The sequence below is a fragment of the Schistocerca americana genome, chromosome X (genome assembly GCF_021461395.2).
Source record: "Schistocerca americana isolate TAMUIC-IGC-003095 chromosome X, iqSchAmer2.1, whole genome shotgun sequence".
In the NCBI taxonomy this organism is placed as follows: Eukaryota; Metazoa; Arthropoda; class Insecta; order Orthoptera; family Acrididae; genus Schistocerca; species Schistocerca americana.
Window position 1 is genome coordinate 678,292,349 of NC_060130.1, and position 72,089 is coordinate 678,364,437.

Below are 72,089 nucleotides of genomic sequence, written 5' to 3' on the forward strand. Positions count from 1 at the left end.
AGGCTCGAAATACGGGGTCAATTGCATGAAATAATGTTAGGATCCCAGTTGAGCATTTAGTGTCTTTTTAGATTACCATAAAGCCCAAAAGATTTCAAGTCAGCTCACAAGCGTAAGGGGATCCTGGTACCTGATACATAGTACACAGCACGCTCGTCACGAATTTATACCTTAATACGTGGAAACTATTTAGGGTAGGAGAGAAAAAGAATCTGTCAAAGCACACCAACGGATACATTCGTACTAACTGTCCACACACAGAGATAAATAAAATTTATAGCGCTATTTACTTACACCAGACTTACACGCATTGCGACAGAGAGTAACCAATTTTATCGGTCCACCGCAAAATTAATATAGTGACTTCCTTAGCAACTCCCAAGGAAATATAATAAATATAGTAACACTTGAAATAAAGATAATTTGGCTCACGTTACAGAATCTACATTAAATCACGAAACTTGAGTACACCAACAACGATACGGTTCAACAGTGAACAAGATTTTATTTCAGTAAACACGCGTAAGGAAACACTGCCCTCTGGATAAATACCACGGGAAGGGAGCACATGTACCGAGCAGTTTAGATCAAAACAAGGGATGATTACGTTCCGCTGTAGGCTCATCATGGCCCGGCAAAGCACATAGTCTAACTCCGACAAGAAAACAATACAAAACACTGAACTCACGAAAAATTGTATTATTAAATGAAATCACACTCACATGGCAGACTACTAAAACGCTACAGCAGAAGAAAATGAATTACCAGAGCTGAAGGCTGTATACACGTTAGTGCCATCAAGCAGTCCCACACGCTGTAAGAAATTACGAAACTCGAGAAAATAAAACGAAAAATAACAACAAATAAAGAATTCTAGCAATAATATTAAGAAAACACACAACTCATTCACACGTAATGAAAAATTAACTGAATTTAGACATAGATAGACTAACACTCTTCCATCGCTTAGCGACCGCCCCCGGTAGCTGAGTGGTCAGCGCGAAGGAATGTCAATCCTGAGGGCCCGGGTTCGATTCCCTGGTGGGTCGGAGATTTTCTCCGTTCGAGGACTGGGTGTTGTGTTGTCCTAATCACTATCATTTCATCCCCATCGACGAGCAAGTTGCCGAAGTGGCGTCAAATCGAAAGACTTGCACCCTGCTAACAGTCTATCCGACAGGAGGCCCTAGTCACACGACATCATCATCATCGCTTAGCAGAGGTAGACAAAAGGTCAAGCTAAAGAAACGGAATGTTAACAAAATGATACTACCTCCCAACTGAAATGAATAATCCGGCATGAGTTGCAGTACTTACAGCTGAAACAAACGCATTAGAACATCAAACTAAGACTTACACACCCAAGTTTCTACTACTGACGACCTGTATGAATATCTTTCCTTACCAGACCCCTAGGGTACAATGAGGTTTCACTTTACCAGACAGGGGTCCTCAGATAGTGCCGGAAACAGTTAGATAAAATACGCGCCAACTACCTGTGCCAGCCTACTACACAATAGATGTTGACCTATTGCCACTAAAGGTCTCTTCGATACAGCGCAGCTCTACCCAAACCCTACGCAGACACTCTCACTCACTCTCTCTCTCTCTCTCTCTCTCTCTCTCTCTCACACACACACACACACACACACACACACACACACACACACACAGGTAGCCGAGACAAGAAGTAGGAAAGGGAATACAGAAACACTGCAAAAGACACGTAATAAACATAGACACAGGAGTACATAATCGCTTAATAGACATATAAGAGCATTAAATATAAATTGAAAAATCACAGGCTAAGAGTACTGAAATGCCAGTGTCGGGGGTCAAGTAAAGCATTCTGCTGTTCATCTTTCTCACAGTTTCGAAGCATATATGTGCAGAAAATCAGAGATGGAAAGAAATATCGAAAACCGTAGTCAGCTCGGAAAATGAATGTAATGGCTCAAGTGGAGACGTTTCACCACACGTTTTCAAGTAATGTATCCTATATATCGTCTTTTGTAATTGTAATAAAATACTTGTTTCTACTATATGCATTTCAATTTATTTTAGAGCATCTTCGGTGGTCACTGAAACAATTTGGTTTGATTGAAAATCTGTTTGTGGCAATTATAAAAGGTTTTCATGTTGTAAATTACAACTATTAAACAGTGCTGGATTAAAATTATTAATTATTATATTTTTCTTCTTGCACCATTCCTTGTGTTCTTCCACACTTACGTGCTTGATTTGCTGGACATTGCACTGACATTGGGTGTATTCCTGTTTCCACGCTGTGTAGACGTTCTAACACTTCAAGTACTTTGTTTTGTTTTCTGTGGTTGTTGGCTTCTGCTAATCCTCTATGTGTGTTGTATATAGTGGGGTGCAAAACTTAAGGACAGTAGCACAGGCATGTACCTCCTGACCCACACTGTTTACATTTGTGACAAGTTCTTACAGTTTGAGGGTTAATTGGATGCCTTTTTGCGGCGAGTTGATACACATTTGGGCAAGCTAATACACTTCTGGGGCAAGGTGATTCAGTTAGAGGGGCGATTTGATAAATTTTTGGGGCAAGCTGACACCCTCTTGGGGCTACTTGTTTTAGTTTGATGAGTAATTTGGAACTCCTGGAGGTAGATTGACACAGTTTACTAGTGCGCACAACATCAAAAAGTTATGTACAGAATTTGCACATCTGTCTCATAATCATCTCTCATATTTATTAACCATAGTAAATTTCATCCCTGTCTTTGTAATGCTTATTTTTATGGCATAAAAAACAGCAATGTCTTGATGTCAAAAGTCTAAGCTTGCCTGCACTTGGCACAACTTGCAGGAACAAGTCTGAAATCGTTTAGGCAGTATGATACTGACATCTGCAGATGCACATGGCTGCAGTTACCAAATAAGTATAAAAAGTGAAGATATTTGCAATTTGTAATTTGTTGTGAATATAACATGACAAACTATAGAAAGAAGACAAATAGAGGCAAAAAACCGAAGGAAACATATGGGACGCAGCAAAAGTAGTGATAGCTGGTTCTTCACTTAGAAAAACAGTTATTAAATATGAAATGCATTTCCTGAAAATTCAGTAGTTCTGTCGAAAACTGAAAACTGTTTCTGCTGGTGATAACATTTTATGTAAAGTAAATAAATGAATAGTTTAACCGTCAATCATTCAAAAGAAACTCAGTGAATCAATAAGCTAAGTACAATATGCATAGAGTCTCTTACCATCACTCAATGGGAGCATATTGCACTCAATTGCAGAACTTAATCTGGCTGTACCTACCGTATTTTACGGACTTTAAGACGTACGTTTTTCTTAGAACAGTTGGCTCTAAAATTCAGGTGCGTCTTATACTCAAAATTAATACAGAATGCCCAGTGTGTGACTTAAAATTCCCGCCGATCTTAAAAATGGCCATTATTCGATGCCGTGGGAAATCTCCAGCTCCTGGCAACATCGGATTCATCTGGCAGCAGCAGAGCACGGATGCAACGAACATGAGTTTCGGAGTTTCACAAGTTTGTTAATACTGTGTTCCTCTCGCCCCAATATCACAAACCCAGAACACTGTGTAGCCTTTGATACGTCACTGCAGTCTACGGTGTCAGTGAATTAGAATTGAAAGTGATTTGCGTTATTGGTAACAGTGCAACATTTTTGTTAGTAGCTACTTTCGTAATGGATAAAAAAATAAAAAGTATTTATATGACGCGAGCTATAAATTGAGGCGCATTTGCCACGGTTCGCGCGGCGTCCCCCGTCGGAGGTTCGAGTCCTCCCTCGGGCATGGGTGTGTTGTCCTCAGCGTAAGTTAGTTTAAGTTAGATTAAGCAGTGTGTAAGCCTAGGGACCAATGTCCTCAGCTGTCCACAGGAACTTACCACAGATTTCCTAATTGTCCAATAAATTGAAAGTAACTGCTTATGCAGAAGCACTTGGAAACAGCGCAGTTGAGCGACATTGACCAAAACAGTTCGGTTTTATAAACAAATATTTTTTCAGTCTGGCTTTACAGACTAGTAATAAAAATGGTAAAAATATTATGTAAAAAATTTCTTAAAAATTAAGGTGCACCTCATAGATCGCAGCCTCTTATAGTCCTTAAAATACGGTAATGTTGGATACAGAAAACCTTACAGGGTTTTTCCAAGAGGATGAGAAGTAGCGATCATTTCAACTTCCCGTCAGTGAATAAAAATGTAAAATAAAAATTTTGGATAATCTATATCTACATGGCTACTCTGCAAATCACACTTAAGTGCCGGGGATAGGGTTCATCGAACCACCTTAACACTAATTCTCTATTATTCCACTCTCAAACAGCACGTGGAAGAAACGACCACCTATATGTTCCTATGCGACCTCTGATTTTCCTTGCTTTATTATGAGAATCACTTCTCCCTATGTAGATCGGAGCCAGAAAGATATTTCCGCATTCCGATGAGAAAGGTGGTGATGGAAATTTCGTGATTCGATCCCACCGCTACGAAAAACGCCTTTAGTTATTTCCACCCCAAATCCTGTATCATGTCCGTGACACTCTTCCTCTGTTCTCGATAATACAAAACGAGTTGACCTTCTTTGAACTTTTTGATGAACTCCGTTAATCCTATCCGGTAAGGATCACTCTGCGCGGTAATACTCCAAAAGAAGACGCACATGCGTAGTGCAGCCAATTACTTTAGTAGATCTGTTGCATCTTCTAAGTGTTCTGCCAATAAAACGTAGGCTTTGGTTCGCCTTCCCCACAACATTTTCTGTGCGTTATTTCCAGTGTAAGTTGTTCTTAACAGTAATTCCTAGGTATTTAGTTGAATATACAGCCTTTATAATCGGTGGCTGTGTCGTGTAATCGAAGTCTAAAGGATTTATTTTAGCACTCATGTGGATGACCTCACACTTTTCATTAGTTAGGGTCAATTACCAATTCTTGCAGCATACAGATATCTTACTGAAATAGTTTTGCAACTAGTTTTGATCTTCTGATGACTTTAATAGACGATAAATAACAGCATCATCGGCATACAACCTAATATGGTTGCTCAAAGTGTCTCTTAAATTGTTTGTATAAACAAGGAACAGTAGAGAACCTATAACACTATCTTGGGTAACGACAGAAATCATTTCAGTTTTAATCGATGACTTTACGTCAGTTACTACGGACTGTGGCCTCTCTGAAAGAAAATCTCGAATCCAGTCGCATAACTAGGCGATATTCCATAAGCACTCAATTTGATTACAGGCCACTTCTGAGGTACGGTGTCAAAGGCCTTCTGGAAATCTAGACATACGGAATCAATTTGAACTCACTTGTCGATTGCACTCATCACTTCGTGTGTGTAAAGAGCCAATTATGTTTCGCAAGAAAGACATTTTCTAAATCCCTGTTGACCGTGTGTCATTAGACTAATTTAGCAGATTACTTTTATTGTCTTTCTTGAATATTGGTGCGACCTGTGAAGTTTTCCAGTCTTTCGTGGAGCGAGCGGTTGTATATGATTGTTATGTATGGAGATATTGCATCAGCACACTCTAAAAGGAAGCTGGTTGGTTTGCAGTCTGGTTCAAATGGCTCTGAGCACTATGGGACTCAACTGCTGTGGTCATAAGTCCCCTAGAACTTAGAACTACTTAAACCTAACTAACCTAAGGACAGCACACAACACCCAGCCATCACGAGGCAGAGAAAATCCCTGACCCCGCCGGGAATCGAACCCGGGAACCCGGGCGTGCAGTCTGGACCGGAAGACTTGCTTTTCTTAAGTGCTTTAAGTTACTTCACTACTACGGGGATATCGACTTCTAAGTAACTCATATTTGCAACTTTTCTTGATTCTAATTGTGGAATATTTACTTCGTCTTCTTCGGTGATGGAATTTCGGGAGGCTGCGGTTAGTAACTCCGCTTTCGCAGCACTGTCATCGCTAGTATTTTCGTTGCTATCGCGCAGATAAGGCACTGATGTCTTGCCGCTAGCATACCTTACATACGACTAGAATCTCTTTGGATTTTCTGCCCGGTTTCGAGACAAAGTTTTTTTTATGGAAACTATTATACGCATGTCGCATTGAAGTCCACACTAAATTTCGAGCTTGTGTAAAAGATCGCCAATCTTGGAGTTTCGCATCCGTTTAAACTTTGTATGCTTTTTCCGTTGTTCCTGCAACAATGTTCTGACCTGTACTGTGTACCATGGGATCAGCTCCGTCTTTTGTTGATTTATTTGACGCAGATCTCTCAATTGGGTTAGGGGTGGGTTGTTTGGGGGAGGAGACCAGACAGCGAGGTCTTTGGTCTCATCGGATTAGGGAAGGACGGAGACGAAGTCAGCCGTGCACTTTCAAAGAAACCATCCCGGCATTTGCCTGGAGCGACTTAGGGAAATCACGGAAAACCTAAATCAGGAAGGCCGGACGTGGGATTGAACCACCGTTCTCCCGAACGCGAGTACTGTGTGCTTAGCCACTGCGTCACCTCGCTCGGTATCTCTCAATTGCTGTAGATACTGTTTCTCTGTATTCAAGTCACTGCTGGTCTACAGTTATATTGTCAATATGGAAGGAATCGAGATTATCTCTCAGGAAGTCGTCAAACGAATTTTTATTTGTATTTTCAATAAATATGTTTTTCATTAACTTTTGGTGGACTTAGGAGCTACGGTACATAGTCTCGCTTAAACAACTCTGTGTTCACTAATTCCTGCATCTGTTTTGACGTTCGTTGTAAGTTCAGAATTATTTGCTGCTAAAACGTCAAGTGTGTTTTCACAACCTTTTACTATTCGAGTGGTCTCATGAACTAACTCCTCGAAATAATTTTCAGAGAATTTGTTTTTTACGGTATCGGATGATGTTTCACGTGTACCTCTTAATTTAAACACGTATTATCGCCAACATATCGAGGGTAAATTGAAGTCACCACCAACTCCAATTGTATGAGTTTGAAATTAGACTCAGGTTTCCATAGAATCTTCCACCAGTTATATCATCTGAGGTGGGAGGGTAATAAAAGGATCCATGTATTATTTTATTCCGGTTTCCAAGAATGATCTCTACCAATACGAACTCGTAGGAACTATCTACTTCAACTTCGCTACGGGATGAAGTACCTCCAACACCAACAAACACGCCGACGCCGACTGTATTTAGCCTCTCCACCGTTAGGTCCTTCGCATAAATTTGGGCTGAACTTATCTCCGGCCTTAGCCAGCTTTCAGTGCCTATAACGCTTTCTATTGGTGCTTGGCACTCTTTTACTTTCCCAACACTGCTACGACAATTTACAACTGTTATACCGATGGTTCCTAGATCTACGTACTTTCAGTGTTCGACCTGCACCGTTTGAGACTAAAGCCATTTTTGTGTTTCCCCGAGATCCTCTAACGTAAAAAACCGCTTTGTCAGTGATACACAGCCCAAGCTACCCGTGGAGCGGCCTCCTTCGTATAATGGACTCCCGAACAATTTAGCGGAACCCAAAACCCCACCACCCTGTGGCGCAAGCCTAGGAATCTGCAGCTTTCACGCTCGCAGAACTGTCTGATCCTCTGCTTCAGCCCTTCCACTTGGTTCTCTACCAGAGTTCTGCAATCGGTCTTGTCGATTATGCTGCAGATGGTGAAGCCTCCTTTCATCTCACAAGTACGACTGGCAGCCTTTACCACTTCAGATATTCGGACGAAACCAGACAGAATATTTTCCGATCCAAACCGCCACACATCATTGGTACCGACGTTAGCCACCACCTGCATGTAGTTGGCTGCACCCTGTACTCTTCATGGCTTCCGGAAGGACCCATTCCACTTCTGGAATGACTCCACCCGGTGTGCACACGGACTGCACACACGCTTTCTTCTCTTCCTAGGCAGCCATGTCCCTAAGGATCTCGATAACACTCCAAACACTGGAGCTCTCAACTACCAATGATCCCACCCTCTGTGACTGCCCAGACGTTGCAGGCTATTACTATTACTAAACATAGATATTAATGACATACATTATTCTCCTTTTCAGACCATAAGCAATCTGTGGCTAAAAAGTTTTGTCAGGTTTTCACAGAGGAGAGGAAGCTGTGGTTAAAGAAGAACCATGCATCTCAATCTGTGTCTCAGAGATTGAGACAACTTCTTCGAAAGAAGACAGGCAAAGATTTTGCAAACGTCACATTTATGAAAGCAGAAGAAGAAGAAGAAGAATACGATTGTGATGAAGGTGAAGAAGAGGCAGAGGGTCAACTGTCAGTCCCCTTTTTTTGTTGAACCAACAGGAAAAACAAGTGATACTCAATATGGCATTAGATTTGAACCAACAGCAATGGTGTTGGTGATTGGTGATTCACTGGAAGATGTCAATTCAGGTGATTTAATAACTGACAATGAAAGATGCGTGGGAGTGATAGCTTTATAGAGTCTATTGCTTGAAATTAAACCTACTGAAAAGAGTTACTCAACACAAGATCTTCAACATTATGGTAAAATTCTCAAGGCTAGCAATTTTCATTAGCAAAGCTATGTCACTTACAGACAAGTGAATTCCAACTGAGGCTATGAACATACACATGTCATTAAGGCTGCATTAGATAAAAATGGTGGATCATTATTGGGTGCTGATGATGACATAAATATCAGCGTGGAAGACAGCAGTTCTGGCTGTGCAGGGTGTGCAGAATACTGTGGCCGATAGATGCGCAGTCGGCGGGGCACGCTTGGGGAGAGTGGTAGTGGTGGAGGCTACAGGCAGGTGGTGCAGGGGAAATGCCGAGTGATGGAGGGGAAGTGCCATTCTTAACTGAAGCCTACATTCACATTTTTTGTAAACATTAAGTGGGGCTCCTCTATACTCACACTTGCATGTTGACCATTCAAAAATAACTATCACCTCTGCTTTGATTAGTATCTGATAAGAACTACACTGAAAATGCAGCGATTTATTTTCGCTTGGCTTGTTACCCATTTGTTACTTTCAGAGAAGCATCATGAGTGGCGAATTTTTAGTAAAACCTACACATTTCTCTTGTTGCCATGATAAAATTTGCTGCTCTTTCCACAACACTGCGAAATTTACACAGTGTCACCTCTCTAACACATTGTGCAGACATAATTGTAAGAGAATTCTGAAAGAGTGGTTTCTTATGAAGGGAAAGTAAGGTCAGTAGCTTATTTAAAATGCACATCCTCGGTACAAAATAAAAGTGTAATGTCTTCATTGATGTTGCTCTAAAACCTAAAGCATTTCTCATCTCACCAGCTATCGATGGCCCCCAGAAGATTACATTCTTTCATTAAAAAAGTCTGTAGTTAGGGAAACGATGATTTGCATACTAACAATGTGATAAAATACTCTCCTCTTTGTGTGCTGTCGTTTGCCAAAATCTCATTTCGATATATGAAACCGCTTATGAAACGTTAGGAATGTTATGGATATTTCATACTGGATTTATCGCTAGCGCGGCGCGATAGCAAATGAGTGTGCTACATCACATCAATTTTCTCGAGACTGTTGTCAGATAGAGACCTCCGCCCAAGTCTAATGAGAAATTTCATATGCAGCAACATAGTACATATTTTGCATCAAACGCAAAATCAAAGCCGCCCTCATTTTTCACTGCGAACTTCCTCGAATTTCGCACAGTGTGTTACTTCCATGTAAATATCAAAAATCTATGAACGTTAACGAAATTATGGGCACATCATCATGAACCTGACATATTAAGTTATAAGTAATGCAAAAATGTTTTTTTTACGGAATAGTTTCTGCAAAATTGTTTCAGGTAGATTGCAGGGCGTGCACCTCGATTCTGTTACCTCCGACAAACCAAAATGTGGCAAACACTTGTCTACCTCCTCTGATGAACAAAAGAATGAACTCGCACAGTGCTTTGGACTAAAACCGGTCACCGAGCATCGGCCACCTAATCCTGCACGGACTATACCTAAAAAATCCAGCCAGGTTTTGCTAGAGTATAAAAGGAAGATGCAATTCAATTACTATACACTTCAACCGGCTTCTCAGACAGCCATGCCGAAAGGAGGAAGATAAAGACGTTAAAACAGATGTACTTATGAAAGCAGTAGGTGGGGAAGAAGAAGAGGGTGCTTCCGACAAGGAATATTACGATGGAGAAGAAAAGGAAGATCACATTCACGATTTTAATAAGGTCTCCAACAAATAGTCTACCGATATGAACCCAAAGAAACTGGCAGAGATGTTAGTATTCTTGATGGCTTCGAAAGTCGGGACAATAATTTGCATGATAATGAAATACTATCTATTGAAGACGAACTTATGAAGCATCTATTACCGTCTGAAATTGGAGGAGAAAGTAAAGTGAAGTTGTATGTGAGAATATTAAGTCATACCTAAACTAGGCAGGACGATAAAGATACCACTTAACTCATCCACCTTCTTTTCCCTCATGCACTGTGTGTCAGAATCCTGTTTTAGAGCATATTTGTCGAAATAAATTCAATGTCAATGCTCAGTTTTCACATATAACATGGATTATTTATACATATTCTTGTAATTTGTTAACTGAGAAAAATAAAGTTCTATTGCTGAAGGAATGTAATTAGTTGTTTTAATAATAACAGATTTAGGTATAAAGCACTTCCGTTAAGTGTGAAGACTGGTCCCTAACCTAAAGCTCTTATTATTGGTGCCAATAAGTGAGCATTGAGTATTTTAATTACTAATACAGACAATTTTGATGGCGAAATATTTAATTTAAAGATTCTGTGTGCTTTTAACGTGTAAGAAATCTTACATATAGCTCAGCCATCTTTTGTTCGGGTTTTCACAGAGATCTTGTATATATTACGATAAATGTGCAAGCTGTGTGCATTTTAATAAGTAATACAGAGAATTGAGAATCTGAATTATTTATTTTGAAGCTTCACGGTGCTTGCAAAGTGAGAGATATCCCTCATATGATTCCATGGACGATAAACGGTTTTATTTATTTCCGAGGTATCTACTCTGACATTGTCCTTGGAGATGTCGTATCTGTTACTGTTAATGTTTTAGTTTGGCTGCCATGTGTTTGTGTATAAACAATCAATTTCGTTCTGCAGTTTAAGTGATAAATCGTAATAAAACACCTTATTCCTTCCCATATTCGTAAACCTCATTTCTTCCTTTGCTAAAGAGAAGAAAAGCCCTTTGTTGTGCATGTGCGTGGGGGCTGGCACTTTTGTTGGACTTTCATCTATTTCACTGTAATTTTTTGAGGAGTCATTGTCTTGCATGCAGCAGTATTTTGTCTCAGTACTTGTTTTAATACTTGTCATTGATTGCAACTATTTTATGGCATTTACTTCCCTCATCTCTTTACCAGGTTATTAAAGAAATGTTAGATGATGACAGTACACATATTATCAGACTGAATAAAGTTTACGTGCTTAGAGACTGTTTGAAATTGAACAATACGTTGTCTGACTTATTTTCCAATATTGTGGCATTTTTGACACGCATCATAAATCAGGTAAAATAATTAATTACAACTTTACAACCATTCTTTGTACTTAACCTCATCTTTATTCCAATCATTTGCAATAATTGCTACCTATTTTCTCTCTCTCTCTCTCTCTCTCTCTCTCTCTCTCTCTCTCTCTCTCCTCCACTGACAAACACTTGAGAGTTCACAATCGTGATGGATATGAGCAGAAAGTAATATGATGTAACATTATGATAATCATCATAAACATCGCACTTTTCACCATATTGAATACACTTCCTGCAGTTATATATTGTTTCAAATTACACATTACATTTTCTGACAATTTCAGAATGTTGTATGATGTGGAAAATAATTAATTTGAGCCTCTATTGTGTTTTGAAAAAAGTACGTTCCATAGATCGAAGTTCGAAATATTTTATCCATACAGATACCTGTTGGTGATAGTGAGAACTACTCATGGTACAGAGGCCAAACTTGTGTTGCTTTTAAACAGTAGTGTGGTCTGTTAGTGACAGAGAGAAACTGGGATGTCACAAAGCAGTGTATTCTGTTTCACTTTTTCAGAGTTTACAGAATATAATTTATGTTACAAATTGTGCTTGACAACTACATTTACTAATTTGTTAGTTATATTTTTAAACAAATGTTGGTTTTTAATTACTTTTGGAGAATATGCTATATAATTGCTGCAATATTTCATAGCAAATTGTGTATCGCTTCAAATGAAATTTTACTGGTGTGAATGGTGAGTCAGTCTGCAAACGATGTTTTGGGAGGCAGTAATGGATACATGGTTGACAACACTTTCGGTAATTTAGGTAATTATATACTTTGGCGTATTTTTAGAAAAAAATTGGATTGCTTTTTAGTGCTACACTTATGGCGTTACACCGTAATAGTTGTGTTAGGCTCTGACTGTAGGAGAGGTGAGCGAGGGGGAGAGAGAGAGAGAGAGAGAGAGAGAGAGAGAGAGAGAGAGAGAGGGAGAGAGAGAGAGAGAGAGAGGGGTGACACCTCTGTTTCTAATAAATAGTTCATGTTGTCAGATACTTTTGAGCACAGCCCGCATCTCGTGGTCGTGCGGTAGCGTTCTCGCTTCCCACGCCCGGGTTCCCGGGTTCAATTCCCGGCGGGGTCAGGGATTTTCTCTGCCTCGTGATGGCTGGGTGTTGTGTGCTGTCCTTAGGTTAGTTAGGTTTAAGTAGTTCTAAGTTCTAGGGGACTGATGACCATAGCTGTTAAGTCCCATAATGCTCAGAGCCATTTGAACCATTTTTTTTTTTTTTTTTTTTTGAGCACAGCCCAGATGGAGCAACCCTGTGATTAGCTTTTGTATTTTAATACTAGGCTCTGATCTGAGAAAGGGAGAGGGAGGTATAACACTATGCAAAGTGTGTATGCAATTTTTTACATGTACAGTGCATGTCTCTGACCTTGCAGTCATTTTAATATTACGTCAGATATACAAACAAGTTTTCGTAAAATAACGTAATGGCACACCAGTTATACGGCAGAGGTAAATGTCTTTCAGAAACACTTAATATCTTTGGCTTTAATGTGAGAATTATGTAATTTTTACTGCATATTTGGCGCTACTTTAAATACTCTGCTTTGATTGCTTGGAGACAGGGTGGTGTACTTGACACAATATTTACATGTAATTTAAATACTATACTGAGCCTGGTTGGGAAAATTAAACTGTTAGCGCTATTTTGGAGGTTTAGTTGCTTCTTTTATACACTCCTGGAAATGGAAAAAAGAACACATTGACACCGGTGTGTCAGACCCACCATACTTGCTCCGGACACTGCGAGAGGGCTGTACAAGCAACGATCACACGCACGGCACAGCGGACACACCAGGAACCGCGGTGTTGGCCGTCGAATGGCGCTAGCTGCGCAGCATTTGTGCACCGCCGCCGTCAGTGTCAGCCAGTTTGCCGTGGCGTACGGAGCTCCATCGCAGTCTTTAACACTGGTAGCATGCCGCGACAGCGTGGACGTGAACCGTATGTGCAGTTGACGGACTTTGAGCGAGGGCGTATAGTGGGCATGCGGGAGGCCGGGTGGACGTACCGCCGAATTGCTCAACACGTGGGGCATGAGGTCTCCACAGTACATCGATGTTGTCGCCAGTGGTCGGAGGAAGGTGCACGTGCCCGTCGACCTGGGACCGGACCGCAGCGACGCACGGATGCACGCCAAGACCGTAGGATCCTACGCAGTGCCGTAGGGGACCGCACCGCCACTTCCCAGCAAATTAGGGACACTGTTGCTCCTGGGGTATCGGCGAGGACCATTCGCAACCGTCTCCATGAAGCTGGGCTACGGTCCCGCACACCGTTAGACCGTCTTCCGCTCATGCCCCAACATCGTGCAGCCCGCCTCCAGTGGTGTCGCGACAGGCGTGAATGGAGGGACGAATGGAGACGTGTCGTCTTCAGCGATGAGAGTCGCTTCTGCCTTGGTGCCAATGATGGTCGTATGCGTGTTTGGCGCCGTGCAGGTGAGCGCCACAATCAGGACTGCATACGACCGAGGCACACAGGGCCAACACCCGGCATCATGGTGTGAGGAGCGATCTCCTACACTGGCCGTACAGCACTGGTGATCGTCGAGGGGACACTGAATAGTGCACGGTACATCCAAACCGTCATCGAACCCATCGTTCTACCATTCCTAGACCGGCAAGGAAACTTGCTGTTCCAACAGGACAATGCACGTCCGCATGTATCCCGTGCCACCCAACGTGCTCTAGAAGGTGTAAGTCAACTACCCTGGCCAGCAAGATCTCCGGATCTGTCCCCCATTGAGCATGTTTGGGACTGGATGAAGCGTCGTCTCACGCGGTCTGCACGTCCAGCACGAACGCTGGTCCAACTGAGGCGCCAGGTGGAAATGGCATGGCAAGCCGTTCCACAGGACTACAACCAGCAACTCTACGATCGTCTCCATGGGAGAATAGCAGCCTGCATTGCTGCGAAAGGTGGATATACACTGTACTAGTGCCGACATTGTGCATGCTCTGTTGCCTGTGTCTATGTGCCTGTGGTTCGATCAGTCTGATCATGTGATGTATCTGACCCCAGGAATGTGTCAATAAAGTTTCCCCTTCCTGGGACAATGAATTCACGGTGTTCTTATTTCAATTTCCAGGAGTGTATTTAATACTGCGCTATGATTGTCTGGAGAGAAGGAGGTGAACATGGCTGGCCATTCATAAGAATGATGATGTTACTGATAACAGTGATAAGGATGATGGCATCACTAACTCATATCACTGATGAAGTCACTGACAAAGATGATGACGTCACTAGGTCAGTGACCTACGGTACATTACATCACAAATGTAAACAAAAGCAAAAAAGTAAACACTATGTCAATGACCTAGGTTACATGTCTTCACAAATGTAAACAAAGTGATCATATAGCACATATCTATACTACTAAGGACAAAAGTAATTTTCGCATGATATCTCTCTGCATAGTAACATAACGCAATGAAAGCTATACCATACACAGAAAGAACTGTTACAGTGTATTACAGATGGAAGCTGAAAGACATACGTCATCGGACAAACAGAAACGACACTTTATTCAAAGGCAATAAGTACACTGAAGTCAAAGCAATTCATGGCGGTCTCCTGTACATCACTAAATGCAGGACATGTTTCTTAACAGGATGTGTGACCACAACGAACAGCAGTGCATTCTCCACCACATGCTGACATGCTGGCCACGAGACTGGAAGGGAATTCTTGCATAAGGAATTCCATTCTTTCACCAACGTGGTTAACAGCTGCTGGATGGTCGTTAACGCACCTGGACTTGCTGCAATAGGTCTCCCCAACGTATCCCACACATGCTTAATGGCATTTAAGTCGGGGGAATTGGCAGACCTGTCCATTCGCTAAATGTCATCTCGTTGCAAGAGGTCCCTACCCACGCTCTTCGATGCGGTCGCTCATTCCCATCCAAAAAACTGAAGTCAGGGCCGAATCCATCCTTGAAAAAACTCACATCGGGAAGGTGTTCAGCTCCAAAATAGCTTTCACTATTACCTTTTACTTCTGTAAAATTGTACTGGTCAATGTGTCAATTCAACGTTATGCCTCCAAATACCATACTTCCTGGACCACCAAAACGATCAATTTCAACAATGCTGGATGTATCCTCATATGGCGAGAGGTGGGAACACGTAATGCACGCAGTAACATCGTTGAACATGATCGTTTTGTCGTAGCGGCCCCTAATCAGTTAGAGGGCCCGGGGAACAAACAAGCAAGGTGGGCTGCCGAACTCCCTTCAACAGCTCGCCAGTGGATGGAAACATCAACAGACTTTCCGCATAAACACGGCACTACTTCGTGAAAAACCATGTGACAGAGATCCACTAATTGGAACTAATCTGACTACGTGTAACACTGCTGAATCAGTGTTATAAACACACCAGCAGAGTCAGACAAGCAGTGTGTACCTACAGCTAGGACGGCTCTGGCCAATACCTATGCCGGCTCTGGCCTATTAGACAATCGTCATAGCCTTCAATAGAAAGTTGTATCTTGTTGGGTGCAACGCCACTTTGTAATTGTGTGGCGCAGTATTTCGGTTATTATTTCTTTTCGTTGTCTTGTACTCTTATCTGCCTTTTGCCACCACAGAAATTGTTGGGTTTCTTGTTGTTCTTGCATTTAGAAATTAGTGCACGCCAAAAGGGCGTTTTAGTTAAATAATGTGTGCTCAAACTTGGTCGTTACTTCTTTCCTGCCGACCGCAAGACACAACGGTTTTTTTTACTGTCAAAAACAGTCTTGATGACGATTTATTTATCAAGGTGACCAGTTTCGACCACTACTGTGGTCATCTTCAGACCTACAAGTTGTATACAAAGCTTTAATTAGAGGGCTACATACATTAAAGAAAATACATAAAGTTATAAAGCTATAAAACGATTAATTACCATTGAGTAGGAACCTCTTTCTGTTGGAGAAGCACTACTGGAGAAACCAGTGCACGTCTTACTATATATAATGGAGGCTCCACCCACTTGTGACTGCATGATGTCATTATTAACCAATGAGTTATGAGTCGAATTACAATTTAAAATTTCTTAGTTAAAAGAACATTGTCAAGAATTAAAAATAAATACACACTAAACAGCTATTGTCAATTAAGAAGCGTTAAAAATATTTAAATATGTAGGAAAAATGAACTTCGGTTTGGCAGCACATGGGTTGCCCTCTCAAGTCCTGTTCGCGAACCACTTGGAACCACTGGTTGCCATGGTGAAGTTGGACGCCGTTGCAAAGATGAGGCAGCAGGCTTCTTTCCACTGAAGATGTTGTAAAGTCGATAGTCGAACTAGTGGTTGCCATGGTGAGGACAAACGCCAGTGCAAAGATGTGGCAGCAGGCTCCTTTCCAACGAAGTTGTTGCGGAAGTGGAATGGCGAGAACTGTCGCGTCAGACGATGTATTACTGAGCAGCAACATGTCTTTATTGAAACGATTTTCAATGAGTAAGCTGCAATAATCTGTAGCTGACATGTATACTACATGCTGCGCCGTTCTGTATTGTACTGGACTGTACAGTAGTATTTCTTTCTGTGTATGGTTCATGTTTCATCGAGATATGTTACTTGGAATGACACATTTTGCGAAAGTTACTTTCGTCCTTAACTTTTGCACACCAGTGTGTACACAGTCCAGTCACATTAATGTGACCTGCTACCAGAAGTCTGAAAAACCACATTCTGCAGCATGAACCACTGCGAGACGTGCAAGAAGTGACTCATTGAGGCACTGGAGGGCATCGACAGGATGTGGAGCCATTCTGACTCCAGTGCCATGGACAGTAGCCCTAAGTTTCTCGGATGATGATCTCTGGCACGAACAGTAAGGTCAAGGTGGCCCCACAGATTGTCGATTGGGGAGTTGTCGGGGAGTTTGCGGACAGGGAAATACAGTAAACTCATTCCGCTGCTTTTCAGACCACGTACGTACACTGGGAGCTGTGTGATAAGTCGTATTGTGCTGCTGGTGGATGCCATCGTGCCGAGGCAAACAAACAGCATGTAGGGATGGACATGGTCCCCAAGAATAGATATATGCATGTCTTGATCCATTGTGTTTCTCAGAATAACCCAAGGAATGCCATGAAAACATTCTCCAGTCCGCAACACTTCCTCCTCCGCCCCGCACCCTCCCGACGAGTGTTTCAGCATAACAGTGTTGCTTGTAAAACCATATACAAGGACTGCAACAAAGTGTATATTAGTCAGACATGCAGGTCTTTGGCAATTCGATTGAACAGGCCCATATTATTAACGTCGATATGCAGAAGGATTTTGAAACAAATATTGTGTTGGAACATTATGAATTACCTCGAAGAAAACTGTCTATTGATACACAGTCAACATGGGTTTAGAAAACATCGTTCTTGTGAAACACAACTAGCTCTTGATTCGCATGAAGTGTTGAGTGCTATTGACAAGGGATTTCAGATCGATTCAATATTTCTGGATTTCCGGAAGGCTATCGACACTGTAAGCCAACGGCCTATCCGCAGTGGTAACATCGGTTTCCGTCAGATCACCTACGTTTAGCGCTGTCGGGCTGGGCTAGCACTTAAATGGGTGACCATCCAGTCTGCCGAGTGCAAATGGCGTGCACTCAGCCCTTGTGAGGCAAACTGAGGAGCTACTTGATTGAGAAGTAGCGGCTCCAGTCTCGGAAACTGACATACGGCCGGGAGAGCGGTGTGCTGACCACGCGAGCCTCCATAACCGCATCGAGTGACGCCTGTGGTCGGAGGATGACATGGCGGTCGATCGGTGCCGTTGAGCCTTCCTGGCCTGTTCGGGAGGAGGTTTTTTTGACACTGTACCAAACAAGCGGCTTGTAGTGAAGTTGTGTGCTTATGAAATATCGTCTCAGTTACGTCGCTGGATTTGTGATTTCCTGACAGAGAGGTAACAGTTTGTAGTAATAGACGGAAAGTCATCGAGGAAAACAGGCATTCCCCAAGGTAGCGTTATAGGTCCTTTGCTGTTCCTTTTCTATATAAATGATTAGGGAGGCAATATGATTAGCCGTCTTACGTTGTTTGCAGATAACGCTGTCTTTTAGCAACTAATAAAGTCATCAGAAGATCAAAACAAATTGCAAATCGATTTACAAAAGATATCTGAATGGAGTGAAAATTGGCAGTTCACCCTAAATAACGAAAAGCGTGAGGTCATCCACATGAGCGCTAAAAGGAATTCGTTAAACTTCGGTTACACGATAAATCAGTCAAATCCAAAGGCCGTAAATTCTACTAAATACCTAGGAATGATATTATGAACAACTTAAATTGGAAGGAACACATAGAAAATGTTGTGGGGAAGGATAACCAAAGACTGCGTTTTATTGGCAGAAAATGTAACACATCTACTAAGAAGACTGCCTACACTACTCTTGTCTGTCCACTTTTAGAATATTGCTGCGCGGTGTGGGGTCCTTACCAGATAGGACTGACGGAGTACCTCGAAAAAGTTCAAAGAAGGGCAGCACGTTTTGTATTTTCGTGAAATATGGGGGAGAGTGTCACTGAAATGATACAGGATTTGGGCTGGACATCATTAAAAGAAAGGCGTTTTTCGTTGCGACGGAATCTGCTCACGAAATTCCAATCACCAACTTTCTCCTCTTAATACGAAAATAATTTGTTAACACCGAGCTATATAGCGAGAAACGATCACCATGCTCAAATAAGGGAAATCAGAGCTCGTACGGAAAGATATAGGAATTCGTTCATTCCGCGCGCTATATGAAATTGGAATAATAGATAATTGTGAAGGTGGTTCGATGAACCCTCTGCCAGGTACGTAAATGTGATTTGCAGAGTATCCATGTAGATATAGATGAACGCAACTGGAGATTACGTAAGGCAGACTCCACCTTTGCCGGACATGTGCTAAAGGAAGAACACATATATCATGTCCACAGAGAAATGCTACATGTAGACGGCAAAGGAAGAAAACGTAGCCTGTTAGAAGCGCTTGAGGTAAACAAACATTTAGGTCAAAATCACCACTTTTAAGCTTCACATGTGCAGTCAACCAGCCGCATACACACAGACCGTCGCAGTAACCACATACTGTTACAAAAACTTATACAACAATAAAATTTCATATTCCTTACCTTGCTCACCTCACAGATTTCGGGTTCATAACAATATAATTTGTAGTACTGAAAAACTGTGTATTTTAATCGTGTTGTGTGTAATGCCAGCCACTGCATAAATTCTAATTTACAATGTAAAATATATTTGTTGAGCATCAAAAATAACTAATGATCAGTTGTCAATATCACGACCTCACAGGTAATTGCATCATAAGCATACAACCTGAACTACTGTAATATTGATTAGTTTAATTATTTATTGTTTAATATTGTTCCCTGCATAAAGTATAATTTGTAATATGGTATCTGCACAACATAAACAACGAGTAGTCAGCTGAACAGTTTCTCAACCCATGTCACGACCTCACAAACTTTAGCTTTACAACCATATAATCTGTAATATTGTAATATTGTGAAATTTATAAATTTATTGTGTTTAATATCGTCCATTGCGTAAAGCGTAAGTTACAATGTGAAAAAACGTGTTTGATGCACAGAGTTCTGTTCAGGTGGATTCTGTCTTTGTTTATTATGTTTTGTTACCTGAGAACTAATGTCCCTTGCAGACTATAATCGGATGTTTCCTGAAGACGGCACAATAAACCGAAAACTGTTTAGAAACGAACAAAAATCTGTAGAACAAAAACAGTTTATTTGTTATTCAACTTTCGATGTGGAATTGTTCTACAAGAAAGTAACGAAGAACATTTAAATAAAATACTGAAGCAAGTGATCGAGTTTTTACTCCACAAATTCTGCTCGTGTCAACCACTTTTCATTGCATTTCATCTGATACAGTTCGTGGAAAACATCCGTTACATGTTGACAATTCATAAATTAGAGGAGCAGACGCTGTCACTGAAGGTCTATATCTAATTGTTAAACTTTTTTCTTTCTCGCACAGGATTTAAGCGTCGACTGCCGGTTTCAGAGATGTAAACAATTTTCTCTCTAACATCCCTGCTGATTCTGCCCTAAGTCTGCTATTTTAGACAGTTTGAAACTACGTTCGTTCTATTTAGCACAGTTTCAGTTGATATTCTGCTTCAAATAAGATAATTTTACTGACAGGCACGCAAATAACTACATGTGAATCAAGTTCCATGAGAATCAGCTTGAAAACTAAAAGTTAGGTAACTTAGGAAAGAGGCTTTAGTATAATTATAAAGAAATGTCACAGACTTGCTGAGCTATAGACTAATTATGCATTACTGCGATTACAATTACGTGTCACGGAACTATATCTTAAAAATCCTTTGCCGGTCAGCATTCATATCTAATACAACAATTTGTAGTTTTTTTTTTTTGTTCCAGATTGCGTATGACAAATATACACACGCTTGCAATTCTTATTTGATTTCCACCACCTTTTGGCTTTTGTGCGGATATCAAATAAAAATTTCAATATTTATTATTTCTGCCACCTTTTGTGTTGCTATTTTTAGCAGGTTTGTGTCTCAGAGGAGCAATATGTGCCGGAAGATGGAAAGGGATTCACTATCTTGGAAGCAGAATTAGAAAAGGTGCTGAAGGAGATGAAGGATAGGAAGGCATGTGGAATTTATGATTTGCCAGCAGAACTGTTGAAGAGTCTGGGAAACAAGGCAAGAAAAGAAGCAGTCTATCTCTGTAATGAGATATATGATAAAGGAGAATAGCCTGAGGTCTTCCTTGGAACAGTTATGATACCAATAGAGGAAAAGAGAAACACTAAAGGCTTAGATGGGAAAAGAGGAATGTGTATTGCTGGAAAGAGAGTAGAATGTAGAAGATTTGCTGATGACATGGTATTAGTGGCAGAAAGTGATAGGACAGTGAATGTCATGCTGGAAGATCTGAATGAATATTGTATGCAAATAAATGCAGCAAAAACAGAGAGTATGATCATCAGTACAAGAAGCAGACTGTCCAATATTAAAACAGGACAAGCTACCATTATCGAAGTTAGCGCATTTAAATATCTTGGAAGCAGAATAACTGAAGACTTGAGATGTCACCAGGAAGTGAAAACTCGAATTGCCTTAGCGAAGGAGGCATTCAACAGAAAGAGGAGACTGTTATGTGCCAAATTAGATAAAGGTCTAAGGAAAAGGCTTGGCAAATGTTTCCTCTGGAGTGTGGCACTATATGGGACAGAAATATGGACGCTGAGACTAGAGGATGAAAGAAGGTTAGAAGCATTTGAGATGTGGATATGGCGGAGAGGATGAGCTGGATGGAAGGAGAGAGTAATGAAAGAATATCGGAAAGGGTTGGTGAGAGAAGATGTCTGCCGAAGATTATAAGAGAAAGGAACAAGAACTGGTTGGGTCATTCATTGAGAAGAGAGTGCTTGCTAGCAGATGCTTTGGAAGGACTGGTTTGTGGGAGAAGGCTGAGAGGGAGAGATATAAGATGATAGACGACATAAAGGAAGAGTAAATTATGCGGACCTGAAGAGGATGGCAGAAGACCGGACAGCCTGGAGAACTACCATGTGAAAACCTGCCTTTTGACTGAATACTAATGATAATGATGATGATGGTGTCTCACGCAATATTTCATAGTAAAAACTCGTTTTAAACACATGTTGTGCCTGTTATCTCGGGTACGATGTGGCTCATCGCTTGTGCGCCGACTGCAACGCCACGTTCAAAGTCACTTGAATCTTTATAACCTGTCATTGTAGCAGCAGTAATCCATCTAACAACTGCGCCAGACACTTGTGGTCTTACATAGGTATTGGCGACCGCAGCGCTGTGTTCTGCCTGTTTACTTATCTCTGTATTTGAATAAGCATGCCTATACCATTTTCTTTGGCTCCTCGATGTAGTTCTAGTATGGGACACGCAAGTGATTTGTGAACAATCTCCTTTGTATACGGACTACATTTTCCAAATTTTTTCCCAATGAACCGAAGTCTGCTACCTACTGTACCAGCGAATTAATCAATGTCATCATTTTATTTCATAACCCAACAAATTATTACACCTAAGTATTTGTATAAAGTAACTGATTTCAGTTGCGAGTTATTGATTTTGTAGTCAGGGGATACTACCATTTTTCGTTTTGTGAAATGCAGTAGTGTTCATTTCTGAATATTTAAACGAGTTTCCAATCTTTTCATCACTTTCAAATCGTATCAAGATCTGACTGGAAAATTTTGCAGCTTTATTCAGATATTACTTCATTGTAGGTAACATCACCATCTGCAAAAAGCATGATATTTGTATTAACATTGTCTGCCAGGTCATTAATACATAACATGAACAATAACCGTCACAATAGACTCCGTCGATCCAAGACAACATACTCTGTCCTGCCTACCAGCTCACTGCAACAAGAAAAATATTGTTACCTAGTGTATTTTCTCGAGCGCGCTGTTGTCGTTTATGTGCCCGACACCGCCCGATCCATAATCTTGCGTTTCGCCAGCACTGTTGGCTGCCATTTTTAAAGAACTATCCTGCATTCCTTGCTGTAGACTGAAATAGTTCAAGCGAACGTGGGATATATGGACTACAGTCCAGGTTTCTCACTTGCTACTAGCGATCGTTGGTACCTGTAAGCCAGGAATCCAACATCTGGTTAGATTATGGCCTCCCTCTTACTAGATAGAGTTAAATTACATGAAACTAAATGAAATGTGTGGAATCGTTGCGGAGATATCAATAAACACACAGCGACATAAAATGGATCAGTGAAAACCGATCAGAAATACGCAATCGGAAATATAATGAATAACTAGTGTCAAATGAGAATTTGTATTACAGCAAGACCCAAGCAGAAAGAGCGAATAGTAACATCCCCGACTGTGATACAAAAATTGTAGTGAACAAAGTTAGCTTGAAATTTCCTCCGTTCTCGACTGAAAAGTCTGACATACGGATTTTATCAGGCTGAAGCAGAATTTATAATCGCGGGAATACAGACTGAAGCAACCAAATTAAATTATTTGTTAACACAGTTAGAGCTCCGATTTGTGGAAAATATATGGGATCTCGTGAACTGTGACGAAAGCAACAAATGTTCTTAAGCTAAAGAAAGATTGTTAATGACATCTAAGGAAAGTTGAAAAACGTGAGATTAAGAAATTAAGTAACGAATGAGAAACTGATAATATGAAACCCAGTCAACTGCTTCGGGAAATGAAGAGCTAAGGGGGAATTAATGTTTCAGATAAAATTTTAAAGGTTCTCTCGTTAGACAAACGTCCTGGTAGCGTACGAAGTATTTTAATAACCACCGAAGAAAATGTGGACTAAATAAAGCAAATAGCTGATCCAATGATGCAACTTCAGTCATCCTCAACGGAAGTGTCCCCTGTGGCGTGTGATTCTTCTGTACCAGTGAAATATCTTCTGGTAAGGATCAAAGAGCTGAAAACTGAAGTCCGAAAATCCAGATCAAGGGAGCGACACCATCCATCACGACGACGTTCTCGTAGGAGAGGCCGCAGAAAGCCTAGATACAATAGTTCAGGCAAATACTGCGATTTTCATTTTCGTAAGTGCTCAAAATGCAGACCTGAGAAATATGCCACAACTTGCCAATGGAACAGTGAAGGAAACTTCAGTCGACAGAGACAGTAGTTGCTGAGTGTTCTGCCGCAACGAACATACCAACCCGCCGATATTGCCTGTTTGTAGGAGCTAAAACTTCACAGTTGGGTTTTCTGGTTGACAGCGTGTAACACCATAGCTCAGACACTATATACCTTTTGCTGATTCATTTTGCTTTCTGTTTTGTTCAACATTCCATCGTTGAACTTCTGTAATTATTGTGTGATTGGTTCGGTGCTGTATAAAAGTGTATACATTTTCTCTGTTAAAAGCTTTGATGTCATGGTTTAATCCAATGCAATGTACTGTCTTTATTAGTTTAATTCTTTGCCTCACTTGGAGGGAGACAAAACTTACTGTATATAATTATAAGTTCTGTGTGAATAATTTTTTGTACAAATGTCAATATGTGTAATTAATCTGTTTGTTCAAAACATTTGTTTGCTAGTTTGTATTTGCTGATCCTCACTTAGGGTTCTTAGTTCTTTATACGTATAAAAGGTGCTGTGATTCCTATCTGGAATGAAAACTTGCAGAACGCGCTAATGTGGTTGGCAGGGATAGTAAGGTGGAATCAATAGTCAGTCGGACACGAGCTACTGAACCGTCAACATCTCATATGCCAAAGACTCGGATGGATGGAAATGGTATCTACCATCGCCACCAAGAAATGACAGAGCTTTATCATTATCAACTGCTGATCCACCTGCCAGGATGTACTCGCCACCACATTGCGCAATCACTGTAACGGAAATAAAGAGTTAGAGAAATGTAAAGTGAAGGATCAGTTTATGTGGATGTTTTATTTGTTTCAAATATCACGGTAAACCAAAAACTATACTTCGAAATCTTACCTTCATGTGTCCCCAGTCACATAACCACTTAGGATCATGCTAAATATGCTTACCAAGTGTCCATGTTATGAAAATATTAAAGCCTAGTTGTTAATTAAATAATGCCACTTAAAGATAGTAAGAAGAAAGTAATTAAATTCAAAGTCACGTTTTCTGAAGGTATTATTGCAATTAAAACTTTTATTTCAATGTTTGTGAGCTTTCAAAAGCATAAAGTGAATAATTCATTTTAAAGTAGTGAAATAGTAAAAATGGATACTAAAACAATTTTCTGTCAGTTTGAAAAATAAGTGTTTTCAAAACTGTGGCTCATAGTATTTGGCATAGAAAATAATCATAGTGCAGCCTGTTGAGAAATTCAAAAAGAGGAGTCATTGTCTTATAATTATGTCAGTTTGTGTCCCAGTGCAGTAAAAGTTAAAAACTATCACTGTTGAAAGTTTTATATTCATATTTGCCAAATTCTTGGTACCTATGTATGTTAAAGAATATATTGCCAGTTTAACAGGATCCATATTCTGTCTTTTGTGCTCACTGATAGAAAATTATTAACAGAAAGCGCTTTATCTATAAAAAATATTGACTTCTTTTCTTGAGAGAAATGTGAGAAATTGTTTGCCAGTGAACTCTATTTAATTTTCACGTCAGGTGGAATAGTATTTGGTAACGAGGGACTAAATTAATGCCAAATTGTATAACTCTACGGTAAACTTTAATAGTAATTTTATTGAAACTATTAGATTTAACTGAGCACTGAATGCAAAACAGTGTTAGTATTTATTGTGTTTATTAAAATAGATTTGTTGTGTTATGACTGTCAATACCTACTTTACCATTTCTATGTGCTTGTGACTGGGTTCATTGCTCTTTCGTATCTGAAAAGTATAGGCTGTGCCTTTCTTCTGAAGTTACTTATATCCATTTTCTGGAATAGGAATGTTACTCATTCTTATGCCTAATTATGATGGCGACCGTTTTATTTTCCCTCAGTATTTGGTCAGTTTGGACAGGTAAAATATTGTTTGTTATTTGTTGAACATTTACGTAATTCTGACGTTCACGTCCGATAAGCCACCTCCTTTAAGTACATCACGGCCAATACACCAAAATTTCTTTCAGAGGGTAACTCTGCACTATTTCTAAATGCCATAATTGGTCACCAATATAGTTTCAGAACGTAAATAAAAAGCAGTACGAGCGTTATAAACGGTGCTGAAGTTTCCATTATACCAGCGTGTCCCAAGGATAAAATTAAAGAAGTAGACTACAAACTTTATGCCGGAAATGGATCTGAGATTAAAATTTATGTATCAGAGTTAGTTAATCTTGATTTAGGTTTTGAGTGGCCTTTCATTGTAGCTAATGCAACAAAAGGTATAATCGGGGAAGACTTTCTTCATTAGTTTGGCTTATTGATGGACCTGGAAAGAAAATTGGAAGTTTCATGTGGCTACACTGCAATTTGCAGTTGCTTTGTCTGATACCGTCGGTTCGCTCCATGCTAACTGTAAATACTCTGAACTACTTAAGGGGATTTAGAATAGAAAAAAAATTCACATTTTCGGATTTTCATCTCAGTATAAAATTTGCAATTTTCCGAATAAAATGATATATACATCACTTATAAACTCACATGATTAGTATTTTACTTTATGTTTTAAATATAATCTACACCGGTTGAAAATGTTAAAATTTTTACAAGCATTACCTCAAGATCTAAGAAAATCGGTAATTTTTTATGTAGATTGCTGTGTTATAAGTTAAATTACTTATTTGTTTTGGTAGCATTGCCAAGAACAGTATCGAATAGTTTCATAGTATAAACACGCGTTGTATGTCGAAGTGCTAACGTTTTTCCGACGAAAAGTGACGAATACATTGGTAAATCTCTCAAAAAGTACAGTATGACGCTAAAACGAAGTGTTTTTAAGAAACGTGGGTTTCATGGTAAGAGATTTTCGAATAAAGGGAAACAATGTGTTCAACATGCGGCGTGTCAAGTTACAGAAAATGAAATACAAGCAAACTCGCCAGTATCTAGAGAAACACCCATTAGTGCTTCGAAGATTAAAATAAAACGTTGTGATTCACAGTTTTCTCAAAATGAAAGTCATGTAAATGGTAGGTTAAGTTATATTCTGATAGATTTACACATCCCAACAGGGGTCTTAGATGAATGCGTATGTTGTAAAATATATGGAGGGCCAGTTTACACGAAGACAGTGAGGTCTCAAATGGACTAGACAGGAAACTTATTATTAATTGTGCCAGTTGTAAGTAACTCATTCATTTTGGAAAGACACACTCCAGCAGAAACAATGTGTGCCATCATGAATGTGCCACGCCCACCATGTAAAATCGACAAATACGCAGGACTTATGGAGCTGCTGTGGAATCTATTGCATGTGAGTCAATGAAGGGCACTGCAAACGAAGCTGTTGAAATAAATGATGGTATGACTGACATACCAGTAGCTTTTAATAGCACTTGGCAGGAGCGCGGCTACAGTTCTTATTTCTGTAACGAGTGTGGATACTGGAAAGGTAATAGATTTCCAGATTTTAACCAAACATAGTTATATTTGTAAATCAGGGAATGAAGAAAGGCATATTTGTGACAGAAATTATGAAGGAACAAGTGGTGGTATGGAGGTCCCTGCAGCTATTGAAATTTTTAGTTGATCTGTGAACGAAAGGGGAGTGTGTTTCACTAAGTTCTTAGGTGATGGAGACTCAAAGGCACATAACGGTGTAGTAGTCGCTCAGCCTTATGGCGAGAAGAGTATCACAAAACTGGAATGTGTTGGTGATGTGCAGAAGAGGATGGGCACCAAGTTGAGGAAGTTGAAACAAAGTTTGAGAAACAAGAAAATGTTTGATGGTAAAATCATAAGAGGCAGGCTGGCAGACAAAATGATTGCTGAAGTATAGTATTATGGGATGGCCATTCGAAGTAATGCTGAGTATTTGTTGAAAACGAAGCAGGCAGTATGGGCTACCTTCTTCCACAGACTGTCAACTGATGAAAAACCAGTACACTACCTTTGCCCTCCTGGATCTGATTCATGGTGCAATTACCACAACGCCCAGTACTCAAACAGTTCATAGAGCCATAAACATTCCATCCCAGCAACAGTCATGGATATCATAAAACCTATTTACACAGACCTGGCAAATCCTGAATTACTGACGAAGTGTCTGCATGATCAGACTCAAAATCCCAAAGAGTCGTTCAATGATCTTATATAGATTCACTTACCACAAAACGTTTTTGTTGCAATGAAGACACTAAAGTGAAGTGACAAAAAATAAAAACACCTACAGCCGTCCTTATGATTTTATTTTATTTTGTCGCTACCAGTTTCGACGATTCGTTGCGTCATCTTCAGATGACGTCGGACAGCGGTCAGGAAGGGTTCGGTAATTAAGACGTCGGTAGTCTCCACAAAAGCGCCACTGACTAACCGGCTTTTCTACCATGCTTGTGGGCTTACCCACTGGGATTTAGACGGGCGAATTGTATTATGATTCATTAGGAACTAATCTTCTTGTTTAGCCAATTTTAGTCTCTGTGGGTCTATCCTGATAGACTAACAATGACTACAGTGGTTCGTGAAATACAGAGAAGCCAAGTGACTAAATTTAACATTGTCAGGATAGGGAGTTCCAACTCCCCTTAAATAACATATCAATGACTACAGTGGTTTCTGAAATACAGAGAAGCCAAGTCACTAAATTTAACATTGTCGGGATAGGGGGTTCCAACTCCCCTTAAATAACTTGCTGACCTGATAAAACCCACCCTTACGCCGGGAAAAATTAAACATAATGTTAAACATTATACTGTAGCCAGCAGGATTCCGCCAGTGTGCCCAAAAGCCCGCAGGATAGACCCACAGAGACTAAAATTGGCTAAACAAGAAGATTAGTTCCTAATGAATCATAATACAATTCGCCCGTATAAATCCCAGTGGGTTAGCCCACAACCATGGTAGAAAAGCCGGTTAGTCAGTGGCGCTTTTGTGGAGACTACCGACGTCTTAATTACCGGACCCTTCCTGATCGCTGTCCAATTCCTCACATAGATGATGTAAATTCCATCCTTGGGGGCAAGAAAATATTTTCTTAAGTCGATGACTTCAAAGCATATTACGGAGTCCCACTAGTTGAAAGCGACAAGGAAAAGAGATCTGTGATGACACCTTTTGGGCTTCATGAACTACCAGAAGTTGAAAATACCGCTACAGTTGTAGGGTTCTCTTGTTTAGAACACCACCGGTTTCGGGCTCTTATACGCCCATCGCCTGGTGTCGTACCGAAAATAGCAAGAGTCGGGAGATAATTTTTACACTCAGCAATATACATGAAAAACTAGAAAAATAAAAAAAAAATCATAAGACCACCGCTTGGGCTGGGTGCTGTAAAACCTAAGTCAATGTCAAAGTGACACCAGACAGTACTGCAAAGGACTGCCTGGGTAAAGAAATATGCAAAGAATATCAAGACAAACTTGGTGCTATGACGCCGCGGCGGACGAGTTCAAGACGCGGAGTTCTACCAGTGAGCGCAGGGTATGGAGTAGAGTACCGTGATCCGTCGGTCATTTTGAAAGAGCGAACTGCGCTTAAGCACGCAGTCTTCTTGAATAACTTTTCGTTTCTGAAGCAGCGTCCAGCCTATTTCCTTCTCTTTCTAGTTTCTGATCATGTCATACATGTATATTTATTAATTGGGACAGTGTTTATCGCTATTACATTTATGACCCTTAATTACGCTTAACGGATGTATGGCATATGCCTGTTTCTTATAGTGCGGTCTGCAAAGTCCCCCCGGTTCATTTTACATAGCTGTAAAACGTCCTCTTTTAATCAAAGTTTGCATGTTTTTCATTTTTTATCCTATGACTATGGCGCATTATTGTGCTGCGTCATTATCTGTGTCCTCACTAATTTGAAATTAACCTGTCTTTCATGATGTAAAATTCGTCTCAGGTCTTATCTTATGTAAGCTTCGATTAGTTGTCAACTTTTAGTTAGCAGGTTTTAAATTGATCCAACTCTTATTATTTTCTTTTAGTGCTATTGCTGCTACCTATTAATTGTGACACAGTTTCTGACAGCGTGGACTGTAAGGTTTCACTATTTTCCATTTTGTCAGCAGCGAGATGCCTGTAAATAGGAGTGGCACATGTGTATCTTCGTTTAAGTGATGACTTTGGTATTGTTCTACTTCACAACACATATATCACCACTAAATTAAATACTTGCACGCCACTCGTGTAAAGGCAAAAGTTTAATTGCATTTTACGGTTTATACATAAAATTTATGTCGCCAGCTACCACTCAGTTTTACTAGTTTTGCACCGCCCAGTTGAACATGTTCCTTTATGACGCTTAATACACATTTAACGTTTTTCATGTAACTTTATACATAAAGTTTCTTTTCTTCATTCTTCATTTTAAATGTAAATCACTAATGCAAACTGTGAACGGCCGGACTAATGGCCCCGCGTTGCTCTTCTCATCAACAGATGGCAGTACTGTTGCCACTCTGGTTTACCAGTTAGCTTCCTCCTTCCCGTACGCTACTCCATGCCCTGCGCTCACTGGTAGCAAACCGCGTCCTGTACTCCTATACCGCAGCTCTCGGGGTTGCAGCACTAAATATGTCTCCTGGTATCCTTTGCATATTTCTTTACCCAGGCAGACGTCTGTAGTACTGTCTGGTGTCGCTTTGGCATTGGCATAGGTTTTACAGCACCTAGGCCGACCGGTGGTTTCTTAAATTTTTTTTGGAACCTTCATCTTTTTTGTTTTTTATGTGTATTGCTGCGTGCAAAGATTGTGTCCCGTCTCTTCCTATTTTCAAAACGACACCTGAAGGTGGGCGTAAAAGAGCTCGAAACCGGTCGTGTCCTAAATAAGAGGATTTTAAAACTGTTGCGGTGTTTTCAATCTCTGGAATAATGCTTAGTTGCGGATGTTCCTTTAACAGGATTGTTTATGAATTCAGTTTCATGCCGTTTGGCTTCAAGAATGCATCCAGTACTTTTCAGAGATTCATTAATGACGTTGTGAGAAATTTATATTTTTGTTTTGCATATTTAGATGATATAGTGACAGCTTCCAGCTCTCCAGAAGAACATACTCAACATTTAAATATCCTGTTTGAACGAATGAACAATTTTGATTTGAGGATTAATATTGGAAAATTCGTCTTTGGAATTCAAGAAACCAACTTTTTAGGTCAGGTGATTACTGCGAAAGGTTCTATACCAGACCTAAAACGCATACAAGTGATAACTAACTTCAAATTTGCAGGAATGGAGTTACGTAGTTTCCTTGGCATACTGAAATTTTACCGAAGGCATTTTGAACATGCTGCAGAATATCAAGCTATTCTAAACGATTACTTGACGAATACCAAGAGAAACGACTAAAGAAGCACGCATTGGACAGAAGACACAATAAAATAGCTTTAGAAGTGCAAAATGATCTTGCATTATTTGTAGACGCTTCAGATTTTGTATCCCGCGCAACGCTGCAACAGAGAGATGAAGGAATATGGAAACCCATTAGTTTCTACTACAGAAAGTTATCGCCATCCCAGAAGAAATATTGAACATATGATAGGCAACTTCTCAGCATCTACATGGCAAAAAGGCATTTTAAGTACCTCATTGAAGGACGTTAAATTGTAATGTATACTGACCACGTTTCTTTGACACATGATTTTAAACAACGAAACGCTAAAGCAACCCTTATGCAATTGCATCACCTACAACTCTAATTACAATTTACAACAGACACCAGACACATTTCTGGAAAGAAAATGTGTTGCTGAAAACCTATCCAGTCTGGAAAAATTAGCACCAATTGATTACGTAAAGATATCAGATGCTCAAGTGAGTCGTGAAGAACTCGAGAAACTTCGCTCTAGTCCTCATTTAATTTTAAACTGCATGAAACTCCTGGTGGTGTATTACTATGGTGTGATGTATCATCAAGTAATATTCGTCATTATATCACTCAACAATTTAGATATTCCGCTTTTCAGCATTACCACAGTATGGGACATCCTGGATAAGTCTTCTGTGAAATTATTCACGCGGAGATTTATTTGGTCAAACACAAAACGAGATATCAAATACTGGGCGAAATCGTGCGTAGCATGCCAAGTCTCCCTCAGATGAATTCATATTCCTTATAACGTGCACCGATCGGTTCAGTAACTGGACAGAAATCATTCCATTGCTTGATGTTCAAGCAGATCGTCACACGAGCATTCTACAACTCCTGCATCAGTAGATTTGGAACACCTAACCAAGTAGTGACTGACCATGGAGCATAGTTCCCGTCAGAGCTATCCCATGCGTTAGCGAAGATTTGTGATTCTAAACTAACTCAGACTACGACATACCACCCACAGTCAAACTGGAAAATAGAGATTCCGTCGAAAGTTGAAGGCGGGCCTCAGAGGACATTGTAAAAATAAACAGAGTGGCATAATTTCAACAATCCTGCCAGGACTGTGTTGCGGTATGAGAGAAGAAAATAACTCAACAGCTGCGTAGACGCTGTATGGCTTAACGAACAGCAGCTCATCATATCCAGTCTCAAAGGTAACTAACGCTCACGTCCGTTACAGAGTGTATTTAAAGCAAATCAATATTTCAGTTAAACGATAAATCGCAAAAATTCAAAGGCTGTAAACTCAACCAAATACTTAGGAATTACAGTTACGAACAACTTAAATTGGGTCGATCATATAGATATGTTGTTGGGAAAGTAAACCAAAGACTGCAATTTGATGGCAGAATATTTAGAAAATGTAAGAGATTTACTAAAGAGCCTGTTTACACTACGCTTGTGCTCTCTCTTCTGGAGTACTGCTGTGCGGTGTGGGATCCGCATCAGATAGGATTAACGGAGGACATCGAAAAAGTTCAAAGAAGAGCAGCTCGTTTGGTATTATTGCGAAATAGGGGAGAGAGTACCACGGATATGATACACGAATTGAGATGACAATCATTACAACAAAAGCGTTTTCGATGGGGCAGGACCTTCTCGTGAAATTTCAGTCGCCAACATTCTCAACTTTCTCCTCAGGGTCTGAAAATAGGTTGCTGCTGCTCACCTACATAGGGAGAAATGATTATCATAGTAAAACACGAGAAATCAGAGCTCGCACGGAAAGATATAAGTGTTCGTTTTTCTCGTGCGCTGTTCGAGAGTGTAACGGAAGAGAAGCAGCTTAAAGGTGGTTCGATGAACCCTCTGCCGGGCACTTAATTGCGAATTGAAGAATAATCATGCAGATGTATTTGTAGATCTGATCTGCATCCTCATAGTGGAAATCTAGCGCCCTCTTATGCGACTGGCGCGAAATTTGAATAGACATCATCTTTCACGTATAGAAACACGCCTACGTAAGTCGCAGATCTCCCTCCTGGGGTTGTGACTTCCTCCGTCAGTGTATTTCAGTTGAATAAATTTCACTAAAATACAATGTATGAACACCACGGTAATGTAACATGTGAAAATTCAATGACAATAAATGATGACTGGTTTTTAAATAACGTTATTCCATATCATTGGATCTTAATCGAATTCATCACATTTAACTTGATTTATATCAGTTCAGTGAATTTAATCCAACTGAAATACACTATGTGATCAGAAGTATCCGGACACCCCCAGAAACATACGTTTTTCATATTAGATGCATTGTGCTGCGACCTACTGTCAGGCACTCCATATCACCGACCTCAGTAGTTATTAGACATTGTGAGAGAGCAGAATGGGGCGCTCCGCGGAACTCTTGGACTTCGAACGAGGTCACATGATTCGGTGTCGCTTGTATCAAGATTTCCAGACTCCTAAACATCCCTAGGTCCACTGTTTCCGATGTTATAGTGAAGTGGAAACGGAAAGTGACATGTACAGCACAAAAGCGTACAGGCCGACCTCGTCTGTTGACTGACAGAGGAAATGATCAAATGTGTGTGAATTCATAAGGGACGAAACTGCTTAGGTCATCGGTCCCTAGACTTACACACTACTTAAACTAACTTAAGCTTTCCTACGCTAAGAACAACACACACATCCATGCCCGAGGGAAGAGTCGAACCTCCGGCGGGAGGGAACGCGCAGTCCGTGACATGGCGGCTCAAACCGCGGGGCCACTCCAGGCGGCTGACTGACAGAGACCGCCGACAGTTGAAGAGGGACGTAATGTGCAATAGGCAGACATCTACCCAGACCATCACACAGGAATTCCACACTACATCAGGATCCACTGCAAGTACTATGACACTAAGGCGGTAGGTGACAAAACTTGGATTTCATGGTTGAGCGGCTGCTCATAAGCCACACATCACGCCGGTAAACGCCAAACGACGACTCGCTTGGTGTAAGGAGCGTAAACATTGGACGTTTGAAAAGTGGAAAAACGTTGTGTGGAGAGACGAATCGTAATACAAAATGTGGCGATACGACGGCAGGGTGTGGGTATGGCGAATGTCCAGTAACGTCATCTGCCAGCGTGTGTAGTGCCAAAAGTAAATTTCTGAGGCGGTGGAATTATGGTGTGGTCGTGTTTTTCATGGAGGGGACTTGCACCCCTTGTTGTTTTTTGTGGCATTATCACAGCACGTGACTACATTTATGTCTTAAGAACTTTCTGGCTTTCCACTTTGAAGAGCAATTCGGGGATGGCATCTTTCAATACGATCGAGCACCAGTTCATAACGCATGGCCTGTGGCGGAGTGGTTACACGACAATAACTTCCCTGTAATGGATTGGCCTGCACAGAGTCCTTACCTGAATCCTACAGAACACCTTTGCGATGTTTTGGAACGCCAACTTCCTGCCAGGCCTCACCGACCGACATCGATACGTATCCTCAGTGCAGCACTCCGTGAAAAAAGGGCTGTCATTCCTCAAGAAACCTTCCAGCACCTGATTGAACGTATGCCTGCTAGAGTGGAAACTGTCATCAAGGTTAAGGGTGGGCCAACACCATATTGGATTCCATCATTACGGATGGTTCAAAAAATGGTTCAAATGGCTCGGAGCACTATGGGACTCAACTGCTGAGGTCATTAGTCCCCTAGAACTTAGAACTAGTTAAACCTAACTAACCTAAGGACATCACAAACAGCCATGCCCGAGGCAGGATTCGAACCTGCGACCGTAGCGGTCTTGCGGTTCCAGACTGCAGCGCCTTTAACCGCACGGCCACTTCGGCCGGCCATTACGGATGGAGGGTGGCAAGAACTTGTAAGTCATTTTCAGCCAGGTGTCCGGATGCTTTTGATCACATAGTGTATATTCCTTTGGCAGCGTAAGCTGCAGACCTCCATCAGATCCGTTCCCCCCGTAATGACATAACCGCTCGGAGAATTTCTAGCTAGAGTGTTCAAGAATAATAGGAGGATATATCAGTATCAACAGAAATTTGTTATCGTGGTAGTAGATCTCTGTGGTTGTTCGGAAGAAACGGGTATGATAATGTTTTACCGATGATAGAACTTGACTTTCTGAGAATTTTATAATACGTTCTGGATCACTCAAAGTGTTCTGAATTACGGCTGATTTCTCCATCTGTCCCAAACTTCAATTCCATTGACGTTCCGTGATCATGTCTTTGACGGGTTTACCTTATGCAGCAAGTGCATGGTATTATCTAATACTATGAGTAGGTACCGTTTATGTGACTGTTACTTGGTCGGTCTCTGTAGTACGTTGCGCCGTACTTTTAGAGAATGCGGTGGACTCTTTCTCTCTGCTTAGGTTTATTTAACAGAAGGTTGTACTTTTAATTTTTATATTAAATATCTCATTTCGAGTTGCGTTAGGACTTGTTATTTTTTGACGTTCATCTACATCTACATTTATACTCTGCAAGTTACCATGTGGTACATGGAGGGAGGTACCTTGATCCACTACTAATCAGTTTCTTTCCTCTTCCATTCCCAATTAATGAGGGAAATATGACTATCTAAACGCCTGCCTACGAGACCTAACTTCTTTAATCCTATCTTAGTGGTCCTTACGCGAGATTTACGATGGCGACAATAGAATACTTCCGCAGTCAGCTTGAAATGACGGTTGTCTAAAGTTTCTCATCAGTTTTGTATGAAAATACGTCGTCTTCCTTCCACGGACTCTCATTTTATTTCACAAACCATATCCGTAATCCTCTTGTGTTGATCGAACCTACGGTAATAAATGTAGTGCCACGCCTCTGAATTGCTTCGATATCTTTATTTAACCCGCCATCAGAGACACTCGAGCAGTACTGAAGAACGTCTCACAAAAGTGTTCTGTTCGCGAACTCCTTTGTTGGTGAGAAATTCTTTCCTCAAATTCTCCCAATAAGCCGAAGTTGGCCACTCCCTTTCGCCATTACTGTCCTTACGAACTCGTTCCATTTCATATCGCTTTGCAGTACTACGCCTGGGTATTTAATCGACATGACTATGTCAAGCAGCACACCACTAATATAATATTCGAACGTTACGGTATTGTTTTTCCTACTCATTTGAATTAACTTACATTTTTCTGCATTTAAAGCAAGCTCCAGTTCAATTTTGTGTAAGTCATTCTGTCTCCTCGTACAGTCACTCAACGACGACACCTCCCGTATACCACACCATCGTTAGCAAACAGCTCCAAATGGCCGCTCATCCTGTTCGTCAGACCATCTTTTTATATAGAGAATTAGACAGATCCCATCATACTTCCCTGAGGCACTCCTGGCTATACGCTTGTCCTGATGAACACACACCATCGAGGACAGCGTACTGAGTCTTATTACCAATGAAGTCTCCGAGCCACTCACGTATCCGGAAACTTAATCCTTGTTTTAAGGCCAACGTTAATAGTCTGCAGTGGACACCGTATCATACGATTTCCATAAATCTAGGAATATGTAATGTACTTGTTGCCCTTCATCCATGGTTCGCAGATTTTAATGTGAGAAAAGAGCAAGGTGAGTTTCGCAAGATCGATGCTTTCTAAATCTTTGGTGATTTTGTGACAGATGCTTTTCCATTTGAAAGAAATTTATCGTATTCGAACTGAGAATATTTTCAAGAATTATGCAACAAACCGTTGTTATGTAAATCGTTCTGTAATTCTACGGGTACTTCCTTGTACCCTTCACGAAGGACGCGTTGATGTCTTTCGTGGAATATGCACTGGACGTCGAAAGTACTGGCGAAGAGTCAGATCATCACTTAATCAGCATTCGACTAATGCACCGTAAACAGACGCCCCTAGGTTATACTTCATGAAGTGGTCTCAATGATAAATTATCATCTACCTTATACTTTTAACTTCTTTCAAAGATGACGGTCAGTGTTCCAGCTAACACGACAAAATTAACTGAATCTGAATTTCACCTTATCAAAAATAATCGCGAATCATCCATGAAAAGAACACTATCCAGTGTATTTAGGTCCATTTAAGATTGTAATGACACGACCTTCCCCAAAGTACAATGTGCAAGCGCCCCATCTGGTATAATAATAACGGCTTTACACTGAACTTCGGTAGGTGATATGAAAGACTGCTTTATGACAGTGTCGTATCGCACCTTCCTGAAACTTCAGCACAGGCTGCTTCTACCTGTGTGGCTCTGTTGTTTTTAGAGGTGCTGAAATGCTTCAGCATAATATAAAAATCCTACAAATAGAGAATTGGAGCTATCACACCAATTAAGGTAACACAGTTATAGCAATATCGACTCTATTCAGGAAATTGTTTCTTCTTATAGTAGTACCGTTCACGCTCCACTGTCGTACATAAATATGAATCTCCTTCTCAGTCAAATCATACGAGCCTACTCATCGCTAACCGATGAGTATTATCACTTTGTTCCAGGTTCCGTCAGCGCGGCGTGGCAGATGTATACAAATGTAAGTTTATAAAACACACAAATTAGCTTAAACTGCACGCTGAATATATCAGTCGCATTATTGCGTGGCACGCACGTAAACGTACCACCAAATATTTGCCTTTTAGCACTCAATTAAACTTTTTAACTTCGCATCCCGCTCCGTGCTCGGCGCGATCGAGCCAAGCTTCCATCATCCTATATCGGAGAATCTCTACACTCTCTCGTTTCACACCAACTGCCACCGATCGCGCGCCAAAGAACGAGCTCTACGTTAACGTCCGAATTTCCATACATACAACAGTTTACAGTTTACAAGTGTAATGTTACTGTGCTAATGGAATGCATCTGACCAATCGCGTACTTGGTACCCTCAAAGGAAACGATGTCTCCGGGAAGATTTATACACGGGGTCAGGCAACTAATGCTTTCGATTCAATTGAGTTTTGGCTCGTTAAAGAAATTTGTAATCTGTTTCCACTCAAGCCAGTAACAACCAGAGGCTATGGAAGATAAACCAGAGCGGTTCGATAGCTTCGTATTAAACAAGACCCACGCTTCAAATTAATTTTTTAAAGGAACGATGATTTTTGTGCCATATTCTAATACCTGTATGAGACAAATTCAGTGATGTAAATGTTATTTTTTAAGGATTACAAATACAATTTGCTATTGTCGGGGTGTGGTCGTGCGGTTCTAGGCGCTTCAATCTGGAACCGCGTGACCGCTCCGGTCGCAGGTTCGAATCCTGCCTCGGGCATGGATGTGTGTGATGTCCTTAGGTTAGTTAGGTTTAAGTAGTTCTAAGTTCTAGGGGACTGATGACCTCAGCAGTTAAATTCCATAGTGCTCATAGCGATTTGAACCATTTTGAACGGCTGAAAGAAGGGAAATCTACAGCTGTTATACAGTTCTAGGGGACTGATGACCTCAGCAGTTAAGTTCCATAGTGCTCAGAGCGATTTGAACCATTTTGAACGGCTGAAAGAAGGGAAATCTACAGCTGTTATACTTACCGAGGACACGAAACTCAACTGTATGGGTTGATGATGATGACATTATCTAGGGTAAAATGTTCCGGAGATAGAGCAGTCATCCATTTGCATCTCGGGGTGGGGGCTAATAAGGAGGATATTGTCACCACAAAAGTTAATTAGTGTTCTATGGGTCACAGAGGGGAATTTTAGATACATTAACTAGGTAAGCAGGCAGGAGCATAAAAATTGGTAGGTTGAACTTACATGTAATAGGAATTGATGCAGTCCATTGACAGGAAGAAAAGTAACTATGATCAGGTAATTACTGAGTTACCGACACAAAATGAAATAGGGATAATGCGGGTGTAGGTCTAAGAATGAGTAAAAATATAGTAATGCAGGTGTGTGAGTATGTGTGTGTGTGTGTGTGTGTGTGTGTGTGTGAAATCTTATGGGACTTAACTGCTAAGGTCATCAGTCCCTAAGCTTACACACTACTTAACCTAAATTATCCTAAGGACAAACAAACACACCCATGCCCAAGGGGGGACTCGATCATCCGCCGGGACCAGCTGCACAGTCCATGACTGTAGCGCCTGAGACCGCTCGGCTAATCCCGCGCGGCTAGTAATGCAGGTGAACGCGTTATCATAGCCAATATAGATACAAAACCAACATCCGTCGTAATACTATAACTTGTTATGTTTAACAGCTCCGCGAAAGAAGAAAGAACAGCAGTAATTTCTGATTACATAAGAGAAATTATTCAAATACTGGGTGATCAAAAAGTATAAATTTGAAGACTTAATAAACCACAGAATAATGTAGATAGAGGGCTGAAAATTGACACACATGCTTGGAATGACATGGGGTTTTATTAGAACCAAAAACAAAACAAAGTTCACAAAATGTCCGACAGATGGCGCTGGCCAGAAAACGTCAGTGACTGCGCATGAGAATCGTCTATAAAATGAGCTGTAATGAGAGAGAGAATCAGATGCACGAGCAGTCGCTGCATCTTGACGTTACCTGAAAAGGCGCTTTTAGTGAAGCTGTATTATCAGAATGGGGAATGTGCTAGTTCAGCATTACGATCCTACCGCCATAGGAAGGGGATTCGAACGGGTAAAGGTCCGTTGACAAATGCAGCTGTGGCGAGAATGATTTCGAAGTTCGAAGCCACGGGTTGTTTAGACGATAGACCCCGTAGTGGCCGACCGAGCACAAGGCTTAATGCTGCTGAGACAGTTGGGGAAGAAATGGAGACTGTAGGGGGTTCGTCTATGCAAGGGAAAGTCAGCGCTCGTGCAGTCGCACGTCGCACCGGCATTCCATACACTACTGTTTTGTTGGCACTTAGACGTACCCTCCGATGCTATCCATACAAAATCCATAGGCATCATGATCTCTTAACTGGCGATTTAGTAAAGCGGAGGGCATTTTCGGTGTGGGCGTTTCAAAAGATGGCGGAAGATGACGATTGGTTGAGTAACGTATTATGGACCGAAGAAGCTCATTTCACGCTCCGAGGGTCTGTCAGTGCCCACAACTGCAGCATTTGGGCTATTGAAAATCCTAGAACTGTCGTGGAAACTCCGTTGCACGACGAGAAAGTCACGGTATGGATTGGATTTACCACATCTACCGTTATCGGGCCTTTTTTCTTCGAGGAAATGCGTGATTCTGGTTTTGTAACTGCTACCGTGACGGGAGAGAGGTACGCCGACGTGTTACATAATCGCGTCATCCCCAGAGGTACGCCGACGTGTTACAGAATCGCATCATCCCCAGCCTGGCTGATAAACACCTTCTGGAACGTACGATGTTTATGCAGGATGGCGCTATATTGCTAGACGCGTGAAAGATCTCTTGGGCGCGTCGTTTGGTGATGATCGTGTGCTCAGCCGCCACGTTCGTCGTGCTTGGCGTCCCAGGTCCCGAGACCTCAGTCGGTGCGATTATTGGCTTTGGGGTTACCTGAAGTCGCAAGTGTATCGTGATCGACCGACATCTCTAGGGATGCTGAAAGAGAACAACCGACGCCAATGCCTCACCATAACTCCGGACATGCTTTACAGTGCTGTTCACAGCATTATTCCTCGACTACAGCTATTGTTGAGGAATGATGGTGGACATATTGAGTATTTCCTGTAAAGAACATCATCTTTGATTTGTCTTACTTTGTTATGCTAATTATTGCTATTCTGATCAGATGAAGCGCCATCTGGCGGACATTTTTTGAACTTTTGTATTTTTTTGGTTCTAATAAAACCCCATGTCATTCCAAGCATGTGTGTCAATTTGTACCTCTCTATCTACATTATTCCGTGATTTATTCAGTTTTCAAATTTATACTGACGTTCTGATCACCCGGCATATAAGAGAGACGAAAATGTAATCGTGATATCGGACTGTAATTCACTAGTGGGATTAAGAAAAGAAGGAAACATTATAAGATAACATGATCTAGGAGAAAAGAACAACAGGTAACCCCTGGTAGAATTTCACACAGAGCACAATTTAATCATTGCTAACAACTGTTTTAATAATCATGAAGGAAATGTGTATTAGCCGGCCGGAGTGGCCGAGCGGTTCTAGGCGCTACAGTCTGGAGCCGAGCGACGACCGCTACGGTCGCAGGTTCGAATCCTGCCTCGGGCATTTATGTGTGTGATGTCATTAGGTTAGTTAGGTTTAATTAGTTCTAAGTTCTAGGCGACTGATGACCTCAGAAGTTAAGTAGCATAGTGCTCAGAGCCATTTGAATCATTTGAAAGGTGTATACAAGGAAGACACCTGGATATAGCGGAAGGATTGAGGTAGATTGCATAATGGTAGGGTAGAGAAATCAAAATGAGATTTTAAACTGCTAAACGATTCCCGGGGTGGATGCGGATTCTGACTATCATTTACTGGTATGTTATTTGGCAAGGTAGTATGACGCGAAAGATGTCGGAAGCAGCAGCGGTGTTTCTGCGGGTGGACTGACCGCTGGACGTTGTAAGGATCTGTGAACAGGAAAGTTCAGAGTTTTGAGATTATCAGCCAGGTTATCACAGTCACAGGTGGTTGCGAGATCGATGTGTTGATTCATATATGGCAATAACACTCTAACTAGAATCCAGTACGCAGTCACGGTCCATCGTCAAGCTAATGTAACCAAAGAACAAGTCCAGAGCAAAGCAATGAGTTACCAGTGGAAAAATTATCCTAACGGACCACAAGAAAGGCGAATATGCTCATGTTTATTAAAAGACTCTCATTGAAATGTGGAGTACCAGCTGCCTCATATTACCTTCCTCAGCACCTTAAAAAAGTTTCCAAAAATTTTGGCATGCGAACATATTCGCGGTCTTCTTAACGTTCAGTTCACCTCTCACTCCCATAATCTTCGCTGCATTTAACTCGTTCACATCCACTATTCCGTCGCTGGAAGTCGCTCATGCCCGCTCAGTCCCACTTGTCTATTCTCACTCACCCATTCATCGCAAACTCATTATTATTATCTTTTTGTGTATCTCTGTCAGTGTCCTCTGTCTCACAGCCTCAGTCTCCTTCGTTCTGTCCTACTAATACAGCAGATCTATAAATTTGCAGTTTATTGTCCTACTAAATTGTGTCCTATTGTCCTACTAAACCCTCTCACTGTCACAATCTCTCTCTTGCTCTCGCTTACTTCTACTGCCTCAGTCGTACCTTCCCACTGCTGCTGTGTCTCTCATTATCACTGGTTCTCATCCTCTTTCACTTACTCCTTCTGTCGCTGGCACTAAGAGCTTCACTCTTTTCCAACACCGTTCTGTCACTGTCAACTGTATTTCTCTGCAACTGCGTCCCTCTCTTTCTCTCACACTCCAATTGCCTCATTCCCTCTTTCTACTGGTTTGGAGTCTAGTGGAGGGCCTTGGCCAAAGGATTCGTCGACTCTGTGGCGATCTCGGCTGCAAATTTATAGGTCTGCTGTATCGGTTGTGTATTTGTAGGACACCACTTGATAGGTCAGTGATGCCCTGCACAAAGGAAGCAGCTACTCAGGTAACAGAGTAAAGGAAGCGTGCATATGAGTATTCTTTAGGCTAGGTGGTAGTTTGAGGTATTATGATGAACACTCGCCAGTCGATGCGCAGCAAGGGATGTCAGATCGCGTTCAGGGCAAAGACACTACGACTGTCAAAATTTTATCAGTAAATTTTCGGAGTACTAGTAACAAAGTTCCCGAATTTACTGTCCGAAAGAACAGATACCATCTTCATACTGAAGATATCTAGTCGCGTTTAACAGGTCTAGGTTAAACCAAGTTAACTATTAGATGCTTTTACCGGCCAAGAGGTGATGCTGTGACACTTCTAGACTCATTAAAAAAGCGTCTATGATCAGTAGCGCGTAGAAACCAATATTATGCATTACTAGCTGGAGGCGACTTTAAGCTACCGAGTAAAGACCGACAGTTGTGCGAAGTACTACTGAACACGTTCTCCGAAAACTGTCCTGAACAGCAATTTCGGCAACTCACGCGCAGTGGAAATATCTTAGACCTTGTAGCTACATATAGGCCGAACCTTATGAGTATAGAAATGGGGATTAGCGTCCCTGATGTCATTATGCCAACTGTGGTTACGAAAGTTAATAAATCAGTTAAGAAGGCTAGGAAAGTGTTTCTGTCAGAAATAGCAGGTAAGCAGTTATTAGGATCTTACTTAAACAGTGAACTGACATCACTCATTTCCTGTAAGATGGACGTAGAGGAAGCATGAGCAACGCTTAAGCAGATTTTAAGTCGTGATCTGGAGGATTATGTGCCTAGTAAGTGGATTAAGGAAGGGAAAAACCCACAATGGTTTAATAACGAGATTCGGAAAATGGTGAGGGGGGAGAGGCTGTTGCACTCGCGGTTCAATAGAGAATAAGCAAATGATGATAATCAAAGGTTAATGGAGATTCGTGCGTCTGTGGAAAGACCTACGCCCGAAGCATACAATTACTATCCCCATCATATGTTAGCAAAAGACCTGCCAGAGCACTCGAGAAAATTCTGGTCCTACGTAAAATCGGGAAGTGGCTCTAACGCTTCCATCCATTCACTTCGTGACCTGCGTGGTGTGACAATTGAAGATAGCAAAACGAAAACCAAAGTTTTAAATTTCAGATTCGATAAATCGTTCACGCAGAAGAATCGTACAAACATACTATCGATTTCCCCTCGAACAGACACCCGTATGGATTACACGGTAATAAGCTTCCCTCGGGTGGAGAAACAATTGAAGGAGTTGAAAACAAAAAAAATGTCACCAGGTCTGGATCGGATCCCTGTTCGGTTTCTCAAAGAGTACTTTACGGCGTTGGCCCCTTCCTAGCTTGCATTTCTCACGAACCTCTCGCCCAGCACAGAGTCCCAAGCGACGGAAGAAAGCACAGCTGACTTCTTTGTATACCAAGGGCAAAAGAACAGATAAAAAAAAAAAAAAAAAAAAAATTAGAGACCACGATTCCTAACATCGGTTTGGGTTTGCTGCATAATCCTTGAACATATTCTCAGATTGAGTATAATAAATTTTCTTGAGACCGCGATTAGAAAGCTTCACCCTTGCGAATCTCAGCTTGCCCTTTTCTCACATGATATAGTGCGAATTATGGAGGAAGGGCAACAGACAGATCACATATTTCTAGATTTCCGGATAGCGTTTGACACGGTGCCCAATTGAGGGCTGTTAAAGAAAGTACGAGCATATGCAATAGGTTCACAGACATGTGAGTGGCTCGAAGATTTCTTAAATTATAGAATCCAATATTGTGCTCGACGGCGAGTGTTCGTCAGAGATAAGGGTATCCTCCGGAGTACGCCAGGAAGGGTGATAGGATCGTTGTTATTCTCTACATACATAAATGATTTGGGGGGGGGGGGGGGAGGATGCAGGATGGGCAGCAACCTTCTGTTGTTCGCTGATGATGCTGTGGTGCACGGTAAGGTGTCGAAGCTGAGTGGCTATAGGAGAACGTGTCTTAGACAAGTTTCTAGTCGGTGTGATGAATGGCGGCTAGTTTTAAATGGAGAAAAATGAAGTTAATGCCGATGAGTAGGAAAAAGAAACCCTTAATTCAGGGCTGGGCAAATGCCGTTTCGTGAGCGGGGGCGCTCGCATATGCCCGCAAGGCTTGCCGGCAGCTCTCCCCCACTCTGCCAGCTAGTAGTACTCCCACCATCTACTCGCCTAGCCATGCACGTCACTGCGCCGCGTGGAGCCACTCCTTCTGTTAATTCTCGTCGTTTCTACTGTCTGTGTAGACACAGCGTTCTGTGTTTGTGATAAAACATAACTAGTGGGTGGAAAATGGCTAAGGAGGTCGAAAGTCCTTTGAACCCTTACTCGTTAATCCACAGTGTGAAGAACAGTACTTTCTTGTTGGCGCGCGAAGCGGATCTCAGTGTTTGATTTGCAATGCAACATTGTCTTCACGAAAGAAGAAAAATGTGAAGTGACATAACAAACTTAACGAACTGAAGCAGAAAAAGGAGAAAGACATGTAGATAATTATGACATTTATTTACATTATTACTGTTATTAATAACATATTATGTGCATTTTCCGGCATTTTAACCTTCTCCTGTACGTATTTACAGGAAGAAACCCTCGTCATCCACAACGATGCAGCAATGACAGTAAGCTATCATGTAGCTCTTAAAATAGCTAAAACAGCACGGCCCTTCGGCGATGGAGAATTTGTGAAACTATCTTTTGTTGGTCCACAACAATTTTGTGCGCAGCAAATCTCGGTGTTTTTGAAACCGTTCCTCTTTTGTGGAGAACGGTTTGCAGGCGCATTGAAGAAATGGCACGCGATGTGGAATCTCAGCTGAGAAACAGGATCAAAGATTTGGTTTTCTTTTCATTAGCGTTGGACGAAAGCACTGATGTATGTGATGTTGCTCAACTTGCAGTCTTATTGCGAGGAGTTTATGCTCAGTTTAGTGTGATTGAGCCGGCCGAAGTGGCCGTGCGGTTAAAGGCGCTACAGTCTGGAACCGCAAGACCGCTACGGTCGCAGGTTCGAATCCTGCCTCGGGCATGGATGTTTGTGATGTCCTTAGGTTAGTTAGGTTTAACTAGTTCTAAGTTCTAGGGGACTAATGACCTCAGCAGTTGAGTCCCATAGTGCTCAGAGCCATTTGAACCATTAGTGTGATTGACAAATTCCTCTATTTAGAGCCAATACATTTAATGCCGACGATGTATTTTCGTGCGTAGAACACATAACACAGAAATACGAGCTATGTTGGGAAAAACTTTCATCATTTGCAACAGTTGTAGTTCCTGCAATGATTGGTCATAAGTCTGGTGTCGTGGCTTTGATACGGAAAAAGTTGAAAGCCGTCGGTGTCCAGCAGGAACTACCAGCAATAAATTGCGTTCTTCACAGTGTTAATTTGCTTGCAAAATGCCCCAAATTAGTTGGCATTATGGACGAGGTTATAAAAACAGTTAACATTCTCAGGTCACACGGTTTGGGACACAGACAATTCAAATCGTTCCTGGTAGATCTCGAGTGTGAATACGTGGATGTTCGATATTTTTGTGAAGTATGCTGGTTGAGGCGAGGTGCTGTTTTACAACGATTTTTTAATTTACGTAAAGATATAGCGTTATTCATGGATGCGAAAGGAAAACCAGTGAAAGAATTGGACGAGCCACAGTGGATCTTAGACCTTACGTTTTTAACTGACGTAACCAAGCATTTGAATAACTTGAATGTAGCTTTGCAAGGTAGAAATAAGGTAATTAGCAAAGTGTTTGACACTATTTTGGCATTCAAGGCAAAACTGCTTTTGTGGGCACAGCAGCTGTCAGAAATGTATTGTGTACACTTCCCAAGAGTTGCACTAGTTGTTAGCGAAAACAATTTGGAACAGGAGACGTTCAAAGAACATTTTGATGGGTTTGTAACGGTGCTACAGTCTCTCGAAGGCATTTTTGATAGTAGATTTGAGGACTTAAATCGACTGAAATGCGATGTCAACCTTTTGCGACTGCTTTTTTATTTAACGTTGAAAATGTGACTTCCGAAATTAAGTTGGAACTCATTGACTTTCATTGCAATCGTGTGCTGAAGGAGAAGTTTCGTACTGCAGAAACCTTGGAAAGCTCCTACAAATATTTCCCACGTGAATAGTTTCCATTGTTATTTAAAATAGCTGCTGGTGTGTATAGTTTTTTGGAACAACATATTTGTGCGAAAGTGTCTGCTCCATAATTAAACTTACAAAATCGAAGCTTAGGAGTAGTCTTACTGATGTTCATCTGGCTGGTCCAGTGCGCCTAATGACCAAAAATTACACACCAAATATCGAGATGCCAGTTCAAAATCACTGTAAAAACATTCGGGATAATGTAAATTAATGCCTATGTCCCATTCGTACGTAGTAACCCTCCTCTGAACTACACACGTCTGTGTAAATATAACGTAACATTTAAAATAAAAATGTGTTAGTTTACGTCTGTATCTTGTTTGTGATCATGAAAGTAGAACGTCTTACACCGGCCGGTGTGGCCGTGCGGTTATAGGCGCTACAGTCTGGAACCGAGCGACCGCTACGGTGGCAGGTTCGAATCCTCCCTCGGGCATGGATGTGTGTGGTGTCCTTAGGCTAGTTAGGTTTAATTAGTTCTCAGTTCTAGGCGACTGATGATCTCAGAAGATAAGTCGCATAGTGCTCAGAGCCATAGAACGTCTTACAATGGTTCGAAACTGTGTTTCAGCCGTACATGGTCAACGGTTGCATGGTACAGAATACACAAACCTCGGCTAAGCACGTTTCACACTTACACACGCACGTTGTGACAAATATGATTGGCCTCTCGATAACCGTTTACCAGTGCCAAGTTCATAAGCGTGAAACGACCTCGGACGTATGTGTGTCCCACCTGCACTAGGTACGCTACCTAACTTGTTCGTATTCAGCTGTGTGTGCGAAGCGCTCTCGCATCGCAACGGTTGCCCCCGTGCAGTGCGCATACCCAAGCGCCCAGCCACATCGAACAGCTCTGCTACCCGCACTGCGTGCCCTCATAACTGCTCAGCTTTACCCTCGCGGCTCACGATGCCGGCGGGCAACCATGCTGGCAGCTCTCGTGCCAACCCCCGCCTTAATGTTCGGATACAGTATTAGTAGTGTCCTGCTTCACAGACTCACGTCGTTGCAAACCAATATGAAATGGAACGAGCATGCGAGGAATGCGACAGGAAAGCCGAATGATCGACTTCGGGTTTATTGGGAAAATTTTGGGAAAGTGTTGTTCATCCGTCAAGAAGACCGCTTATACACTATTTGATCAAAAGTATCCGGACACCACGAAAACATACATTTTTCATACTACGTGCATTGTGTTGCCACCTATTGCCAGGTACTCCACATCAGCGACCTCAGTAGTCATTAGGCATCGTGAGAGAGCAGAATGGGGCGCTCCGCACAAATCACGGACTCGAACGTGGTCAGGTGATTGGGTGTCAATTGTGTAATACGTCTGTACGCGAGATTACCACACTCCTAAATATTTCTAGATCCACTGTTTCCGATGTGGTTGTGAAGCGGAAAAGTGAAGGAACATGTACAACACAAAAGCGTACAGGCCGACCTCGTCTGTTGACTGACAGAGACCGCCGACAGTTGAAGAGGGTCGTAATGTGTAATAGGTAGACCGTCGGCCGGTGTGGCCGAGTGGTTCTAGGCACTTCAGTCCGGAACCACTCGGCTACTACGGTCGCAGGTTCGAATCCTGCCTCGGACATGGATGTGTGTGATGTCCTTAGGTTAGTTAGGTTTAAGTAGTTCTAAGTTCTAGGGGACTGATGACCTCAAATGTTAAGTTCCATAGTGCTCAGAGCCATTTGAACGATTTTAATAGGTAGACATCTATCCAGACCATCACACAGGAATTCCAAACTGCATCAGTATCCATTGTAAGTACTATGAAAGTTAGGCGGGTGGTGACAAAACTTGGATTTCATGGTCGAGCGCTTGCTTATAAAATACACATATCGCCGGTAAATGCCAAACGACGCCTCTCTTGGTGTAAGGAGCGTTAAAATTGGACGATTGAACAATGGAAAAACTTTGTGTGGAGTGACGAATCGCGATACACTATGTGGCGGTCCGATGGCTGGGTGTGGGTATGACGAGTGTGCAGTGAACGTCATCTGCCAACAGTAAATTTCGGAGGCTTTGGTGATATGGTGTGGTCGTGTTTCCCACGGAGGGGGCTTGCACAGCTTGTTGTTTTCCGTGGTACTATCACAACACAGGCCTACACTGATGTTTTAAGCACCATCTTGCTTCCCACTGTTGAAGAGCAATTCGGAGATGGCGGTTGCATCTTTCACACCGTCGAGTACCTGTTCATAACGCACGGCCTGTGGCTGAGAGGTTACACGACAATGACATTCCTGTAATGGACTGGCCTTCACAGCGTCGTGAACTGAATCCTTGTGATGTTTTGGTACGTCGACTTCCTGCCAAGCCTCACCGACCGACATCGATACCTCTCCTCAGTGCAGCACTCCGTGAACAATGGGCTGTCATTCCCCAAGAAACCTTCCAGCACCTGATTGAACGTATGCCTGCGAGGCTGTCATAAAGGCTAAGGGTGGGTCAACACCATACCGATTTCCATCATTACCGATGGATGGCGCCACGAACTTTTAAGTCATTTGCAGCCAGGTCTCTGGATTCTTTTAATCACATAGTGTAGGACGCCGGCGCGAACTATTCTTGAGTACTGTTCAAGTGTCTGGGAATTCAGAGGCGGGCTGCTAGATTTGTTGCTGGGAGGTTAGAACAACACGCAAATGTTACGGAGATGCTTCAGGAAGTTAAAGGAAATCCTTAGAGGGAAGGCGATATTGTTTTCTACGAAATTTGAAGCTAACTGAAGAACAATTCTGTTTCCTACGACATACATCGCGCGTAACAATCACGAAGATAATATACGAGAAATTAGAGCTCAACAGAGGCTTTGGACAGTCGTTTTTCCCTCTTTCTGTTTGCGAGTGGAGCAAGAAAGGCAACGACTAGTATTGGCATGGGGTGCCCTCCGAACCGCGCCGTACGATGGATTGCCAAATATCGGTGTGGATGTAAATGTGGATACCACAACCATTGTCTACCTAGTAGTTTTCCGTCTCTTTCCCACAGCCACTGCATCTTTCTCTCTCAGTTCGGAAAAAAAAGAAAAAAAGAAGAGAAAAAAATAACAATAATATGTTCGCACGCCAAACTTTCTGGGAGAATTTTTAAAATTTTAACGGTGCTGAGGAAGGCAGAATGATACATTTGGTACCACTTTTCAATCAATATTTTAACAAACATTATCGTAATCGCCTTTTTTGTGCTCCGATACGAGCATTTTTAGCTGGTTCCTTTCTTCTCCCCTCTACATCATGTAACTCACATGAATAAAGCATTATGGGTCAAAAAATTTTTGTAGTTTAGTTACGTGAAATCGAAGTACTGTAAAACTATAAAATTTTACACATCAGACAGGATTTTACTTTAACAACAATTTCAGATGTTCTTCAGTACAATAACAACATGGGGCTCCCAAATCCCCTCTGACGATAAGGAAGATGTTTTACAGCGCTATTTCGCCCTTCCTATAGTTGGCCCACCAATCCTCCGGGACTTTACAGGCTTCAGCCAATCTAGTGTGTGGCTCTGCCCCTCCAGACTGCATCTGGACGACCACATTCAGAGTCCTCGTCTTCTCCTACTCGATAGTAGGGCTGTGTCTGGACTTAACACTAACAAACTCCAAGTTTGGTAGCAACAGGGTTCAGCTGAAAGCTGAACGTCACTGTCCTGCCTCTTATTGTCAGCAACAACAGTGTTTTACGTCACTGCGTCCCTCCCAAAGGCCTTTCGTGAGTGGGGACCGCTGGTGTAGCACTCTGAAAGTATAAAATCACTGACGGTGCGCTTCGCAAAGGCAAATATTAAGCTCGCTGTATCTGTAAAGATATGCCTTTTTGTAACCATTTTGCACAGTGACGCCAGTTAATTCACTGAAATGGAACTTCTCCGCTGTGACAGCTGCCCAGAGCGTCTGAAATTCGCAGGCTCTAGCGTTACTGTTGAGCTCCAGTAACCTAAACGCTGCCTAGAAAGTCTGAAATTGCAGGCTATAACATTACTGTTGACCTCCAGAGACATAAACGCTACCACTTCTACCTACTCTCTCCATTGCGTCCGTAATTTTGTATTTTGGAGTGCTCTTACTGGCTTCCAGCAGCCTTAAGCTTCACAATGTGCAAGTCCTTATATCGTCAGTATGTGCCATCTCCCTCCATGGGAAAAATCTGTTGGCAGTCACTTGGCAACAAATATTTAATCTGGCTTCAGTTTTGCTAAAAACATCTTAGTTCTAAAAATGGCATTATATATGTTCTTGGTTAATCACTTTAGTCGTTTTTACATTTTGCACTTTTTAAAGTTAATTTATCATTTCAATTTTTCACACATGGAAACATCAATCTAAAACACTTTCATTTTCCAATGTGCGTATACAGAACATAGATAGATACACAAAGAAGCATAAATGTAAATCATTGGTTAATTTTTCAGTGTACATAACAGATACATAGAAACATCAGTTTAAATTATTGGTTAAATAATTTTTTATCTTCACATGTAGATACATAACATGCACAACAAGAATAAAATATTTTTTCTCTTCCTTCTTTTTAATATAACCTATACAAATCCGTATTTATTTTTACTCTACGTTATACGTACATAAACACACCAATACACAACATCATATGTTATCAGTACAATAATAAATCTGGAAAAGGACACACATCCGTAAAAGGGTCTTGTTTACATTTACCTTATGTGATTCACAATAGTAATTTCTTATGTACTAAGGGAAGTTTGCAGTGCCTTGCATTATCTTTCATCTCTGAGTCGAGTTGGCACAGGTACCGAGACTCTTTCCTCATTGCGTTCAAACGTAATGGTGCTTTCATCTCGCTCTTCACTGTTTCCTCAGCTGAACGTTAGAAGCAGTCTACTAAGAATGCGTGTCTTCTCCAACTCTTCACATTTGTTTACTACGGTCGTCCTCACACTCACACTGCCATGACAATCACCGCCCATGCCTTTCCACATATTCTAAAAGCACTCTCTAAAATACTTGGATACCTGCACAAAAAACGTATAAACTTAATGGTAAGCGTTACTACTCCTAGATATGACCAGAAAGAATAATGACACCAAGAATAACTGAGAAACTATGATGCATTTGTAAAGCTATTTCCTCTTCTGTTTCCACTACTTTAAGGCCACGTAATTGCTGTACTACATGATCCAATGGCGGGCCTAATCTTAACTCAGAAATGCTAGTCGCTCCCTGATTTATAATAGAGCAATTAGTCTCTTGTTTAAAGCTTTCACTGCCCCTTTACTGGTCACATTAACTCTTAATATGACTGTATGAACACCTATGTAGCATACCCGTTACATTTTCCATAAAATGTTACTTTCCCTGTACCTCCGACCTGTGCATCTGTTGGCTTGTTGTCATTATACAAAACTGTCAAGCCTTCGTCTTTTAGAGCAACAAATAACCTTTGATCCTAACTCAATGATGTCCAAATACTACCATTAATTTCACGCGCTTCTTAATACAATTATTGGGAATTTCCCTGACAGGTTGAAACTTCCTACCGTCACACAATTGATGATCATACTTGGAAATCAGAGCAAACTTTTGCTTACAGATTTTTCGAACGCCATCTATCTCTTTATACAATAGATGGTCGTTACTCCATTTTGCATAGTGGCGCTTGAATTCATCAGGTAACAAACAGTCCTTTGCGAATTGTTTGTATACTTGATAGCAAAAAAAAAAAAAAAAAAAAAAAAATATGTGGGCCACTGCTGAATACAACCAGCATAATGTAGCTGTGTCGCAGGTCCTATAAACGATAGAATCCAGTGGGGTAAAGTCGTTTAACTACACTCCTGGAAATTGAAATAAGAACACCGTGAATTCATTGCCCCAGGAAGGGGAAACTTTATTGACACATTCCTGGGGTCAGATACATCACATGATCACACTGACAGAACCACAGGCACATAGACACAGGCAACAGAGCATGCACAATGTCGGCACTAGTACAGTGTATATCCACCTTTCGCAGCAATGCAGGCTGCTATTCTCCCATGGAGACAATCGTAGAGATGCTGGATGTAGTCCTGTGGAACGGCTTGCCATGCCATTTCCACCTGGCACCTCAGTTGGACCAGCGTTCATGCTGGATGTGCAGACCGCGTGAGATGACGCTTCATCCAGTCCCAAACATGCTCAATGGGGGATAGATCCGGAGATCTTGCTGGCCAGGGTAGTTGACTTACACCTTCTAGAGCACGTTGGGTGGCACGGGATACATGCGGACGTGCATTGTCATGTTGGAACAGCAAGTTCCCTTGCCGGTCTAGGAATGGTAGAACGACGGGTTCGATGACGGTTTGGATGTACCGTGCACTATTCAGTGTCCCCTCGATGATCACCAGTGGTGTACGGCCAGTGTAGGAGATCGCTCCCCACACCATGATGCCGGGTGTTGGCCCTGTGTGCCTTGGTCGTATGCAGTCCTGATTGTGGCGCTCACCTGCACGGCGCCAAACACGCATACGACCATCATTGGCACCAAGGCAGAAGCGACTCTCATCGCTGAAGACGACACGTCTCCATTCGTCCCTCCATTCACGCCTGTCGCGACACCACTGGAGGCGGGCTGCACGATGTTGGGGCGTGAGCGGAAGACGGCCTAACGGTGTGCGGAACCGTAGCCCAGCTTCATGGAGACGGTTGCGAATGGTCCTCGCCGATACCCCAGGAGCAACAGTGTCCCTAATTTGCTGGGAAGTGGCGGTGCGGTCCCCTACGGCACTGCGTAGGATCCTACGGTCTTGGCGTGCATCCGTGCGTCGCTGCAGTCCGGTCCCAGGTCGACGGGCACGTGCTCCTTCCGCCGACCACTGGCGACAACATCGATGTACTGTGGAGACCTCACGCCCCACGTGTTGAGCAATTCGGAGGTACGTCCACCCGGCCTCCCTCATGCCCACTATACGCCCTCGCTCAAAGTCCGTCAACTGCACATACGGTTCACGTCCACGCTGTCGCGTCATGCTACCAGTGTTAAAGACTGCGATGGAGCTCCGTATGCCACGGCAATCTGGCTGACACTGACGGCGGCGGTGCACAAATGCTGCGCAGCTAGCGCCATTCGACGGCCAACACCGCGGTTCCTGGTGTGTCCGCTGTGCCGTGCGTGTGATCATTGCTTGTACAGCCCTCTCGCAGTGTCCGCAGCAAGTATGGTGGGTCTGACACACCGGTGTCAATGTGTTCTTTTTTCCATTTCCAGGAGTGTATATACAATGGTTTCCACAATAGACCATTAGAGAACACTGCTCTTTATGGAAATCGGTCTAGATGTAAAATAACACCACGAAACAAGTAAACAAGTAATAGAGACGAGACAGTCCTCTACCGTTTGTAAATTAAACTTCATTACAATAAGTGACACTTCAGAAGTTTTATCACACCCATTAAAGGACGTGATAAGTTTTTGTTTGTGATCTGAATTTAAACCCGCTGTTAATCAAAAAAGCTTGCGTGTCTCATCGAGACTCGACTAGGTATAAAGAGACGTAAAATGTCTAAGTGTTCACCAGTATCAGTTTAGAAGGTCAAATGTCCGAACCTGGAAATAAGTGACGATACACCTAGCACTGCACTGGGAACCCAAAGAAGTTTATATTGTCCCTGAGATATAACCACGAAAGATACGTTATAAAGTTCAACACACAAGTGTGAAAGGCCATAAAGTAAAGTTCTGGTGATGAAAATGGAGAAGAACCCAGTACCTATATGAATTGCTAACAAAGTAAAATCACATGTCAGATATAAAATATATTCACCAATAGCATGATATTGGAACCTGAAAAGGCGACGCAAATGATATTTGTCTGGCAGGGATTCGAACACAACACCTTTTGTGATTGTCTTACAACTAAAAGTAGATATGAAATAATTATGGTTTCTTCACCAGTAGCGAGATGTGCAGATTTTCGGCTAGAGGTAACGCAAAGAATAGTTCTGTGCTTCCTGGGGCACCAGCCTCGCCCATATCGTCGTTGTTGAACTCACACGAACAGATGTCAACTATCAAACTCCATTTCACCAATGTAAGGATCACACAGTTCGTAGAAACCTACAGCAGTTTGGCATCGTGAGGAAACAACGAAAAAATGGGACAGTATCTTCACGAAGGGTTCAAATCCAGAGGAGGGTGGAAATCAGAGCTCGAAACCCAGTCCAGAGGCAATATTTTCAAAATCTCAAGGTCACTTAAAATAGGAAACGAAGATACTATGACTCTGTATAACTATTGGTTTGTGAACTAAAATAATATTACTAGCGTAAGAAAGTTTTCTAAAGACAGGATTTCCGCCTCTGACAGCCAAAACTAATCCAACTCTGTTCCAGTCAGAAGCGAATGGAAATGTTTAATGTTGGTTTGGAACCGCAGACAGTCCTGCTTTTCTTACTTGGCGTTACTGGAGGTGAAGAGGGCATGTTTGTGGCTGTTAAAAACTGGTACATCCAGAGGGAATCGAACCGACACCTCAGCCATTAAAAGCTAGACAGTCCAACCAATCGCAGAATTTCAAAAGTGTTATCATCATAATGGGTACGCAGCACATGGTACGAGGAATGTTGCTTCCACTTGAGCTGTTGTTGCGAATAACCTATTCATGGTCCAGTAATCAGTGTCATGCATTGCGAATGCAAAGCCTTTATATCAAACCCATTCTTTTCCTTTCTCTTTAAGCCATATTCTGTCTCTCTGCTCAGGGCATCAGAAAGTTGGAGACAGTTTCGTTCATTTTCTAATCAGCCAGTAATGGAAAAATCTTATGGGAACGTGTTTTTGGAAGGGGGTTGTGGGTCTCTGTCATGGCAAAACCAGTTTCAGAGGCATGAGCCAACAGCTGCTTGATACAGACTGGCGTAGGTCCTAGTGATTATGACGCATCGAGCATAGAGCCTATGATCTCCAACAGACTTTTCAGTACTCGAAATAGGAAGTAAAACACTATGTAACATTGCGTGTAATACTATGTTTCAGGATATTCCATAGCGATTATAGAGAGCTTGTGCTAGAAGAGTACTTAACTACTGTTTCATTTTGTTCATGTTTGTACTCAGAAAATTGCGGAAGGGTTGTACTTCTGTCACACTGAACGATTCTGTTTAATCATCGTTGATCCCGTTCTTGCAGGATATTTTTCCGGCTGCAGCGATGTCAAAGGTTTGATGTTTTATCGGATTTCTGATAATTGCGGTACACACCTGTAATGTTCGTATGGGAAAATCGGCACTTCATCGCTATCTCGGAGATTCTGTGTCCCATCGCTTGTGCGCCGACCATAACACCACATTCACACTCACTTAAATATTGAAAAACTGCCATTGCAGCAGCAGTAACCGACCCATCAAGTGCGCGATACTGTTGTCTTGTACAGGCGCTCCCGAACGTAGCGCCTTATTCTACCTTTTTTACATATCTCCGTATTTGAATACGCATGCCTGTACCGGATTATTTGGCTCTGTAGTGTATACAATGGACTGTAAGACAGTTCTATACTCTTTCCTGAAAAGCACCTCATGAAATTCTGAAAGTTTCTGTGTACGCGTCTTGTGATTTAAATCACTCAGCTTTTGTGAAAAAGCTGTCGCCTAATGTGATAGATGGTGACCAAACACACAGCTCATCTGAGTAGATTTTAGGAGCCAACCGTTAGTCTTCCCGCACGGGAACGTCACAAGCTTCACGAAAATTCACAGAAATTCAGCTATAACCATATCGTAGACTTTAGTCTTGTAACTTATGATTCTAGAAGACAGATGATCAGCGCGTTTAGAAAATCGAAGGTTCATCATTTAATATATATTCACTAAAAACCCTTTTCTCTCTAACTTTGAACATAGTGGTGAAATGATCAATAATTTAAAATCGTGCTGCCCCGAGACAACACTGCTGTCGTAGAAATAAAGATTGCTCAAGCCGCACATGTCAGTTCAATTGCTCACGTCGTGAGATTCCTTAAACTGATATGGAAAGTTATGTAGCCGCTGCTTTGGGCTTTGTTCCTTACTTCATAATTAAGGTGGTATCCTCAAGTATAAAATCGAGAGCAAAAAAGTCTTTCTGTATTTCACGAGCATCCGCTACTTATCTACAAACAGCAAATTTTTGCAATAAGAATCGGTGTTCAGATGCTGTGCGCTAATGATCGGAATGTGTCAAGCACACAGACAGACATGATTGTTTTCTTGAATTAATTCGAAAACTAGTTGAAACGTCGAAGAAAATGTGTGTGTGTGTGTATGTGTGTGTGTGTGTGTGTGTGTGTGTGTGTGTGTGCGTTTTTTGAGTGTGACAGAAAGAGAAATAAAGGGAGATTCAATATTTCATTAAAGTTTTGACAGACACAGATTTGCGTGGAGACACCTCTGTTACCCGGTGGTTCTAGTCGAATAAGTTCCGTAATGTACTGTGTAGGGTTACCCTCCCACTGCGCTTCGCCTCCAGCACAGCCACGGAAAAGGAATTCCACCCGTGTGAGAATAAAAGAGTTTATGGAATCATAAATATAGCGTCTCATAGGGAATATCCAATACGTCTGAGTAGGCCTGAGGCGAGAGACATAAAGTTGCCTGCAGGCCGTGGTATGTAACTTTTGGTGTATCGTTTGCTGACTCACAGGAAAAATTTGTATGAACCTGTCGAAAGTTCCTACCGAAATTTCAGCGATAAAAATAGGTTAACGAGAATAATACTCGATCTACAAAAACATAGCAAATACTATCTAAGTTACATGAAGAATATGACACAAAAGAAACACAGTATCTCGTGAGATACATTAAGAAATGAGATTGCTACAGGAACGAAATCGAAATTATTGTACGAACATATTATGCACCAAGAACAGTACTACATTCGGAGGGCATTTTATTGGTCTTGTGTTCGCCCTCGGTTTAATCTGACTTTCCACTCCCAATAAAAGACACACACACACACACACACACACACACACACAAACACAAACAGAGACAAGCGTGCGCGGTTGCACATGGAGTAGAAGAAGAGAGAGTGAGAGAGAGAGAGAGAGAGAGAGAGAGGGAGAGAGAGAGAGAGAGAGCGAGAAAGAGAGAGATATGCGGACAGAACTTGAAAGATACTTACTTCAGTATTTGTAGAGCACTCAATGAGACTGATCCTTCAGAAAGAAATGATAATAACAAACAGATCGAGACCAAAGACAAAAATAGCAAGTCTAGATCACTACAGCTGTTGCAGAAAGATTTAAAAAATTGCAAATACAGAAAGTGAAGCTTTTTGCGTGATAATGTGATTTACAACAATGTGTCCTGCGAGTGTCTCTTGTGCCAACACTGAGGTATCTACAAGAAAGTAAGTAGAACGAAGAGAAGCAACTGTAGTTCAAGTCCAAGCAAGTGTTCAACATGTGTATAAAAACATATTTATGGAGCAGAATAATTAATTACTACATAGACATCTCGGTATACTGTGATGTTTAAGCAGCTTCTTAAGGAGCAGCATGTACTGTGAAAGAGGTACAACGCCAAGCAAATCTGGAGATAGCAGATGGTAACAGAAACACATTTGAATACCAGAGGGAAACGCGTGAAGCCTTCAACAAGCATAGAAACAAACCATTTTTTCAAAACTTCCCCAGGAATCCAACCCTCAGAGTCAACCCTCACAGTAAACCCTCACAGTCAACCCTCACAGTCAACCCTCACAGTCAACCCTCAGAGTCAAAAAAATTACTTAATAACCATTTGTTGCGATACAGAGATCGAAATATATAACTTTAAATGAAAATTGTTACAGTCTTTTCAAATCTTCCTTCTTTCTTAAAGTAAAATTAACACGGTTTGTAGATGGCTTGAAGAATTATTGACAGGTTTAATGCAGCACATAGCCTTCTATGTAGATTCTTCCACAAATAAAGGAATAATATCTGCTGTTCCTCAAGGAAGTGTAATAGGACCATTGTAACTACACATTAATTACTTAGCAGCTAGAATTATATGAAATGTCACTTTTTTGTGTATGGTGAAATTATCTATGCAGGAGGTTTTTATAGTAATTTTTTAGTAATATCTACTTAGATATGGTTAAAGTTTTGTTTTGAAGATTCGTAACTAGTTCTAAACACATTAAAACCTAATATAGTAAACTTCGAAATATAAAATCACACTAAAATCTAACTAAACAGTTGTTGATCTACAAATACAATCAGTAGTCACGTGAATATCAAGAAGCACCATCTTATGGAGATGCCAAATATATGACAAAATTCTCATGTACCCAACAGAGTCTGTACTGATAGCAATCACATGGTCAATAACTGAATGATTCGCTGACTAAAAAACTAAATGCTCTTTAGATTTATTATATAGTTTTGTACAAAATCAAATTTGATTTTAAAGCAGTATAGTAAACAAGATTGGTATCAGCATATGTTTGTTAGTAATTTTCTGTTTCATTTACTGCTGTAGATCTTACGTCTATTCCCTCAAACAGGTGTCGACGTACGATTCATGTTCTCAATTTTGTGGTTTGGTATCTTCAAATAATATTTAAAGTTTCTCTCCTATATTGACAGTAAAAATCGTCTTGTATTCACGGTGAGATAAATGGTTTTGTGGAGGACAACTTCTATGAATTCAGTGAGCCAAATCTGAAACTGCAACTCTTGATTTTTGGTGTAACAGACTTATCTCCCTCAAACGAGAGATTAAGAATCACAGATTTCCACAAAAGACGGTATTTCAATTAATATGAATGTACTATTCACTTTTATCAGCCAGCATGCAGGCTAAATTCTGATTCAATAATCAGATTTCACAGTTAAAATTCAATGCCGTGATATTACAATGATGACAATCAACTTAATTTTTGATTTGTTAATATAGCGGGATATTTTTATGTTTCTAACACTACTACCCTATAGTACTGCTACTAAAATTTTTTAGAATTCTTCCTTACGCGATACTGCTAAATATGGCTAAGGGATACCAAGGTGGCTGTGTTCTAGTCTTTTGCGCAACACACACAAACAGTGGGCTGAGTTTCACTTGAACCATAAAGAAATCAGGCACTGGTGAAAACTCTTGGGGTCCAATTGAAATTGTGTCTTGTTTTTATTGAATTAAATCTTAACATCACCTATAATTAACAATAGCAAAGTTTATAATGATTTATTTTGCCAAAGAAATCGCATACTGAATTTTATAAAATCTTACCCTCTGCATGCTGTCTTCTTCGAGGTCGAAGCTTAAATTATGATTTATTCCAGCTGGCAACATTTGGGGTTACTATAATTATTAGACTAGCATTAATTAAAGGGATAAAAAACGGCCGACGTTTCGTACATTGCGTAGAGGAGGTCTCCCACAAACATCTTTAGAAACTGCACCAGTAAATTCAAAGACATTATGGGAGGGTAGCCATGTATGGAAGTGAAACAAGAACGATAAATAGTTTGGACAAGAAGAGAATAGAAGCTTTCGAAATGTGGTGCTACAGAAGAATGCTGAAGATTAGATGGGTAGATCACATAGCTAATGAGGAGGTATTGAATAGAATTGGGGAGAAGAGAAATTTGTGGCACAACTTGACTAGAAGAAGGGATCGGTTGGTAGGACATATTCTGACGCATCAAGGGACCACCAATTTAGTATTGGAGGGCAGCGTGGAGGGTAAAAATCGTAGAGGGAGACCAAGAGGTGAATACACTAAACAGATTCAGAAGGATGTAGGTTGCAGTAGGTACTGGGAGATGAAGAAGCTTGCACAGGATAGAGTAACGTGGAGAGCTGCATGAAACCAGTCTCTGGACTGAAGGCGACAACTGTGTAATATAACGTATAAGATCTGGTGCAACTGGGTTAGATCCTCTTTGATTTAGAGAATCGCACCATTGACGCAACCAAGTGTTAGTGTTTCAATGCTTATTTCAATCTCGTTCCGTCATTATTGTATAAGATTTACAGTCAAAGGAAATAAGACCGACGCACCACGAAGGAACTATCGAAATGGATTAGGTAGATGTGACGTAAGAATTCAGGCAAAAAAATTAACACAATTTCATAAATATTAGATAATTTATTCAAGAGAAAGCGCTTCACAAACTGAACAATTAAGTTGCGTGATGGTCCACCTCTGGCACTTAAGCAAACATTTATTCGACTTGACATTCATTGATAGAGATGTTGGATGCGCTCCTGATGGATGTCGTGCAAAATTCTCTCCAAATCTCCGAGCTTATGGGAGGGCTGTACCCATAATGCTCGAAACGTTCACACTTGAAGAGCGACCTTGTGATCTTGCTGGCAAAGAGAGGGTTTGGCAAGCACGAATATAAGCAGAGCTTCAAAACGGAACGTAGAAGATCGTCGACGTACTGCTGCGCTGTAAGATTACCGCGAATGAAAACCAAAGGGGTCCTGCTATGAAAAGTAATAACAATGCCGTCTCATTCACCAAAGCAGAATTGTCTTCAGTGTTGCGTCCCTCTTCGAACTGAGTCCCGATGACCAGCGGAGACGCGTATGGAGGTTCCCCGGACAGCTGTGGGATACCAACCTGACTTTCACCCACCATACGGCCCGAAAATCTGGAGTGATGGTCTAGGGTTACATTTCAGTACAGGCTGAGAGACTCTACAGCCCTTCTTCGTGCTTACCAAACCCTGCCCTGTCCCTCAAGATCGCCGTTCTCTCCCCATTTGAGAACGTTTGGAGGATTATGATTAGAGCCCTCCAACTAGCTCGGCATTTTGAATATTGAACACACCAACTGGACAGAATATGGCACCATATTACTCAGGTGGACGTCCAACAATACTTTTAATCAATTTCAATTGATTGCATAAAGGCAGGAAGTGGACCAACGCGTTATTAAGTTACTCAGTTTGTGAAGTTCTTTCCCTTGAACAAATCATCCATTTTTTTTCTGAAATTCAATCATTTATTTCTTTGTACATGTTCATCACACCTGCTGCTTTCCGTCCCATTCTGATGATTCCTTCGTGGTGTGTCGGTTGTTTAGTCTTGGAGTGTATCAGCGTAGTAAACCTTCCATAACAAGGTATTGTTGAAATATGATGCCTCCGAATTATGTACGTAAACATTTTTAAAGCTATTTCAAATGAACACAACGTTATCCATATTCTAAATTTTTACTCTTCATGTCTACATATACACTACTGGCCATTAAAATTGCTACACCACGAAGATGATGTGCTAAAGACGCGAAATTTAACCGACAGGAAGAAGATGCTGTGATACCCAAATGATTAGCTTTTCAGAGTATTCACACAAGGTTGGCACCGGTAGCGACACATACAACGTGCTGACATGAGAAAAGTTTCCAAGCGATTTCTCATACGTTTCCGATAAAGGTCGGATTGTAGACCATCGCGATTGCGGTTTATAGTATCGTGACATCCCTGCTCGCGTTGGTCGAGATTCAGTGACTGTTAGCAGAATATGGAATCGGTGGGTTCAGGAGGGTAATACGAAAAGCTGTGCTGGATCCCAACGGCCTCGTATCACTAGCAGTCGAGATGACAGGAATCTTATCCGCATGGCTGTAACGGATCGTGCAGCCACGTCTCGATCCCTGAGTCAACAGATGGGGACGTTTGTAAGACAACAACCGTCTGCGCGAAAAGTTTGACGACATTTGCAGCAGCATGGAGTATCAGGTCGGAGACCATGGCTGCGCTTACCCTTGACGCTGCATCACAGACAGGAACGCCTGCGATGGTGTACTCAACGACGAACCTGGGTGCACGAATGGCAAAACGTCATTTTTTCGAATGAATCCAGGTTCTCTTTACAGCATCCGTGTTTGGCGACATCGCGGTGAACGCACATTGGAAGTGTGTATTCGTCATCGCCATACTGGCGTATCACTCGCATGATGGTTACAGGTCTCGGTCACCTCTTCTTCGCATTGACGGCATTATGAACACTGGACTTTACACTTCAGATTTGTTACGACCCGTGCTCTACCCTTCATTCGATCCCTGAGAAACCCTACATTTCAGCAGGATAATGCACGACCGCATTTTGCAGGTCCTGTACGGGCCTTTCTGGGTACAGAAAATGTTCGGCTGCTGCCCTGGCCAGCACATTCTCCAGATCTCTCACCAATTGAAAACGTTTGGTCAATGGTGGCCGCGCAACTGGCTCGTCACAATACGCCATTCAGTACTCTTAATGAACTGTGGTATCGTGATGAAGCTTCATGGGCAGCTGTACCTGTCGACGCCATCCAAACTCTGTTTGACTCAATGCTCAGGTGTATCAAGGCCGTTATTACGGCCAGAGGTGGATGTTCTGGGTACTGATTTCTCGGGCTCTATGTACCCAAATTGCGTGAAAATATAATCACATGCCAGTTCTAGTATAATATATTTGTCCAATGTATACCCGTTTATCATCTGCATTTCTTCTTGGTGTAGCAATTTTAATGGCCAGTAGTGTATATTTCTCAGCATAGTCACCCTGGCAACCAACACATTTCTCCCAACAAGATACCTGTTTGTTGATACCGGCACGGTAGAATGTTTGACTTTATTGACGGAGCCATAACCAGACCTCTGTTTGCACCATTTTATCACTATCGAAGTGAAGTCCTCAAAGCTTTTTTTAGTTCTGGAAACAGATAAAAATCGGACGGAGCGAAGTCGAGAGCCTGTGGACGCTGATCGCTGACAATGCACCCAAGGCGTCGAACTGTTGCAGATGTCGCAGCGCTTGAGTATGGTCTGGCATTGTCATGCTGAAGGAGAGGGTGATCCATTTGCGGATGAACTCTTCGAATTTGAATCTCGATTGCAGCACGCTGTTTCTCACGCGGTGACATAGTTACACCACACAGCGCAATGTTACTCGCTGCAGTTCGGAGACCTCTAGCGAAGAATGAAGAATAAGAGTTTAGAATGTCGACAGCGTTTGTTTTAGTTAAAAACTTTAATGTCTTTGGCATTCGAAATTCGGAGGCATTTCTTTTCAGCACGCTCTCATATTTATCGTTGAATTATATATTAAATTGGTCCCCAACCAAATCTGAAATATTGAGAAGTAATTTAGTAACATTGTGTTTTTGAAGTTTGTGTGCTAATGACGGTAAAACTGGTTTCCAAGATCAGTGAGGGAACGTAAGAGTATTATATGAGTTTAAATGAATGATGCTCCACTGTCGAGAATATTCATGGGAATCTTTAGATGCTTTAAATAGAATATCGCCTGACGCAGACAATTTAAGGCAGAGGAAAAAGTTTGTCTAAAAGATACGAAAAAGAGCAGAAGAAGAGACACACAGTTCAGCTTTGAATACAGCACTAAATGTACCACTTTCTGTGAGAGTTCACCGTGTAGCAACAAAAGCTGAAAAATTAAGAAACGAGATGACCGAAGTACAAACCAATCTGAAATCTTACATTGATACTACAAGGAAGGGACCTATATCTACTTCTAACGGTGTGTAGCGGAGGAACTTTCTATACCCGTCTCACTTCTCCATTTTCCTTTTCCATTCTCGAGTAGCCCACAGGAAGACCGATTGCTTGTTAGTATCTGTGCAGGCTCGAATATATCTAATTTTATCTACATGGTATTTTCACGAGATATACGCAGGAGGAAGCAACAGATTGTCTGACTGTACGCCCTCTGAACTTAAACAATAAACCACACCGGGGTACAGACTCTTGCAGCGTCTTCCATCGGGGCACATGAGCATCTACGTGACTCTTTCGCGCTCGCTAGATGAATCGGTATTTCCTCTATCAGACGAACCCAGAATGATGAGTAATATTCAATTATTGGTCGAACGAGTATATCGAAAGCTACTATCTTTGTTGATAGACTAAGTTTCCTGTCTGGCGTCAGCCTTATCCGTGATTAATTGTATGAGGTCGTTCAACTTCAAATCGTTCCGTAGACATACTTCTAGATATTTTATGGAGGCAACAGTTTTCAGTGAACGGTCTTCCAGTAAACGGTCTTTCTGTGTATCTATTCGAAATACGTTACATTTGCTTAGCTGAGGGTCAATAGCCACTCCTTGCATCTAGTGTCGATCCTCTGCAGGTCTTCATGCACTTCGTTAGAAATTTCCATCGTTGCTACTTCTCTGTATACAACAGCTTTACAGTACAATCCAATGTTCAAGACGCTCAAACATTCAGAAATCGTAGCAACTGAATGAACTTCTGAATGTCACACTCTGTCAGTCGGTGATAATGCACAGACCGAAATCGATGAAATACATCGATGAGCTGAAATTATAAATAAATCTGAAGTACAAAAACAGTTGCTCACAAGCGACGTTATCAAATAATTCAAATCAAATTGAATTAGAAACAGTCCGAAAACTAAAAGAGGTAAATGTTACATAACAGAGCCTGCAGGAATTTGGTGTGTCAGGTGATTTACACTGTAGTAAATTGCTTGACACTATATCGGTCGAGTGTTTTCTTCTTAGGAAGAACACTGAAAACATCGTATAAGGCCACCCGTCACCTATAGTTTTGTTGTTGACATGACGACGCATCTTACGTTGTCTTTATCTTTTCTTTTGCACTGACTCAGTTACGCATAAATCAAATAATAGGCTTCTGTTTATTGGTAGACGCGTGCTAAAAGTGCAGTTATCTACATATTTCACACAAAACGCTCTTGCACTCTACAGCCGAATACTGTTAACGTGTGTGGAATCCCCATCAGGTTGGTCTAACAGGGACCATGGGGCTTATACGGGGAACAACGCAAATGGTCTTAGGCGGTTTAATAGTAAGAGCTGTGGAAATGCCTTAGCAGGCAGGTACACAAGAAATGTGTTACTTATCTTGCGAAAATCGTTTGATAAAAGGTAGAAACTGCTATTATTCTTCAAGCCCCAAATACGAGTCCGTAGACACTGTACGGATAGAGTTAGAATATAGACACGTACACATAACCCATTTTATCATGGTCTGTCAATGTATGAAACGGAGAAAACCTTGACAAAAGGTATATTAAAAAGCATCCTCTTCTACGGATTTTATAACTGTTTGCTGGATACTGATATAATGGCAGATGTGGGAACAACCCATTCGGCATAAATTTTACCTTTGGGTAGCTGGTTTGGTAATTCCGTATCACACTGATCTTCTGCCAGTTAACTGATAGTATTGCACAAACAGTTTGATTCAAATGAGTAATTTCTCACATTCTTGTGATTTTAATTTATGCAAATTATTTGTATTTCATGTAAATCTTTCTTCCATTCATACAATCCACTTTCAGAAGTTTTGAAACAAAACAGACTTTGGACATTGCTTGGATTTCAGCGTTCTCTCCCTCCGTTGTTCAACAAAATATATATATATACAGGGTGTTTCAAAAATGACCGGCATATTTGAAACGGTAATAAAAACTAAACGAGCAGCGATAGAAATACACCGTTTGTTGCAATATGCTTGGGACAACAGTACATTTTCAGGCAGACAAACTTTCGAAATTACAGTAGTTACAATTGTCAACAACAGATGGCGCTGCGGTCTGGGAAACTCTATAGTACGATATTTTCCACATATCCACCATGCGTAGCAATAATATGGCGTAGTCTCTGAATGAAATTACCCGAAACCTTTGACAACGTGTCTGGCGGAATGGCTTCACATGCAGATGAGATGTACTGCTTCAGCTGTTCAATTGTTTCTGGATTCTGGCGGTACACCTGGTCTTTCAAGTGTCCCCACAGAAAGAAGTCACAGGGGTTCATGTCTGGCGAATAGGGAGGCCAATCCACGCCGCCTCCTGTATGTTTCGGATAGCCCAAAGCAATCACACGATCATCGAAATATTCATTCAGGAAATTAAAGACGTCGGCCGTGCGATGTGGCCGGGCACCATCTTGCATAAACCACGAGGTGTTCGCAGTGTCGTCTAAGGCAGTTTGTACCGCCACAAATTCACGAATAATGTCCAGATAGCGTTTCTGAAAAATGGGCCAATGATTCCTTTGGAAGAAATGGCGGCCCAGACCAGTACTTTTTGAGGATTCAGGGACGATGGGACTGCAACATGGGGCTTTTCGGTTCCCCATATGCGCCAGTTCTGTTTATTGACGAAGCCGTCCAGGTAAAAATAAGCTTCGTCAGTAAACCAAATGCTGCCCACATGCATATCGCCGTCATCAATCCTGTGCACTATATCGTTAGCGAATGTCTCTCGTGCAGCAATGGTAGCGGCGCTGAGGGGTTGCCGCGTTTGAATTTTGTATGGATAGAGGTGTAAACTCTGGCGCATGAGACGATACGTGGACGTTGGCGTCATTTGGACCGCAGCTGCAACACGGCGAACGGAAACCCGAAGCCGCTGTTGGATCACCTGCTGCACTAGCTGCGCGTTGCCCTCTGTGGTTGCCGTACGCGGTCGCCCTACCTTTCCAGCACGTTCATCCGTCACGTTCCCAGTCTGTTGAAATTTTTCAAACAGATCCTTTATTGTATCGCTTTTCGGTCCTTTGGTTACATTAAACCTCCGTTGAAAACTTCGTCTTGTTGCAACAACACTGTGTTCTAGGCGGTGGAATTCCAACACCAGAAAAATCCTCTGTTCTAAGGAATAAACCATGTTGTCCACAGCACACTTGCACGTTGTGAACAGCACACGCTTACAGCAGAAAGACGACGTACAGAATGGCGCACCCACAGACTGCGTTGTCTTCTATATCTTTCACATCACTTGCAGCGCCATCTGTTGTTGAAAATTGTAACTACTGTAATTTCGAAAGTTTGTCCGCCTGAAAATGTACTGTTGTCCCAAGCATATTGCAACAAACGGTGTATTTCTATCGCTGCTCGTTTAGTTTTTATTGCCGTTTCAAATATACCGGTCATTTTTGAAACACCCTATACATATACATATATATATATATATGTTTTATTTGGTCTAAGAAGGTAGTGTACTTTTGTTCTTGACTTTAATTAGAACAACAGTCATCGTTAGAGCTGCAATTAAGGACTCGTCAGAGCCATTTCCTGTATCTTCTAATGCTTCCACAATTTCTAACAGACTGTCGATGAGATTAGAACGAATGTCCAAGAAATTAACTAACCGAGAACATACATGTTGGTCTTTAGGAGAAGTATGTGATATCGATTGGATACCATGTTCTTCATACACTGAAGCTCCAAAGAAAGTGGTATCGGCAAGTGTATCCAAATAAAGAGCTATGTAAATAAAAACGGAATGCAATGCTGCGGTCGGCAACGCCTACATAAGATAACAAGTGTCTGGAGCAGTGTTAGGTCGGTTACTGTTGCTACGATGGCAGGTTATCAAGATTTAAGTGAGTTTGAAGGTAGAGTTATAGTCGGCGAACGAGCGATGGGACACAGAATCTCCAAGGTAACGATGAAGTGCGGATTTTCTCGTAAGACCATTTCACGATTGTGCAGTGAATATCAGAAATCCAGTAAAACATCGAATATCTGACATCGCTGCCGCTGGAAAAAGATCCTGCAAGAACCAGGACCAACGACTGAAGATAATCGTTCAAACTGACAGAAATGCAACCCTTCAGAAAATTGCTGAAAATTTCAATGCTGGGCCATCAAAAAGTGTCAGCGAGCAAACCGTTTAGTGATACATCATAAATATGGGCTTTCGGAGCCGAAAGCCCACTCTTATGACCTTGATGATTGCGTTACACAAAGCTTTACGCCTCGCCTGGGCCCTTCAACACCGACATTGGACTATTGGTGAGTGGAAACGTGTTGCCAGGTCGGATGTGTCTCGTTTCAAATTGTATGGAGCGAATGGATGTGTACTGGTATGGAGACAACTTCATGAATCCATGGACCCTGCATGTCAGCAGGGGAATGTTCAAGCTGGTGGAGGCTCTGTAATAGTGTGGGGTGTGTGTAGTTGGAGTGATATGCGACCCCTCATACGTCTAGATTTGACTCTGACAGGTAACACGTGCGTAAACATCCTGTATGATCACCTGCATCCATTCATGTCCATTGTGCGTTCGACGGACTTGGGCAGTTCCTGTAGTACAATGCGACACCCTACAAGTCCCGAATTGTTACAGAGTGGCTCCAGGGACACTCTTCTCAGTTTAAACACTATCGCTGTCCACAAACTCCCAGATACGAGCATTATTGAACGCCTTTCAACGTGCTGTTCAGAAGAGGTCTCCACCCCCTTGTACTCTTACGGATCTATGGACATCCCTGTAGGATTCCTGGTGTCAGTTCCCTCCAGCACTACTTCAGATAATGATAGAGTCCATGCCAAGTGGTGTTGCGCCAATTCTGCGTGCTCGCGGATGCTCTACACGATATAAAGCAGGTGTACCAGTTTCTTAGACTCTTCAGTGTACATCATCTTTTCAAAAGTTGGAAACATTAACTGAATTCCACATTACTGTGAATACCTGGAACCCGCACGAAGACAGATGCTGTAAACAAGCGTAAACGAAGGAAACGCAGAGAAAATTAATTCAGTTTCATCTCCATTATTATCACTTATCGATACCGCAAAGGCAACTGCTAATTTTAATGGATATTAAAAGAGTGGCAAACTGGAGCAAGTAATAACTCAGGAAAATTGTGTCAGAGGAACTGTCGACGGAAACTCAAATTCGCTGTATAAATTACGGTCGTGTTGTGCCCTGTTGTCTGTCTACCGATGTGCCGGGAACCAAAGATATGAGCTAGACGTGATGCGCATGGGCTGTCTTCTACAACTAAGATAGGGGTGTACATTTCTCCGGCCACATTCCGAACTACGAATTTCCTTTTTTCAACATTAAAAAAAATACTTGTAGTGTATCTTAACAGCAAAAATGTTTACATTTTCTTTCTTTCGGTGTATTCTTCCTGTACAAACAATTTTAGGGCAGTTTTCGACATGTCGGATTGGACCGTTTCCTTGTCAGATGAAGCACACGTACAATTAATTAAATTAGCATAAATTTTATGCTTCGACCACAGGTCTTTCAAAGTGTCAGATGCATACGCCAACAGTCGCCACAGAGAACGCTGACACCAGGAATAACTTTATGTTTTCTCCAACGAGATCGCAGACGCAAGAGTATACCGCCTGTCGCAGGTAAACGGAGGCGCGCTGCCGCACTCAGCCAGTTCCTGTCGCCGATTGCCCAGCTACAGTTACAGCCTACTGTTATCACCAACCGACGCAGATCAACAGTTGCCGCCGTAATAGCGAGCCGTTATTTACAACTGATCGCCGGAGTGCCTAGTGAAAGTCCGATTCAGAGGCTTATCTTAAAAGCAGTTCAAATGGTTCAAATGGCTCTGAGCACTATGGGACTTAACATCTGAGGTCATCAGTCCCCCAGAACTTAGAACTACTTAAACTTAACTAACCCAAGGACATCACACACATCCATGCCGCAGGCAGGATTCGAACCTGCGACCGTAGCGATCGCGCGGTTCCGGACTGAAGCGCCTAGAACCGCTCGGCCACAACGGCCGGCTTAAAAGCAGTCATTCCAGCAGCACTCTAAAGAGAACTATGTAGATTAGATAGCTATCTTCAAAGTGTTAGTTTAGTGGCATGTAGGACTTGCTTTAGAGGTAACGCTCTTTGAGTACATAGGTTGCAAGGGTAGATGCCATCTGACTTGTACAGCAACGAATATTTTGAGGAAGAAGGTTCGTTCCCTGCTACCTGGAAGGTTGGGCGCTAGACTTGCTCCAGTGAATAGAACATCATATACAGAATACACAATCTTGGAAGTAAAACTTTTCTGACTTTCTTTTGATTCAACTACAAGAGCCCTGAATTGCTACGATGATTGTTTACACTGATCTGTAAAACTTGAGGACGAGATAGACAAAGTATCATAACATATTAACAACTTGGTGGAAATAAATGAAAGTGCGGAAGTATGTTGCCAGGGGTCTCACAGTCGTGCAGAGGAAGATAGATGTCACATGGCGTGAGGTCAGGGTAACCATAGTGAAATATGGAGTTGACCCGCATCACGAGGTAGTTAACAGAAAGGGGTGTGTCAGTCGCCGGCCGCGGTGGTCTAGCGGTTAAGGCGCTCAGTCCGGAATCGCTCGACTGCTACGGTCGCAGGTTCGAATCCTGCCTCGGGCATGGATGTGTGTGATGTCCTTAGGTTAGTTAGGTTTAAGTAGTTCTAAGTTCTAGGGGACTGATGACCTAAGATGTTAAGTCCCATAGTGCTCAGAGCCATTTTGTGTCAGTCAGCCAACAGTGATGGTGCACTGTGGTGGTGTTCTTCACTACAACATTGCCCGAAACGAGAGTAGGTAGTCGCCCACAGTAGCTACAGCTATAGATGACCGCTGCACATACAACAGTCAAAAACGGACTAACGTCAAACAGTAGGTTCAAATGTAACCACATGTAACATGACTGCAAAACAAGCAATCTCACGCTCCACAGTGGCATGGCGACTGCATGGGAGTCGTCGTTTTGCCTGGTGATCAGTAGGTTGTGTTTCGTTGGTGCCCACACATCGGCGGAACCGTTGTTGGTGGTACCGAGAGTCTAGGGACTGGACCAACGGGGACTGGGGTCGTGTAGTCATATCGGATAAGAGCAGATTCAATCTGAGGGCTGACTCAGAACATACGTCATACCGCGAGAGGTGTCAACATGGTAATGTAGCCTGTAAAATTTTCCAACATGATCGTTTTGGTGGCGCCGGGATAGGGAGTTGGGATGTGTTCGGGAGACACACTGCAGCATGTCCACATTTACCAGCGACCATCCAGCAGTTGTCAACCATGCTGGTGGAAGGATGGAACCACCTACCATGGGAGCTCCTAACCAACATCGTGGCCAGCCTGGAGACACGTTGCAGAGCATGCACTTCCGTCCGTTGAGATCGCACGCCATATTAAGAACCGTCTTCCGCCTTTTGAAATGTCTACGGGATCATCATAAATTACGGTGACTTAAGTGAAATTATTTTCTTTGAATAAATATGTCTTTTCTGTCCGTCTCATTGTGTATTTCTTTCAGTTAC